This window comes from Meleagris gallopavo, chromosome 20, assembly GCF_000146605.3.
Source record: "Meleagris gallopavo isolate NT-WF06-2002-E0010 breed Aviagen turkey brand Nicholas breeding stock chromosome 20, Turkey_5.1, whole genome shotgun sequence".
NCBI lineage: Eukaryota > Metazoa > Chordata > Aves > Galliformes > Phasianidae > Meleagris > Meleagris gallopavo.
In genome coordinates, this window is record NC_015030.2 from 1510997 (window position 1) to 1576066 (window position 65070).

Below are 65070 nucleotides of genomic sequence, written 5' to 3' on the forward strand. Positions count from 1 at the left end.
CATAGGTTGTCACACTGAGGGAAAGACATTAACATCTAATTAGCACCAAAATTATCCAACAGAATTACGTGGTATCTTCTTCAAAACATTTCCGTCCTTTGAAATCTCAGCGAATGCAAAAAGTGAAGGGTGCAAGGTGTTACCAAGCAATAAATCCTCTTAAGACGAAATCTACAGACCTTTTTGAGTAGGTTTAGATGAAAGCATTGGGATTTTCGTGCAAATGAAAGTCTGCTTACAAAGCTCAATAATTCTGAACCAGGTACTTCATTTCCTCCTGTCTCCAGCAAGCAGAGACACTTTCTACAACAGAACTCTTGCAGGGTCAAGTGTAGCTGAGTCCTTTCCATTTCAGCACATTCTTTGTGCCAAGTTCCTGTGGCCCCAGAGCAGCAGAAGGACACATTCACCTGCTCTGGGAGACCTTCGTCCTCTTCCTTGCCCCAGATACCTGCTGGAAGATGGGACACACCACCCCTAAAGGAGTCTGCCTTCCTCAGTTTTACACATTTTCTCTGCCTTTTCATGTGCTAAACTTGGGTGAATGAGCCCCACTCTCTTTACGTTGCATATGTTGGATGAAAAATTACATGAAAAAAACAAAACAAAACAAAACAGATTTAAAAGTAATTAAAAATGAAAATAAAACGATGACAGATATCTCTACAGTGTAATTAAATCGTAACTTGATGCATTGAAAATATTTACAAAATTCACACAGAGTCCTTACATCCAGGGACCTGAGGGGTCGGCAGGAGCTGTTCCACCCTGAGAGCAGAAAGGAGTACGTCCCAGGGAAGGCTGGGAATGATGAGTCTTCAAAACATTGCTCAGAGCAGGCAAGGCTTATAACGTGGTTACCGAGAAAGAAATCTAGTTTCTCTCCGAAATAAGGTAGGAGTCTGAGGATGACATCTAGTTCTCAAGTTCTGGAGAACATGGTAAGGCTAAACTGTTTCACCACATCCCCACAAACATTACAGCAATTGTTTGATAAATCCATTATAAACACAGACCGAGTTCAGTCAGGATTTTGCACGTATCCCCTTAATTCAAAGACAATCCTACAATACTAACTTAAAATATGTGAACTGAATTTCAATTTCTATTCAAGTGAGCTTAACGCAGAAGATTAATTAGAGATGTGTTATTTAATGTGGATAAAATCTACAAATTAAACATCCTGATAAATGGACGTTAAGCTGTATTGCTGCTTAAATAAACATATATAAAGAAAATGTTTCATTCTTGGTAGCAGTAAGAAGCGTAAGACTGTGCAGAATGGGAATATTTATTAACATGTTCCAGCCGTTACTGAGTAGAATTTAAGGGGGAAATAAAAGGTTCTGTGTTGCTGATTTAATTCTTGAAGACAACAACCCGCAATCCTTCTCATTGCAAAATGATTTTCTTTTCTGTGTAGAGGCTGCTGCCCCTCTAGGATATGTAGGCACTCTGTTCCATATCAAAGCGTGCTACCATAGAATCATAGGGTCACCAAGGTTGGAAAAGACCTTCAAGATCATCCAGTCCAACTGTCTGCCTATCACCAACAGTTCTTACTAAACTGTGTCCCTCAACACAACATCTAAATGTTCTTTGAACACCTCCAGGGTTGGTGACTCCACCACCTCCTGATGTCAGTGAAGCCTGTCAATGTGTCTCGACATGTCAATGTGTCCTGACAGAGCATCCTCAATTCACAAAGAGTTTCTCCTTCCCTTACAAATTCCTCATGCTCTAGTTTTACTCAATTTTCTTGGCACCCCAGACCTCAATGTAGTGTGGGAAGGAGATGAAAGTAGAAAAGCTCATCCTGAAGTGCAGTAGAGGGAAGGATGGTGAGAGAAGAGCACGGTGGAGAAGCTAAGGGCCTACGTACAGCTAGTGCTCTCCTGGAGCTTGTTGGGTAACTGGAGGGTAATCAGATAAGAGTTTGTCTTTTCGTGGAGATTGATGGATATTGGAAAAATAAGTCTAAAAAACTAAAAGTGTTGTATGAGTAAGTAGAAAGATTGTACAGAGGAAACTCTACAGTGAGTCCCTGTTTCCTGGTGTTCTGATTTTGGGACAGCTGGGGGTGGGTATGGGATTGAACTCCAGACAAGTGGATTCTCACTGCAGTTTAACAAAATGGAGTTTGCTGGTTGAAAGACAGCATCGGATTGTAATGTGGAATTTGGAAGGGAAAGGTGATGAAGCTGCAGTTTTGAGTTAGCAAAACACGAGGAGTGTGCAGAGGAAAACTGAAAGAGCGTATCTCAAGGACAGGATAGTAACAAACAATTAGAGGAACCTGTGAGAAGCTGAAGGCAGGACTGTATGTATTGTAGAATTAAAAAAAAAAAAAGAACAAGAGAAGCAGTACACACTGTGCCAGCTTTTGGACCTGCAAAAAAATAATGCAATTGTTCTACAAAAGGCTGGAGGAATGAAAACACTAAAGCAGAAAAAGTACAAAGGATAAAAGTACAAAATCATATGCATAAGCCTTTCATCAATCCAGCAATCAGATCATTGCGTTGAACAGATTTAAACCTTTATGTTTTATTTCAGCTTTTGCCAATGTAAGGCTTTCTGCTGCAACTGAAAGTGCAAAAGCCAGCGATGTGGAAGCCCAGTTGGGCTAAGAGTTCTAAAATTCAACAAGACAACAAGAAAATCATTGTGTGAGTCTATGAGTTGACTTAGAGGTAAATGATGATAATTTCGTAGTTGTTTTGGGAAGCAGAATACTTGTTTCAGGGCTGCAAATGTGTCTTGAATGCAGAGTAGGACTCATGTCACCTCGTTGTAGAAAACATCTTAGCTCGTCTCCCTCACCTCTCCTGACAGCCATGGGAGAGAAGAGACACTTCTGGAGCATGATTCATCTGCCCTCACACAGACACCTACCGGAGGATGAGATGAAGGTACATTAAAATACCTGGAGCTTCTGTCAACTATAAAGGGAATCTGGACTAGCTCAGAAGTAAATATTTGTATTGAAGACATCTAAGTCTGTTGGATGAATCTTGCCCTAGGTCTCTGAGACAGAAATTATACTGCTAGGGACGCAACCTCTCAAAATAGGATGGAAAACAGGGAGATGAAGAGAAAGCAGAACTGAAGGAAAACATTATCATGATAAAGGAGAAGTTGAAATCTTGGGAAAGAGACAAATACTGCAAAGGAAATGCAAAACAGGTTTTGATATTGCTTACAAACCAGCTAGAAAAGGATGGTGTAACTGTAAGTTGTGATATTGTGATATTAAGCAGGTAAACAGGCTCCAAAAGTCTTCAGTTCTTGTTAGGTCAAGTTGTTGGTTATAACAAGATAAATGACAGAATGGTTCTGTATTGCTGTCCCAAACCTGAAGCGGTGTTAATAGGGAATACGATTGCTAAATATATCACTTTGTAGATGTAATAGCTGTGGGACAGCTGATGCTGTGCTTGGCAGTGACAGGCAGCAGACAGCCCTGGGCTGTTGTGACAATACATGTTCTGACAAAGGTTGGACTGAAGCCTTGTGCATCAAGCCCAGGATAATGTGGTCTAACGTCTGGGTTGGAAAGAAGACCTTTGAGAGGTTTGTAGAGTCCAGTTTGGCATAACTGGATTGTGGGACAGCATTCTTGGAACTGGGACTGATAATCTACTAAAATATCATATGTCTGTAATGAATCTGTCAGATCACATAAACACTGATGGCAAATACAGACATGTAGTGTGCCATGAACAATTAGGGAAGAAAATAATCTATGATAAAAGGTCACTTCTGCAGCCTTCTGAGAGTGACAGTGTCAAAGGGCATACAGAAAAGCCACTTGGTTCTTGACAAGTCAGCGCACATTCCCACGTAATGGGATCCTAAAGCCCAGATCCTAAAGCAGGCACAACTGTAAGTGACATCTTCAGTGCCTTCAGCAAAAGGAACAGGAAAAGAAAGTGGTACATTGGATACACTTCATGTAAATCCAAGATCTTAGTGTGAGAGTCCTTTCTGAAGACCAGCAGCTAAGGAAGGTGACCAAGGATGATCTGAACTCTGTTTTAAGGGAGTCTTGGGAAATCACAGAGCTGTCACTGCTGTTTTTTGTTTCTCAGGACAAGGGCAGGGTCCTGATTTTCCAGGACAAACTAAACAATTCCTGGTAGAGAAACCACGTGTGCCACTAATTCCCAGCAGTCCTAGTTCATGGAAAAGGGGCTTGTGGGTTGGATGGGATGCACTGTCATCCAGCAGGAATGAAAGTGGATGAGCCTACATGCCATATCCTAGGCCAGGAATATAGGAACATGAATCTTTCCCTTTCTTATTCAGGCATATTCCTCGTGTACAGCCAGCAAAACTTAAGCACGACAAATTGAAATTATTTGTTCAGTGTTTTAACAAGTCATGTGGCCAAGCTGGAATGAGAACCAGAGCTCTGCATCCTTGTGTATCCTGTTAACTCTTACAGCTATGTCTTCACTAAAAAAGCTTGAAAAAAAAGTCCTTCAACAAAAATCCAGTCTACTTTGGAACCCCCATGAAAAATATCTCCTTGTGGTGAGACTCATTCCTCAGCATCATCCTTCAGAGGATGCTGGATACCTCACCCCCTTGGCTTGAGATTTTCTCATTCTAGGGGCAGCTGATTTTCCATCTCAGTGGCATGAAACATCTGTACCACATCTCTGTAGATATCTCTGTAGATATCATCACCAATGAAAATTGTGTATCATATAAAAAAAAAATAGAAGAAGAATTCAGGTTAGTTAGATGAGACCTACTTTCCTCAAGGTTGTTGACTGCTATTAAATATATCTCTTTTCTTTCTTGGCAGAACCTCATCTCAGCTTTTATAGTGTTTCTATGGGGGTCAATCTCTCAAGCCTACAGGCATTTACTCTGCTGCAATTTTGGCATTAGCATTCTGCTGACTTTTAATGGTGTTCCCATCATTTCCAGGCCTGTTGGTAGTTCATACTCTTAGACAAGGGAGTCACTTCTTTCAAGACTCCCAAGCACTGTTTTCCAAGCTGATACAGGTATTTTCACTGATGACAAATACTGTTTAGCATCATCTTTTGTTGTCAAGGTACTGGAAAACAGTTCATCATCCTCATGTACTATTCACCCCACTTCTTCCCAAATTCAGAACAAGTTTATTTCATGATGCGCTTCAAAATGTGTGCTTTATTATTCCTTTGTTGTGCCAGCCACCAATTTTCCCAGATGCATCAGCTTGACAGTTATCTTCAGTTCATATCATCTAACATACATTAATTGCCATCAGTGCTCCTTTATTAGTAGTACATTTTCTTACTTATGTATCTGCTGTCTGCACTTGCTTTCTGCACTCCACCAACAGCCCCTTTGGATAAGAAAGGTATAAGTGAGAGAATCCAGGCAGAGGGGCCCACAGCCAATACAACCTCCATGCCATATCTTGAATGTCTTCTGGCACCCTGGGTGTTTCTCCAGCAAGACAGGTAACAACTTCACAGCAATGAAACTCTGTGCTCTGATCTGCCACAGGTCAACTCCAGTTTCTTTCTGTCAGATGGGAACAGAACCCCAGAACATATCTGGTGCAGGACAGGAGTCACAAAGCAAAGGCAACACGATTGGAGCTGCAGGGATGTGCAGGGACCTCACATCCCCTGTATGTGTGGGTTAGCATAGCCCTGCCACCCCTCTGCTGCCTCCATGGAGCAGCCTACAAGGCAAGGCTGAGCTGAATGAAAAGATCATCTTGAAGGCAGCTAGAAACTTGGCTTGTGAGGTCAAACAAATCAGAATTTAGACTAACACATCAAACCAAAGAGGTAGAAATGGCAGGGGACAGTGCCCAGCATTTGCTGGAACTGGATTTGCACCATAAATTTCCCAAGGCCGTGACAGTCCAGCCTGGTATTTGCCATATGAAATGTCAGGAAAAAAAGGCTATGTCCAGAAGGCTGCTGGACTCACACCAGGCTGTGCTGACTTAGGAGCTGGTAAATAAGGGACTGTAAATGAGTGGTGTAGGATTTACTGCTGGAAGAGAAGCTCAGTGGAACAAGAATGTTGGCTGGTCTCCTGGAGTAGTTCCACTCAAACATGCTGCATTCACTGGGCAAGGTCAAAAGCACAGGTGTGCCTTGCCTCTCCTCCCCAATTACTCTCAAGCTGTACTCAGCACACTGAGGACCTTCCCTCTGACCCAATAACCACTAATTATCCTCATGAAAAGCGATGGCAGGAGAATGCAACTGCTCCAGACCTCAAAGCTAGACTCTGACAAGGACATGAATCAAGGTCTCGCCCTTTTCAGATGAAAACCTTACTGACTGCCATCACTCCATTTTGTGGCTATTGGGTATTCTCTAGGCTCTAAGCTTATCAAGGTACCACAGGCAGAGAATCCTGTTGCAGGTAGTAGGAGGAGTAAGGAAGGAATGAGGCTTCAGCAGCTCTACATGTTGCCAGGGCTTTGCTAATTGTGCTCACATACAGCAATGTGGCTGCAGGCATCTTCAGGGCTACTCCAAGTCCAGCTCTTAAAGGCCACTGGTGCCATTCCTTTAGGTGACTAAATGCCGTATGAGCTCAGTCAGTTGCCTTTAGTGTATCAGTGATGATTTATACCGATGGAAGATTGGAAAGCAAATTTGGTGACCTGCAGGCTTGGAGAAGAAGAAAGAGCACATATGAAATCCCAGAGGGTCTCAGGTAGGTGGCAATTCCCGATATTCCTCTCCCAGGCTGATAATAGAAATTATCTTTTTCTGCTCCAAGGGTATCTTTCAGGACAGGAAAGCTGTCCTAGACAAAAGATACCTGCAGTTTACAAAGCCTATGATCCTGGCATAGCTGTCAGGAGGCCAAGCTCATAACAGAATGATGATGTAGCTGGATTATATTGACTCAAGCAGAGCAAGTGCCAGGGATAGAAAGAGATGAGAATTATGGTTCCCAGATGTAGGAAGGTTGCTGAGTGTGGAGGGTCTGAGCAATGGTGTGGGTCCAGCCATGCTCTGGGAATATTTCACCTTCCTGCCTCTTGCTTCACCAGAGACACAAAAGAGATACAGATGCTTGGTTATAAATTTTAAAGCAATTCTGCTCTGAATTTCCTTTTGAATTTAGAAGTGAATTGTTCATATAAATGGATTGAGAAATTCCCCCACTGAAGTAATCCATCTCTTAATAGGACATCCTGACACCAGCTGAGTCAATCCAATGTCCATTGTTGGTTTGAGTATGTTCATCCAAGGCTGACATGACATTTCTTTTGTTGACAGAGCTCATATGTTACAGTAGGCTGTCCTTCATATTTCTCTGTCTTTCACTGCCACAGCAGCTGCACACCAGGAAAAACTGCTGCATTTACTTATTTCATTTCTTCAAGGTCCATTTGTCTGTTCATCCTAGATTTCAGCTGGAGAAGGATTAACCCTGCAGATCGTTCTTTGAAGGCCAGTATAGTCATATTCTCCAAAGCACTGGAGCACTTGATTTTAACTTCAAAATCAGATACAGAATAATAATGGTATTATTCCACATCTTCCATCCCAAGGGATTCATCTCAAAAGCTAGACCTTGACTGATAGCTCTATGAGTGAACCTGTCTGAGAAATACAGGCAGGACTTCATGCACCATGGCAGTTCTGGGAAGGAACATGACAGCTAATTTGAACTTTGTCATGTGACGCTCCAAATCTCATACTGAATGCTGGGATGAGGATTATGCTCTTCCAAAATGATAAGAGCTTCCTCACTTCCTCACAGAGAGCAAAGATCATCTGTGCAAGAGATGCAGCTCTCCTGGGACAAGTCCAGACAGTTGAACAAACCTTGAAGTCTGATTCAGGAGGTTGGGAAGATGCTCTGTGAAAGAATTGCTGCATGCTGGTCCTGTCCTCTGATCTGCAGGAGCCTTTCAGAGAAAGCATGCAGACGATACCATCATCCCATATGGATACGGACCGGTGTGGGCATAGCTATGGGGAACTATAGCTATAGTTCCTTCAGGACAATCACGAATAAAACCAATTCAATATTATCAGCAACAAAGAACTCATACAACAAGCGACTGGTGAACAGGCCTCCTCAGGAGTTCCGAGTGAGAAAGGTCTGAAAACTGCTATAGACAGGGTATGGGGAAGGGGAAAAGAAAAAGCCACTGTAAAGATCATTTGAATACTATGGTACAGCCCTCTTCTTTACGTGTATCTCAAGTGCTTAAGCCCCAGAGGCACAAAGTGATGCTTCACTGGCTGCTTTCTGTTATTCAACAGGCGTTCTGACCTGTAAGTCATCTTACCAATGAGTCAAGTCATCCCAGCAGCTTGATAATATTTGACGAAGTAACTGAATAAAACTGCTCACGGAGACCTCAAGGGAGCTCAGCCTCCAGTCTGTCTTCAAATCTGGGCTCCCTCCTGACCACTGAACCTACACAGCACAAGGGCCACATCAGAGAGATTTTCCTGTTGGAAGTCCTACTCTAACACCCATGGTGATGCTGAGGTTATGGCCCAGCTTGGGATCCCTTCCTCTTCCCACATGCAGTCCCAGAGTAGGTCACAGGCTCTGCCTCCTTTCCTGGGGGAAATCAAGTCTAGTTCTTATGCTGAGTTGCTCCTTGCCTTGTAAAGTTGTAGTAAAGACTTATGAGGGATTTTCTGCACAGCTGGCCAACCAGTGCCCTTCACAGCACATCTCTAGTCCTTTAAATATTCATGAGGCTGGGTCTGCTGCCTAATTGAATTTCCTCTATGAATGAATCAGTTATTTTCCCATCTCCTGCAGCAAAGATGCAGATTAAGTGTGTAAAGCTAGAATAGTACACCAAGAAAGTAGTTTCTCTCTGATTAGTGACTGAGCAAATTCACCCCTGCTGGGATCAGTTTCTCCCAGACAGCCTGAAAATCACAAATTAATAGAATAATTCATATCACGATAGATTGCTAGATGCATTCAGTCCAAGCCCTGCTGAAGCAAGGGATACCTCCAAAATCAGAACAGGTTGCTCAAGGCTTCATCACGTCAAGTTTCAAGTACAGAAGGATGGAGATAACACCCTCACTGTACCTTGCTCCAGGGCTGCATGTCCTGGAAATTTTGAAAAAATTGCTTTTCCTTAAATTTAATGACTCCTCTTTGCTGTTGGTGTTTCCTCTTACATTTTTACAGTGGACCTCTATCAAGAGTCAGGTTCCATCTTTTCTATAGCCTCCACTACAGGATTGGCAACAGCAGTAATGTCTCCCTCAGCTTTTTCCTCCTGACACCAGTCAAATTCAGCTCTCTCAGCCTGTCCTTGTGTCTCAGTAAAGCCATCATGAGCTCCAGACCCCAAATTGGACAAAGCACTTCAGCTGTAGTCTTACAAGTGAATTATCAGGTCCCTCAATCTGCTTGCTACCCTCTTGCTAACACTGGTCGTTGTAGGTGCAAGACATACTGCTAACTCATATTTACATTGTTTTCTACCTCAAGTTAATGCTCTGATATTATCCAAAGAAGCTTCATGTTTTGTCCTTGGCCAGGAGCTGGTATCTACCTGAACAGTAGGAAGAAAGGCAAAATGATCCCAGTGAACTCAGTATCTGAGTCATAGGCTTCACTGAGTCCTGGATTTGGATTTACACCAATCTTTGCATGAGGAACACAGAGCTAATCATTAACTGGTTGGAAATTGCTTTATACCCTGAACATTTCTACATAGCTCCCAGTAAAGATGAGCTCCAATGGGGCCCTGACTTGCTCTTTCCACCATCAGGAAGGAAAGTCTCTCCTCTGTTAGGCATCAAGCTAGTCCCTACAGGCTGATGTCTGGGAGTAGAGATGCAACCCCCTGCAGCATCCCCTGCATCTATCCCAAGGATGTGCTCAGGTACATGGCACTGGTCTGCATATGCTTACAATAGAAGGAAAGAACCACATGTGCTCTTGTGAAGAACCACTGCCTGCAATGTCTGCATCCCACTGCTGCTCTCTGAGGTTTGGTCTCTCTACTCCTGCACAATATCCAGCCCTGATCCACTCCTCTCCAGCAGGGAAGAACCACAGAGGAGCTACATGTGTTCAGAGATCTTCAGCTGCATGGAACTGTGACTGCAGAAACAGCTTCCTTATGAAGCATGAGGAAGCAGAGGGATTCTGCATGGAATAAAAGTCCTTTTAAACCCGGTCTTGTGCATAACTGGAAATTTCTACATCCACAGGAAGTTTCCAAATGCCAATCACACAAGAGAGCTTGCACTAACTGTTTAGTTTTGCTGCATGGCTGGGAAGAAAGATGAAGTCATTGTGGCCATGCAAGACCTCTCTGTTCCCAGTTTTGTTGGTAAGATGTCACTCTCCATTCTTGAGTGTTTGAAGCCTAATTGCTTTCTTCACCACCTGTGACATTAGTGCTGACTTGAATAATAGATTGACCACCCCAGGTACTGCTCTCTGTTGTTCCTGGCAAAAGCTTCTGTCATTGGCCTTCTCTGCCAACTAGAAAATTAATCCTGGCAGGAAACTCAGCATCTGAAGACATCAGGTTACTCCTCAATGACAGGGATTGTTGGCAGTAGTGAGCAATTTAAAGCAGTGGGTCTCTCTATTAGGTAACCCCCTGCCCACTGCTCCTGCAGGTTCTGCAGAGTTGTGGCAAGTCACTGCACTTGGCTGCTTGATGAAACTTAGAACCACAGGTTCTTGACTGAGACAGATCTTGCTGATGGACCTGTCTGGACAAACAATGCTCCACTCCAGGGCTGCATTTCTACGTTCTGAATGAGGATCGCTGTCTCCCTGCACTCTTTGCCCTTGGGGGAAGCTGATGCTCTCATTCAGACAGGATCTTTGTCACTCCATCATGATGTACAAGGACAGGAAAGTGCATTTCAGCCACCACTTTAGTGCTGTTCCTGTGCTTCAGTAAAGAGATGACTGGAAGGGCAGAGGAATTGTGGAGATGTGGGTCCCAGGTGACACAGGGAAAGGGATCACATCTCTTCATCCCAAGCTGGCATCACAGCACCCTACAGAGCCACAAGCTGATGATGGAATGTGGGAACATCCCGCTCCCTCCAGCATCAGCTGAACACAGCTGGAGGGAGATGAGCAACGTCTCCGTGATGACACTGGGAACTTGTGGCAGAGTAATTGTTAATGCAGCCACAACACAAACAAAACACAAGCAAATAACATAAAAAGGGGGCTGAGACCTCAAGCCTGTTAGCTCACAGAGATAAGCTCCACCATCTTTGGAACTGGACCATGTCCATTCTTCATGTCTGAGTCATGCTGGTTCCTCAGACCTCAGGTGTCTCCTGTTCTGGCACCTGGGCTGGGCAAACCAGTGAATTCCATCACTGGAAGCAGGGAGTTGAGGATCTGTTCTGCTGAGAAGTGTATGCTCATGCAAAGCACACTGGAGAAGCATTTCCAACTCAGTTGCAGAGAAGTGCGCTTTGGGGAAGGCCAGGAAAATATCCTGTGTAGATGCACCAGATGCATGACTGGAGCATTCGGTGCTCAGCTGTGGTGAAAGGATGACAGTGGATTATTTGCACAGGCATTTTGTGCTGCAAATGTGTCATGGTAACATTGCTGTCACTGAGCGAATACAAGATAACAAATCCTAAGGGATCTGCTGTGTCCCCTTACAGGCAAAGGACATGCCTCCTCACTGCACCCCTTCTGCCTTGCCAGGCATCAGCCTGCATCTGAAAATTCACTCTGCTTGGAGCCACCCCTGCAAGTCCTACTGCAAGACTCCAGCTGCCTCTCAGCCGAGTGCATAACACAAATCCCATTTTTTAAGAGAGCAGGAACCTGTGTGCAAGACAGACAGCACTCAGACAGACAGAGCTGTCTGCATGCAGCGCAATGGAGAAATCTCTGTCCAAGAGCCTGACCCCAGCAGACAGGGGACATAAGAAGAGGAAATATTTTAAGGATGAAGGCAGAGCAAAGCTTTCCACCGGGAGTTTCTGCAGAGCTTTGCTAGAGGCACTGGAGTAGGACTTTAGGATCTGTTCCACTGTATGAATGCAGCTTACTGGTTTTGAGGAGAAAAGTCTGTGACAGATTGGCTCCGTAAGGGAAAGCCTGTAGGATACTGGGCAGCAGCCATTCTGTCCTGCTGTGGGAACAGCACTGAAACCTCTTCCACTTCACTATAGCCCATGTTGAAGTCAACTGAGAGCATGGAAAAGACCTTCATTGGGTCCTGGGGTTTGCTGCATTTTCAGGAGCTCAGAGAGCAGTGTGTGTTTTCACCTGGAATTTCTGATGGTGCAGAAAAGTGCAATTTCTTTTTGAATCTAACTCATACATAACAATTAACCACTGTTTTTCACCCCAAAACATACTCAGTTAAAATATATTGCCCTGAAGAGGCACTGCTCACCCTGCCTTGCAAGTCTGAGACAATAAGTCATTCAAATACTCACCTTGGTGTGTCAGGAGCATCTTCTTTTCTGCACATTTCACTACATGTAGCTGCTTTGAATGGCATCCTTGTGGAGTGTCTGAAGGACGGGATACCCCAGCCTGACTGACAAACAGCTCTTGCATCCAGACGTACATCCCTTCTCTTGTTCCTTCTCGTGTTTACTTTCTGGTAAGTGATTGCAAGATGAGAATCGTCAAAACAGAAGTTTATGTAGATTGAGCAGATTTCTCAATTAGAGCAGGTTGCTCATGGCTTTGCATGGTTGAGTTCTGCATACGTTTAGGAATGAAGATCCCACAGCTATACCGGGTCCTGTCCCAGTGTTTGATCACTCACAGAACTGTAATATTATTCTGAATATTCAATCAATGTTTGCTGTCTTTGCAGCTATTTTCTCTTGCCTCTTAGCCGATCTCCATCTACTTCCAAGTGCCTGCGTTTGTCTTCTCTACATCTCCCCACTGCAGCTGAAGACAGCATTAAATCTCTCTTTCCCTTTACCTTTCTTTTCCCAAGACAGAACAGGTTCTGTTCTCACAACCTATCTCTGTACACCACATCTACATTCCTCTAATCATTTCTTTTGGTGGAAACAAGCTGGGATCTTAAACTCAATCTGGGTTTCGCTCCTACTTGGAGCTTCTGTCCAGGTTCATATCAGTTAGGATATGGTCTTCATTGGTCCAGCCAGAAACAGAGAGACAGAGTGCTGGAGCACAAAAGAAACACTGTCATCAAGGATCAGCACAAGACATCTGATACCAAGACGACAGGCTATGCTTAGAAATTAGTAACCCCAGAAATGGGTCACTGCTCTCTTTTTTTTTCTCATCAGATATTCCTCCTACATGAGCTCTCTGGCTGTCGGCTGTTTGAAGCTGAATATGAGGTGGTCCATTGCTCAGATTTTGTTCCTCAGCTTTGACAATTTGTGTTGAGCTTAATCAGAGGTATTCTGAGGCAGCTATAAGGTTGTTTTCAGAGCAAACTAAAAATCTTCACCAGCTTGTCTCAGTAGAAGCTCTCCTACAAGTGTCCATGTACCAGCTCAGGTTAGTGACTGCACTGTACTCCTGGGCAGCATTTAAAAGTCCCCCATCCCAAGCTTGATTCACAGATTTACAGCAAAAGCGGTCATTTCTTTTATCCATTTTGGCCCTTTGAACCTTAATCATCCAGCCTAATCTTGATGTCAAGGCTCCCCCTGCAGTCCCTGGAAAAAGATGTGCACCTGCAGGGAGCAAATCTGGCCACACAGAGGTTTCCTTTGATTAAGGTACTTGGGAGGAATGAGCCCCAGAAGGAGCACAGTGTCATCCCAGAGGCCACATGGCACTCCAGGCACTCAGCCTGGTGGAGGTGCTATTTCTGGAGAGCCTGATCTCTTCCCCATCTTTAGCTACATGCATCAAACCCAGCACAAGGAAACTGAGCAGGCTGGTTTGATCCCCATAATGAGTTGCTACGTTTTCCTCTTTTCCTCTATGCTCTGAAAATCACCCTTTCACTCATAGCCCACCCTGTATTTCAAGAAGGAGGAGCCTTTGGTTCTCAGTTCCTTAGCAAATCTGTGGCAAAGAGTCAAAGTAATTTCTCTGTCCTCATTTGCACACATACATCTGTCTTTCTGACAGAAGTGATTGCAAAGAGCACAGAGATGTCTGCCTCATCCGAGTATTTCAGTGCAAGCATCACAGCTGATTCCAGGAGAGAAAGGAAGGAAGGGAGGAAGGAAAAGTGTGAAAGAGAGAAAGAAAAGGAAGGTGAAGGCAAAAAAAAAAAAAAAGGAAAAGGGAAAAGACAAACTTTTTGGAGCTTGCGGTGATTCTCTAACAAAGAAAGATCTTTTCAAATGTTGTTTTCTTTGAAATGTACCCACTCTGCAATGCTGAGATATGCTCCAAGTAAGGTTTGCCATCCTGAGATCCAACAAGCAGCCTCGCCACTCTCCTCCAGTCCCTGCACATTATTTCCTCTGCTCTAACGCCATTCTTCTGTTCTCCTTCTCCTCACCTCCACATTCCTGCCTTGCAGTGTTTCTGCATCCCATCTCTTCCCAGTGGAAGACCAACAATTTCAGCTCCCTACAGCCCTAAAAGGAACCTGCCAAGTTCCCTGCAGCCCCCAGCTCACAGTTCTGCTATTATTTTCCTTTCTTATCTACTGATATTTCAGCTTTACTCAGTAAAAAACAGACCCAGCCTTTGTACAGATACTTCAGGCAAGGATGAAGAGACAAAACAGAAACTCATCATGCACATTGCTCAGTGAAAGCAGGCTGTAATCACCCATTCTAAAGCATTTTGCTAACACTCATGAGAAAAATATCCTTCTTCAGGACGTTGTTTGGTCTTCCTTTGAAAGAACAGCTTGCAGAGTTTTCAGCACTCCGAAATTTGAGTTGAAGAGATTTGCCCCTGCACTTAAATGTTTCTAAAACATTTCTGACAAAGTACCACTTTCCAGCAGAATATCTTTGTTTTCCAGTTAAGATCTAGACACTTCCCAATGCTCCCTTGTGGCAAAAAATGAAAATGTTCTCTTTCAATGAGTCCTCAATTTTCATCCTTTTTTTTTTTTTTTTTTGAGTAATCCCTAAACAAGAGCCTAGAAATCAGCTTGTCTGATCCTTTTTATCTTTCTATCACTTATCATTTTGTTCTACTATAAGTTTTATTATCAAACTTAAGGTATCCATCTGTATGCCTCCAAGTTTTGGTTATTTAATATTCATCTTTTGACAACACTTGCGGTTCAGCAAGCCTCCTAATTAGTTACTGGCTGCAGTGGAGAGTTAGTGTTCAGAAACACTGACCTTCCACCCATGGGATCTCGTTTTTCTTTGCTATCGCTAGCTAGAAATTTGGAACAGAGCAATACTTAATCCTGCTGGCCCTGCCAATGTGAGCTTCCCATCCTTCTCTACCACTTTGCTTGCTGAGGGCTGGCTTAAGCCAGCTACTTCTTTAGTAGCAAAATTTCCATTCAAGATTATGTGATAAAACTCCGGAAGAGCTCATATTAAGATGGCCCATACTGAGGTTTTGCTCTCCATAGCTGAGCATTATTTGAAGCACCTGTTTGGCAGAGGTGCTGGGGCCGAGTTCTCTCTGCTGCACAGCATTGGTAGCAGAGAGCTGTTCATGCTCATCGTTTTTGCTCTTGTTTCCTTTTCATTAGTGTTTTAAGCAAACCTTCTTTCAAGTGTTTTCATTCTCTGCAGCCAGTAAAAGATAACAATCCGATACAGAATGTTCTAAGAGTGGAATCACAAAAAGACTATTTCCTGTCAGCCCGTATGTCCCCGGCAAAGGGAGCTGTGTATCCCAGAGGAAAATTAAAGATCTGAAAGAGCAACTGAAAATTCATCAGCTGAATTTCTCGGTGGATCTCAACAGCAAACTGAAAAACAAGAGCGGGGTGCAGTGGGCGAGCAAAGATCTCCACCTAGTGAGACGGAGCGACAGGGCAGCATGCTGCTTTGAGGGCTTCCTGGCAAAGCTGGGCAGGAGGACAGAAACAGCTTTCAGTGATGCAGAAGACACAGCATCAATGCTGTCCAAACGCCTGTTCTGAATCACAGCCTGGGGTGAGAGCCACAGCCCACACAACACGGGGCAAAGCACAAGGCTGTGTCCAGCCTCCGTGCTGCAATAATGCATTGGGAGAGCAATAAAAGTTCCACTCTCCAAGCCCTAACCTGCACCCAGGGTGATCATAGCTCTGTATTAACCACAGCTGAGCAGGCTGCATGGAAAAGTAATGATTGCTTTTGGCTGTGGACCTTTTCATAAGATGACATTTTTCCTATTGATGGGATTACATATTCTGCGGCGAGCACAAGATAATTGTAATTTCCAGGACTAATACCGAAAGCATAAAGGTTATGGGTAGTCCTATTAAAGCTTTTATATTAGTGGAAAATTGTATGTTATGAGCTGGGAGAAAATTAATGGCCATTCTTTTGTGGTTTGCATACAATTAATCTCTAGGGGGCCTTTCTGTTCCATCTGAAACAGGTGACCTGCATTTTATTAAAACCATCACCCCTTTCTACTCTCAAGGCTCTGGGTTGTTTCTTAGCATGTCTTGCTGAGTTCACAGGAGTACATGAGTGCTCTCAGCAGCTCAGCCCTACGAGCAACATTGCTAGCCAAGTTGCTAGCTTGGTTGCTAGCCAAGAAAGGCTTCAGGATGAGGAGCCAACTTTGCAAGCAATTACACCATGCTAGCAACATGGTAGGAAACTGAAAACCAGGAAACGTTTCTCAGAAATGGCCACTGAAACATTTCACAGAGTCACAACAGCACAGAATGTCTTAGGCTGGTTAGGAGAGAGATGGTTGCTGGGGCTGAGCTCCCTGGGTGGCGTGCGTTCAGAGAGGCCTTCAGAGAGGCCTTCAGAGGGCCTCCAGGCAGGCCCAGCAGCACCACTAGCATAGCTCCAAGCTTGGATTTGGTGATGCAGGTCCAGAACAACAGCAATTGTCATCCTGCTCAGGGCTGAGATATCTCTTAGTGGTGCTTTGCTTGTTTCAAGGATGGCTCTGCTGCTATCTCTTCTCTGCAGGCCATTTGCAGGCCCTTTTTATTCTCCCAAGAGGAGAACTGCTGTTTGATTTCCCTTCTCAGATTTACCTTCCAGAACAAGGGATTCCCCACCTCTTTAAAATGACCTGTCCCCTTCTCTTCCCTGCCTGCTGCTCAGGATGGAGAGATAAATCCAATAATAATCCAGCCGTTTTTCCACTGCTTCTATTCCACTCTGTTCAAATAGCAGGCCCTCACTGTGCAAGCAGCACAGATCAATCTAGGGCAGCAGATCTGCATTTTAGAAATAATTGGGCTACAGCCATCAGGATGACATCTACCCTGTCATCACACAACCTCCACACTGAGCTCAGTCTGGTAGGCATGAGAAACCAAAACATTGATGGTGGGTAATGCCTGCATTTCAGTGATGACCTTTCACATCAGTACAGGACGTAAAATGCCCGTGTCCCCACTGTGGAGTTAAAGCTAGACTTACCAGAGCAAACTGCACATGCTGCAATATTCTTCCTAAAAAGGATCTTAAGTCCTGAACAAGTTTGCTTGTGACATGCACAGCTTCTCAAAATGTGTGAAATCCAGGTGCAAATTTTCTCCAAGACATAATAGCTTGACCAATGAAAATCCAATTGAATTGACAACAACTGAAATGCATCAGACCTGCTAGTTTTTCAAAGTTAACAGTGCATCTTTGCATACTTTAAGTTTAGGAAAATATTTTCCTTTCATTTTTTAAATGTTAATTATAGTTTTACTACCATTCCAGCATTTTCAAAGGATGTCAGTTCAAAATCGCTTTGCTTCGCCAACAGCTCTGGACTTGGGCTACACAATAAAATAGATTTTGATGCCTTTTGTTGGGCCAGGACTATCAGGATGTAGGGAGATCACATGGCTCATGTTTTCAGAGCACACATTTCAAAACCCAGGTCAGTGCTTTGCTTTGGACTACATGTTACCCCTTCTGTGATTAATGCTTTTGTTACAGAAAAATTGTTGTGAAGTTGCTGGTATGGCTGGAACTGAAGTCGTGGCCCAGATTTTAGCAGTACCCTTTTACCTCTTCTCATTGCATGGGGATAGTTATCTGGATTAGAGGTAAAGGCTGAGGGTGCTGGGGTAAGGATGCATCCTGAGCCACAAAACCTCAGATCTGGGAAGAGGAAGGAAAATTGTTTTCTTAGAGAGCCGGCAACATTCATAACATTGGTCCTTATCCAGTGACCCTGCTGTGCTCTCCCAGAGGTCCATCTGTCTTGTCAAAAACTCTGCCAAATTCCTCCAACCTGCTTCTCACTTGGTTTTGTGATACCAGTGAAGTATTGCAAATAGAGGAGCCTAATGTCAGCTCCCACTTTGCCAGTCACAAGATCTATGTACCATAACTTTTCTTACTGCAAGCAAAGCTCGATTCAAGAAAAATCAATTTCGTTGTGGTCTGTCTAGGACTCATCACTGCAAGGATAATGTGTGCTCCTGTTTACCATGTGGGAACATAAAATTCATTTGGTTTGAAGAATGATTCATTAACTGCCCCCAAATGGCAGTTGGGCTAAAATGAATTTGGTTTTGTTTAACTGAAGGAGCTCTGCTCTCTGCATGCATAGCTGGGAAGGCAAGAAGAGCTTGCTGTGCCTCATAACCCCCGCAGAAACACAGGGCTTTGCTACAGAGCTCCCCTCCATGACCATTTCTCTGTTTTGCATGGCTGCACGAGCTAATACCAAGCTTTGAGCAATCAACCCATCTTTGCTAAACTATTCAGCAAAGCTAAGCACAGTGCACTGGACCTCATTCCTCCTCAGGGGTTGAGGTATCTATTGGCCTCCGGGAAAGGAGAGTTAGCTTGGCTCCACTGCTTCTTCATATCTGCACCTGCTGCCCCATGGCCAGGGCTTTGTCTTGCTGGTTCCTGTCCACAGCAGACATCCAAGCTAAGCTGGACTGTACTGGTCTACTGATCTCCCCAAAAGAGATAATTTGTCCCCTTGCAAGTGTGAAAATACCCCTGCAAACATCACCTATGAAGCATGAAGTGCTGCAATAGGAAATCCCAGGTGTATTTCCAGCCCCCCATGAGGCCTCCATATCACAACAACCATCCACAGCACGGGCTGTGGCCTGGTCAAGAGCCTGGTACACAGAAGAATGTTGCAGTTTTACACAAATTAGGTTATACTCCAGCCCTGTCACATTCATCACAAACCCTGTGGCGTGAACCAAAATCTCCCCACTATAGCTATCTGTAGAGGTTCATCCACATCATCTCTTCGTAATAAGTGATATCTCTCAGAGGTCAGTCTTGGGACTGGTGCTCTTCAACATCTGTATCAATAACACAGACAGCGGGATCAAGTTTACTCTCAGCAAGTTTGCTGATGATGCTAGGCTGACTGGTGCTGCTGATACAACAAGAGAAAGGAATGCCATCCTAGGGACCTGGACAAGCTTGAAATAAGGGTACATGGGAACCTAATGAAGTTCAACAAGGCCAAGTGAAGGATGCTATTGTGTCAGGGCAATCCTAGGTATGTGTACAGATTGGGAGAAGAACTCTCTGATAGACAGCCCTGCAGTGAAGGAGTTGGGGGTTCTGGTGGATGAAAAGCTGAACATGAGCCAGCAGTGTGCATCAACCCCGGGTGGCCTGAGCTGATGGGTGCAGACAGCCCACAGCAGGGGATGGGAACTGGGTGATCCCATCATTCTCCACTCCTATGATTCTGTGATTCTAAAGTAAGGGGGCAAGACTCAATTTGTCAATGAGGGCTGGCTGCAGTTCACTCTCTGCAAGCAAGGGGCCTCTACAGTTCATGTATGATGTGATTTCTTTTGATTTAGAAGTTAAAGTTTCATGGTTTGAAGGTTGATAGCAAGTTATGCAGATCCTCACAATTAAATAATGATTTCATCACATGTCATGAAGTGAGAGAGCAAAGGAGGATAAAAGAGAAGTGAACTTTTTGCATATGATGTCTATATGGCCTTTGATAGCTGACAGGCTCTCCAGCATCAGGGTTAGTTGTTGGATTGTACAACAGAAAGTTTTGAGTAAATGGAGAGCCATGGCAATTCCATGATGTTGAGAAGTTGAGAAGAGATCCAAGCATGCCGAGCTGAAACAACAAAGCCATGGGGATAGCACTCCTCTCCTGTGGGCAGGAGCCCAAACAGCCTGGTCATCCCTGGTCATACGTGTATAGGGAAGCAAACCCTCTCCCCAGCTGCAAAACAAAACAAAACAAAACAAAACAAAAAACACCATGATAATAATGAGATTTAATCTCTCAAAGAAACCAATTCAGCCTGCTATGAAAAACCAGCAGCTGTATGCTCTGCTTTTCACAAAAAAAAAGCTGGACCATGACACGCCATGATTCTTTCCAGTCCCTGTTTTCCTCCAGTCATTTAGCTGAGGTAAAAAATGGAGTACTGGAGTAATAATAATAATGTCTATAGCTAAAATCTGAAATATTTGGCTGAAAACTTTAACCTTAGCACATGGACATCTGGAAACAATACACAGGAAACTGTGAGGATTCCCTAGTCTCCAAAATTATGTACATGGAGAAAGTCCTTCAAGCCTACTCTGGGTGGCTGCTCTGCTTTCAGAGCACTCACAGATTACATTTTCCACCCTCACTTCTTAAAAATGAAGTAAAGCCTGCTCACATGATCCCAGGACTGAAAGAAAATCCCAGTATCTTAGAATTTACAATTAAAATCACCAGCAGTGACAGCACTGGAAATGCCACCTTCAAGTTATCTAAGATTTGTTTGCTTGTTTTGAATGTCTTCTGCTCAGAGGGAGAGGATCTCATTACAGCTTGGAGAATGCCTCAGGTGAAAACCACAGCTATGGGGCACTGTATCTCTGCCTGAAAGAGCATGGAAAGGTTTATGTTCCCCAGCCCTCCTCCCTCCAGACATAGGTGCCTTTTTTTCTAACTCAGTAACTCACACAGACTCAAAGGAAAGGTGCTGCAACCTCAGGATAATCAGGGAGAGTTTGAGATCTATGCACATTTGTTCTGGGGAGCAAGAAGGAAAATGGAAAAGGTGAATGGGATGGGAGCTGGAACAGCCCCAGACAGGACAACGTGGGGCTTGTGCCCCAGAGCTGTTCCACATGGCTTTAGTTTGCAGATAAACCTTTGGCAGTTCACCTTCCAAATAAATTCCAGCCTTCATCTCTGGTCACTTCTGGATCCTGCTGATTTCAAGTCTTGTCTGGGTATATCGATTGTCCAGCAGTGAAAACACTGGCATATAAATTGCAGATTGGAGCCAAGCAAAGGTGGCTGCATTCAGAGCAGATGTGTAAAAGAGATTTATTATAAGGGAAAGGTGTGTTTATTCATCTGTTGACCTCAGGCCCTGCATTACTGCACTCCTCATAGAGGGCTGTTTGCTGTTGACCTTGGGACATCAGTTTAGCAGGGGCAATAGCCAGCTTTTAATCAGTGAGTTTAGACAAAGCAGAACCATTCCAAGGAAAACGCTCCATAAAGTGATCCTGTCCAACCTGATGCAGCAAAATTAACAGCCTCATTCTGGCCAGGCTAACTCCTTTTTGTGATTATCATTATTATTCTGTTTTCACATTGCAATAAATAATGTAATTACTGAAAGCTGAGTGCTGATTAACATGGGTTCCCTGTTTCACTGGCAGGGTGGAGATATGAGGTGAGTGTACAGATCCAGCCTAGGAGTACTGCAGTTTTCTTGGATAATATTCAATCCGTGGCTCACTTGGAGTCCTCCCTGCAGAGAAGAATTGATCTGGTGTCTGAAAGCATCCAGACCATGCCTATCCTATGCAAGACTATGAGCTCCAAGGACTACTGTAAAGGGCAGAAGCCAGGAGCTACAGGAGAGATGTGGATGCAGACCTCAGTGCAACTCACGGACATTTGGGAGTTTGGCCACTCACTCCATTTCTTCAGACCTGGTTTCCCATGTGTAAGATGGGACCTTGTGCCTTTTTCTGTCCCATGTGGAAGGGATGCAAAGCTCCTAAGGCAGTGCAATGCTGGGTGGTGGGGAAAGAGAGTGTTATTGGATGTGGAGTCAGGGACATGATTTAGTGGAGTGTTGTTACAGTTAGGGTAGTATGGTTAGGTTGTGGTTGGACTTGATGGTCTTTAAGGTCTTTTCCAACCTGAGAAATTCTGTTATTTGATTCTCTGATTCTATGTGGGACAGAGTGTGGGAGCCTGACCTGCCCATCTGAAGTACAGAAGACTGAAAAATTTAGAAAACAATAAAGTTTCCTCCCCTTTGTAAAACTGAAATAACGACGAGATAATGCGATTGACTTCAGTTCCACTTAACGGGGATTAATTAACCCACCCATCACAAGGCCAAAGAATTACACTGCTTGGAAATTTTCCAGTTAATGTGCCATTCGATATTTTTATCTAATTTTCAAGAATTTAATTGATGTCTCAATTATGAAAGATAACTGTTAACACCATTCTCGAGGAAATCCCTATCACTGCTGTGACTTTACACCTCCACATGATCCTCTCGTTGCCACTCCCCATGCTGCTGGGGGATGTCAGATGTCCTCCCAGCACATTCCAATCACACAGATCTCACCACTGAATTTCAAAATGCCACAGCTGCTGCAACAATTAAAAATGCAAACAGGAAAAACAGCATCCCAAGCCAGAGAGAGACCACGGACACATTTATGGCACTTTATGTAAACCAGATACAATGGAGTCATTTGGAGCTCAGAGGCTTAGTGTTATCCTCCATCATTGGGTGCCTGGCGCAGACTGCAGGTCACAGCCCCTGTGCTCCTTCTTGGACTCAATGGAAATCAGTGCAATGACAGTGCAATCCCTCTGCAGCACACAGCCTAGGGGAGGTGTCAATGGTGGAGCAAGGCGAGAAGCTCAAGGCTTTGAAGCCTTTGAGGGATTGGGTAGATGGCAGTGATGGGCAGACACCCAGCCTCAATCTGCTCCACATATGATGAGCAAGGAGGAAGAGGTTGGCTGAACCCAGCTACACTTTTCAAGGGCAGCAAGAAAGGTTCTTCGCTCTGCCTGTTACTGAAAGCAGGGGTTGCCATTCCTCATCTGCAGAGACTCAGGGGCAAAAACCTGATGACCAAAGTCAAATAGATTCTCACAACTGATGAAGTATTTCCAAAATGTCATTGCAAGCTGTTTTTTTTTGAAGTGCAAGCGTATAAAAAGGGGTTAGTGCTCCCTGAACATAGGAGCTTTTTCTCATGTGCGTTGAATTAGATATTAAATCCTCAGATGAGGTAAATGAGTTGATCGTGGCTAATGTTATTACCAGGAGTTCCAGAGGAATCAGAGATGATTAGCCCCTTGTCATAAAGTCTTAGCACAAAGGACAGAGAGAATTAATTTGTCCTACTGACCTAATTTTGGTTTCCATGTGGTTCTCATTGCTGCATGGTAGAAACATGGGGAATAAGCAAGGAGAAGAGGAAATCTGAAATGATGAAACAGTGATTTACATGGCAGAACCAAGACCTGGAAGACAGTTTATGCAATTTCATAGTGCTTTTTATGAAAGGTCACTGCTTGCTGAGAAAAGATCCGAAAGGAACCTGGAGAACTGTGCAGCTCCCAGTAGAGCAGAGTCATTTACAGTCAAAGGAATTTCTCACCTTGATCCAACAAACGTACTGAGCCACATCCGATCACACAAATCAAATGGAGACTCTTACATTTGATGCCTCAACCAGCAAATAGCTCCCACCACTCAGGTGAGGTGAGATATATCCCACTAGGCTGCCCAGCTTTGCAATAGATGGGATAGAACCAGCAGTCCCAGCAGTGATCAAGTATGTAGGTTGCTCCAAAAGTAATGCCTCCTATTTCTGTCCACGGAAACTATAACAAAGAGCTCAATAACACTGCTTGATAGTGAATTTTCTTAGCTACAAAACACTGTTTTTCAACATATTAACAGCCACTAGCTTTGTGTTTTTGCCAGTGATGAACAAGAGCTGCATGTCATGCGCATAAAAATTTGATCCAGTGGATGTGACCCCCTGTCATCACTGCCACTGCTGAAGTGCAGCATCCAGTGCCTCACTGTGCTCACATCCACTGTTTGGTTTTCATAAACATTCAGCAAGCATCAATGAATGTCAGTGGGTGCCATTTTTTCCACATGGAGGGATACAGTTCTACCCCTTTGCTTCATATTCACTTCTACATCAGACAGCATTTTGTCACTGCTGCCATTTTGTCACCCCTGTGCTGCCATCTGTCACACGACCACAAAATGTAACAGGATATTGGTGGGAAGGTTCAACCTCTACTGCCATCCCACCAACATCCCCCTCTGACTCTGTGGGTCAACAGAATGAAACAGGAGGCATTACTTTTGAAACATCCTCATCTTTATGCATCTCTGCAGCTTTCATTACAAAGCTCCGCAGCTAACAGCAGCAGAACCAGCTCTCACTTTGGTCCTGGCAGCTCCTTTCCTGGCCATGACCCAGCTTCTCCACAGATGGATGCAGCAGCAGCCCGTGTCCATCCCCAGCACTCTTGCTGCTCGCCTTTCCCTCGGTGCTGACTTCCTTGACACAGCTAATTTCCCAGAGGAGATGGATTGATTCTTCACAACCACTGTGGATTTAATACACGCTATTTATCACCCAGCTTGTCACTCAAATGGAAGAAGTGTGTGTCTGCACAATACGTATGCAAAAATCTCCATTGCGTTTAGTTAATCCTCTGATGGCCATCAATAAATTTCAGGGATTTGGAAGCCTTTCAGGAAGAATTTTAAGAAGTAAAATGTTTGCATACATATTTTCCTTGTTGTTGCTTAGATTCTCACCGGCTCCTCCCATTTAAAAATGTGCCAACCCACAGGAGCTCTCTTGTTTTAATTATGTCAGTCTGCCAAAACAGTAGACATTGGCCTGGTTACATCAGTCTCACTACCCGGGGTGAGGAATACATCAGAGGAACATCACTTACAGTTGTTCTGACGTCAGCACGTCCTACAAGCTATAGCCATAAACTGTACACTCCCAAATGCCTGCAGAGATGTCTGGGTAGGACCTGGGCTGGGTCTTCTGCAGCTGGCAGTGAGCAGGGCAGCACTGGGCAGTGCACGGCAGGTCTGGCTCCTCCAATAAAGCTCCTCAAGCCTTGTGCAGGGGCTGCAGGGCATTTGGGCAACAGCTGCAGGCACAGCTGGGCCAGGATTTGTCAGGCCCCGTGTTTGCTGAAGCTAAATGAAGTGACAGGTTAAGAAGGGCACACCACTCGTGGGGATGCTTTTGTTCTGTGCAAAAGCTTGGCATAAAGTAGGTCTCTGAGTTCAGATAGAAGTCTGCCTCGTGCACAGAATGGTCCTATCCAGATCATGTGTGATGAGCAGAGGTTTCCTGGAGGAGGGGGGGGCATCTTTTTCTGTTTGCTCAACTATTATACACACAAAAACAGCTGCTGTTGACTGTGGATGATGTGTTCCCACAGCATTCCCAGATGTCTGAGTGCAGGAAGATTTCAGGTCTCCTGGGTCCCCATTCTGATGCACTCAGAGCACCCCAGGGCAGGGGAACAGAGGGTCAGGACTGCATGAAACACACTGATGGTAGGTGGGTGGCTGGGCTAAATGATCTTGGCTATCTTTTCCAGCCCTGGTGATTCTATGACTCTGCTATTCAATGAAACCTTACTGCATTTGAAGTTATCAAGAGTTTTCTTATACTTTTCCCAAAGATACAGTCTCTGTAGGGACTGTACTTCAGCACTATTTGAGCCCCGTCCTCCAGCCCCCAACCCTTGAGAGCAGCCCCACCATGAGGCAGATGTGTGCCCAACTTGACCCAGACACTTCATCCATTTCAGCCTGGCCCAGCTGAAAGTGCTTTGTCCCCATGACTCATCAGATGTTGCTGCTTTGTCTCCTTGTAATCATCCTATTTCCGTGCCACAAATACCTCAGCAAAGTTGTCTGCTGTAAGTATTGCTCAATATTTCTTATGGAGACTTCTGAACTTTGAGGCTATTCCCAATGGATCTCTTTTATCACAAGCCATTCAGTGAGAAAGCCTAAAAGAGCACTTTTTTGGCTCTTTGTTAGGAGGAGGGAACTAAAGCTTTGTGTATAAAGGAAGGATGAATAATGATGCTGAGATAGGGATATCTGGACAAACATACACTGAATATCTGAGATGTTCATACTCTGGAAACTTTTCTGTGAGCTACCAGCAGTTTTCTTCCTACCTGAACAATGCACATATTGTAGTGTGCATGCAGAGATTGGAGAGGTTTTCATTTATAAAACAAATGCTCAGCTGGCTCAAGATGCCTTCAGATGAGCTTCTGCCTCGGTTTCCATCTGCAAAGGCCTTGTGAAAGGATGCAGTGAGTGAGGAACAGCCCCCAAAGCTCCTGGCACCTGGCAGGCTGTGGTCTCTCCCAGCCCAGTCCTGTCCTGCATGGCACAAAGAAGCTGTAGGAGGACATGTGAAGGTCATCAGCACAGAGCCTGAGCTCACTCTGCAGGAAGAAAGAGAAAAACATCTCCAGGGACTACAATAAATTGCCATCTTCTTCCCAAAGGCTGCTGTGAAACACTCGGAAAAGTGACCTCATTAATTAATGAGATGGGTTTTAACGCTCTCTCCGCACACTCCACTTAATTGCAGTTCTGTCATTCCCAGTGAATTCTTAATGCCATATCGATTATTCAAAGTTCTGTTCAATCAATAAAGCAATAAACCATGTATGTTCAAAAAAAGTGATTAGAAAGATAAATACATGACACATTTTAAAGGAGCCACGTCCTCCTGCAGCCCACTTAGCAGCTAGGAGCAAGCCGAGGCTAAAATGGGTAAATATGTGTTAGCATCCCTGCCTAATTGAACTGGATAATTGTTTTATAAATTTGTTTTAATCCTTAATCCACGTACCAAGTAATTCCATACAGAAACCATTCCAAACAGTAATGCCCTCAGTTTCTCTGTCTGGTTGCTGCATGGACAATGGTGACAGGAGAGCAGAGTGAGAGAAGTCCTGGCCAGAAGGTGAGACCACGTCAGCCTGCTGCATCAGGGGCTGGGTGGGTGGGATTCCTAAAGGACAAGCCTATCTGGGAAGCTGCAGAAACACCACAGCACCGTGGCTGAAGTTTTTTTATGCCAAAAGGCACTGCGACCAACTCCACGCCATGGAGAGAGCCTTCCTTAGCCCTGGATGCAGCTGCACCTGCTGGAGCAGGAGCAGAAAGCCCAAGTGAGTCCATCCCTCTCCTCCCCCACCTTGTAGCCCATGTACTGATGATCCTCCAGCTTTGCCTCTCTTTGATCACTCCCACTGAGCATCCACCAACACTTGCAAGGGCCCCCAGTGCACATTCCCACTCCTTTTCTTGTGGGATCCACATCCCGTAGCATGAAGGAAAACTCACATCCTCCTGTCAAGTGTTTGAGTTCTGTCTCTGTTCCCACCAGTCTATCATCCTGCCACATTCATGCTATCACCCTGGTGATGTGGATCATGGCAGTGATTATCACATCCAGCTCCTCTGCAGCCCAACATCTGAGATCCATCTCACGGCTGTAAGTGGTGCTGCTGGAATCTGCTACTGCACAGAGGTCACCTGTGGGAGGTGGGATGCTCAGCAAGAAATTCCCAGCTTCCATTTTGGCCAAGCTGCCTTCTCCTTTAGAGAAACAAATGATACACATGTGTAAGACACAGTATTAATTGGATGGTAACAGCTCCCCAGGGCTTCTTGCTAGAAAAGATTCGAGGTAAGAGCTGAGAGCTTGGAGGAGAGGAGGAAAAACATTTCTGGGCTTGGGGTATGTTTTTTTCTTCTTTCCTTTTTTTTTCTTTTTTCTTTTTTGTTGAAAACATTGTGATTTAACAACTGCAGGCCTTGTTGAGCATAAATAAATAAATAACACGGAGAACTGGGACACACTAAGCTCTGTGATTGCATAAATATTCAAGCTGCAAGAGAAATATAAGATTTCAAAGGTGCAAACATAATTATGGAGTTGTTATCTATCCCCCATAGTAATTCAAACATAAAGAACATTTCCGTGTCAGCTGGTAAGGGATGCAAGTGAAAATCTGAGATGCTGAACCTGGGAAATGTGGCATCCAGCCATATAGCAGCGTGGGGTGATGCTCACTCACACCACGTGGAAGAACAGCCCATGGTGGGCTGGGACTGGCGCAGGAGCCTGCGCAGTTGGTGTGAGCTGAGGGGTGCTGAGATCTCCCCTGAGCAAAACCAAGAATCCCCATGATATGGACACCTCTCCATCCTGACCAAGTCCCTGCAGCCAGTTCAGGGGTGAAGACCTGAGCATCTCTGAGCATCTCCACCGTGCTGCCACAGAGGGTTGTGGCTTCAGCAAGCTGAGGTCTCAGTGTGCTGCATAGCCATTGTTTGCATCCAAATCCCTTCGACCCTAGTATTTTCCACTCTGGATCTGCAGGAAAGCTGATCTTTATTAATGCAGAGGCTGGGGGTATGGCTTGGAGCTGCAGCAGGACACTGGCAGCAGGGAAAGCAGCAAGGAAGTAGACTCAGGCTCACATTGCTCTTTCGTAGGAGATTTCAGTGGCAAGCAACACTGAATGAAGCACCCATTTTCCAGCTCTTCTGGTCCCCGTGGACCAGACTGGGACTCTCAGCATCGACATCTGGTGAGGAAAGGCTGAAGCTGCTGACAGCTCACCACGAGCTTCTGCAGCCCTTCTGCTTGTGCCATTGGTGAAGAGCTGAAACATCTCTCAGAGGACCACAGTGCTGGCTCTTCTGGTCCCCGTGAGGCAAGTGCAATGTTGCTTATGGAAAAAATGTCTCTTTATTATCACAAAACTAATTTTTTAATTGACTTTGTGGCAAAGAAAACAATGCCCTCCCCTTGCTCAGCACACACTTCACAGCTGCTGTATGTGCCACTGCTGGAGGCTGGGTTTCAGCTGCATCCCAGGGGAGGGAGGTGATGTGCCTGAGTGTTGGCATGCTCAGGGCTAACTTGTCACCCCCTGTTGGGCCATGCAAGCTCCATTTGTCACAAGGCAAATACCAGGGACAGGGATGCTGTGTCCTGGGACATATGCAATAGGGATGCTTGCATAGTATGAGTCTCAGAAGGCAAAGCTGTAGAAGTGATGCCTGTCTGCAGCATCACAGGCTGTGACAGCTATACTACCGGGGAGTGGGGAAGAAGGTCTGAAAAAGGCTCTCGGGGAGGGCAGATTTTCCTGCCAGAGTCCTGTACTGAACACAGCACTCCCAAGATACCAGTTTGGAATTCAGTTGCTTCTGCACAAGGATGCAATCACAGCTCCTGATAGGGTAACAGCACCATCTACTGCTGCAGGGTCCAGAAAAGCTTCCTCCTGGTCCCTAGACGTGTGATGTTTTCTTGGCCTGGCCATACCCTGTAGCAGCCCTTTATCCATGAGCTGCACATGGGAAAGTGACATCACATCAAGGGCAGAGGTATGGGTTCCCCCGGTGGAACTGAGTACAATGGACATTCAGGAAGCAGAACAGCTTCCTTATCCCTTCCCCTTCCCAGGCACCTCCTGTGCAGGTCTCTGCTCTCTCCCATGGAGAAAGAGTGTTGGCTTTATTTATTTAAACCAAATAAAGAGATTTCTTACATTATTTGTGGCAAAGTTGGGAAATTGAGCTGCAACATGCATAGCCCAGATCACAGATCCCTTCTACCTGTCTCTATGAGTCTTGCAGACCCCTGGATGGCTTGCTGGAGCGCAGGAGCATTGCTTAGGGGTAGACATTGATTTGGGGGAAGAGAGTGTTGTGGATGGATGTTCCTATGCCACTCACGTTCCTGAGGCTAGGACAGGAGGTTTGGACTCCTGTCACTCCCATCTCACCCTGGTTCTATTGAAGATGAAGGAATCTGTTTTATTCCCTACTCGCTTCCCTTGACTCCACTAAAATTGAAAAGGACTTTCACCATGGATCTCAAACACCAACTCCATGTTTGCCCTGGGCAAAGGTGGATATTGAGTGAGAAAGGATCATGGACGTAGGGCAGGAAATTAGAGGAGATGTAAGGGAGCTTCCCAAGCACAGATCACTAAGCAGGTTCCAGAACCATGCAGCCTTCCTTTAGGAAGTGGTGGAAAGGGACTTTCCTACTCCCTCACTCTGGTGCAGACAACAGGATCTCCTGGAAACCACCAGTTGGAGCAGAGAGCATAGAGCCTTGCTGCTGATGTTTAAGTAAGGTGCATAGAGATTGCTTGAGGTGAGATGGAAAAAGACAGAAGCTATCCAGCAGGGATCTGGCTGGAGGGAGGAGCAGACATGAGACCTATCTCCACCCATCTGCTGAAATGAATGTCCTTGCCCACTTTCTAGGCAATGAGTGAGTGCCATGGAGGCCTCAAGAGCCCAGGACATACCTGCCTTTCAGAGTGTTCATCCTGGCATGGGAAAGGTCAGAGAAGGGCTGTGGGAGACCCTCCATCCTCAGGGCACACTGTATTACATAGCACACTGTGGCTATGATGGATGTAGCCTCTCAGGGCACCAGGAGCTGATGCAGAGCCCTCCATCAAGCAGCAACACCAGCAGTAGAGCAAGAGGGATGACCTGGCCACCAGCACACACCAGTTAGAGGATGAAAATCGAACCATGAGATGGAAAGGGCTGGAACAGCCTCTGTGCAGCAAAGCAGAGCTGCCCAGTCAGGTTATACAAGGGGCTTTGTGCCATCATGCCCACAGCCACCTCCGAGACACGGGAGATTCTGCTGTGTGTCCTTAACTGCTGCAGTGCTAGATATCTCCTGCCTAATCAGTCTTGTATCCTACCCTACCCTACCCTACCCTACCCTACCCTACCCTACCCTACCCTACCTTACCCTACCCTCCCTATCCTATCCTATCCTATCCTATCCTATCCTATCCTATCCTATCCTATCCTATCCTATCCTATCCTATCCTATCCTATCCTATCCTATCCTATCCTATCCTATCCTATCCTACCCTACCCTACCCAATCCAATCCTACCATCCACCACTGTGCTGCTGAGCACACCAACCCAGAGCAATGCAAGTGACCACAAGCACCTCTGAAGTTGCCTAAGCTGCTTGGATCTATCTGAACACACCACTTGTGGCTGCACAGTCTCCATCCCAGCCAGGAACAGGTCAATAGGCTCACTGTGTCAGCCCTGACCCAAGCATGTGTTCATGTGGGATACAATGGCTGGGGGTCAATGGGACCTGTCCTGGCCAGGAGTCGAGTTGAGCTCCATGCTTTTATTTGCTGTCACTGCGTGGTTTGGTGACCACATCTCATCACCCAGAGGGACTGACAGTTGAATGAAATCCTCGTTCCCCTTTCACCGAAGAGAAGTCAAATGGAGAACGCAATGCACCCAAGGTGACAGCATCCCACAGGGAGTCACATCACCCCATGTCCTGCTTTTGGCTGTGATAGAGTTAATTTTAGCTGGTATGATGCTGTGTTTTAAATTTAGGAGTAAAAAACAATATTGATAACACACCACTGCTTGAACTGTTGCTGAGCAGTGCTTACACTAAGCCAAGGACTTTCCAGCTCCTTGTGCTGCCCTGCCGGCCAGGAGCTGGGGATGCACAAGGAGCTACGAGGGGGCAAAACCAGAACAGCTGAGCCGAACCGGCCCATGAATAGCATGTCATGCCATGCTGAACAGTACGTGTTAGGGTGGGGAGGAGGGAGCTGCTGCTGCTGCTGGGGGACTGGCTGCTATCGGTCACTGTGTGGTGCGCTGGGCATTGCTTGTTTTGTATAGATATATGTATATATCTACACACATATATATATTTATTATCGTTTTCCCCTCCAGCCGGACGTCCGCACGGAGTCCCTCCATCCCTCAGACCCACGAGGTGGCAGCAGGAGCCCACGGACGGAGAATTGAGCAGCGGCCATGTCAACCAGCTCTGAGTGCGGGGCTGTGAGATGAGACCCGGATTGGATGGGCTCCCATGGGTGAGGTCCTTCCTGGGGTCCCACCTCGGGCTGATTTTCTCCCCCAGCATCTTCATGAGGGACAAAGCAGCGAGGGTTCTCACTTCATTCACAGATGACTCACTGAGATGTTCCCCATTACGCAGACATACCTGGGGGCACAACCTCTCTCGGCCTCAGAGTCGTGGCCAAATTACTTTGACAAAAAGGGGCTCCATGTTCCAAAAGTACTTCTGATTGTGACCCTACTTGGAGCCTGGCACTGTGCCCCTGCCTGCCCCCTCACCACGGGTCAGTCCCTGGGCAGGATGCAGGAACCAGAAGTTCTGCAGAGTATGGGGTGAACATGGGGGGGCTGAAATGAAATGGGGCACATGATGGGAGAGGGCTGAAGCACAGGGCTGGATGCTCCCAGGGGGAAGAACCAGTTCTGGTCAGCCTGGAATTGATGCAGGAGCAGAGTGGGGAATTAATCTCAGCAGAGTGGCTAACATGAAGATTTCCCATCTTTTTTTTTTTTCCCCTAACTGCTTCTTTAAGACAAATAATCTACTCTCTTGAATCTGGACTAGTAAATCCAAATCCCTCCCAGTTCTAAAGAGCTTTTTTACCATCTAATGCTCCCAAAATACCAGGCTCCTCTGGCTGCTGGCTCTCAGGTTAAAGGGCAGTGGAGTCATCTCATCCCCTAGGGCTTGGCCCTCGTGCTCAGCTAACACGCACACACCTCCCATCAAGAGATGTGGACAGTCCTGATGGACAAGGATGCTGAGCTCACCTCACCTCTGCCCTGGTCTGTGAGCCCATTGCCCCTTGCTGATGAGGTCCAAACCCGACACATGTCTGGCCAAAGGTTTGCACAGTGTCAAGCTGAGGGACCTCACTTTGCCAGACACTCCCTGATTTTCCTTCCTGAGTTCCCTATGCCCCACTGAGCTGCATCCACCCACAGCCCTTCTGAGCCCTCCTCCTCTCCTTCCAGCCCCATGCACTGCCCTGGGATGCTCTGCACCCATCCCACAGCCCACCCAAGATCTGTCGATCCCTGTGACATTTTCTTGACCCGTTCCACCCCACCCTGCTCCCTGCCTGTGTCCCTGGTGCAGCTCTGGGTACCACCATTACAGCACTAAACCAACAGAGAGCCCAGAGGGATGGCCACAGCCCCATCAGTGCTCCTGGCCACCAGCAATGCCTGTGTCAAGCTGGATCCTTTCCCTGCAGCAGGTGGATTCACAATGATGTAAGAAGGTTTTAAAGTATATCCGTGAATTCATCTTCCCTCCCTCTCCTAATAATGGGTTCAGGATGTTAATTAATAGCTAACTGCTTATGTCTTGCATCTATCAAATGTCTCAGCAAGGAGCCTCCAAGTATTTTGCAGACACTGGCTACCATCCCCTGATTGGAAGCACGGCAACCACAACCCAGAGCAGCTACAGGGACTTGCTGGTGCTCAAAGCCTGAGGCAGCATATCCAGCCCTGCTCCTCCTGCCACTGGACTGCCTCCAAGCTGTGGCCTCTTAGCAAACCCTGCAGGCAAGCTGCCTATAAGTCAGAGCCCAAGGCAGGGAAACAAAGAGTTAACCAATATCCTGATGGGCTGGTGAGCTCATCAGAGCTGGGATATGCTCCACCGTTCATTAGACTCAACAGAGCCCAGTAGACAACATCCAGAGGGCTGCAGGGCTGAAGGTGAGCCTGGATAAGGAGGGCAGGGTGCCCTGCTGCAGCCGTTCCATCTGTGCCACTGCCAGTGGTGGGCAGCCATCGTCCGCCCTCCCCGTGTAAGTAGGATGGATTTCCATGGGTTTGGTTCTGGGGTGACGGATGCAGCATAATAAGGGTGGGGGCCATCCTTTTGCTGAGCCCCAAAAAGAGGTTCAGGAGTGCTCTTTGCTCATCAAGGCTCTGAGCACATCGGTGGGGCCGGCCGAACTCCGGGCGATGCTGAGAAGCTGCTCCCAAGGGATGCAGGAGGTTGGGCCCAACCTGGCTCCACCACACCAGCAAATGGACACTGGCTCCAGCTTGGCTTACATCCCGGATGTGGTGGGGCTTGGAGGAGGTGTGTGATCCCCTGCCGCCAAGCTTCCTTTCCCCAGCCCTGTTCTCAGAGCAGAGCCAGCCTGTCCACAGGGCCAGCACCGGCCATGGAGAGGTACGGGAAGGGCAGGAGGGAGGATGGGGCTGTAGGGTGCTTTGTGCTGACACACCTCCTTCTTCTCCCAAAGCAGAGCCTGCTGAGCCCAATGGGATCTGTCCCTCTCCGTGCTGACCCATGGTGATGGGAAGTGGAGCACCCTGAGCTCCCTGCTGCTTCTTCTGTGCATCGGGGGATGCTCAGTGCAGCCAGACAGGAGCAGAGCTCAGCATGGTGAGTTGGCGCTCGGTCCCCCCAGGTCCCCTGTGTGACCCCCACCCGCCTCTCCGCTGGGTGCTCCTCAGCCTCCCTGGCCATGGGGGTCTCACACTGCTCACCCTCCTCATTTTGAGAGGGCCCTGGGGATGCTGGCTCACTGATATGCACCTCACTTTGATTACTTTTGAAACTGATTGATAGATGCTGAATTAAATTGGGCTGAGGCATGGCATCTCGACAAGTTTCTGCTAAGACCTTGCATGTGCCTGTCCACGCTGCCTCCTTCCCCAACCACCCCACCATCCCACATGGACTCTCTGGAGCATCTGGTCCCTCGTCCCAGCAAACGTGGTCCCACAATTGTCCCTTGGGGGGTCCTAAATAGAGGGCACAGCCAAGAGTCAGACTGAGGCACCTCAGGACATCAGGAAAAGCCATGCCCCAAAAATGTCCTTGTCTGGGCTGGGGATGCTCTGCTGTGCCTGGAGGGAACAGGGGCAGCTGTTAGGTGTTGAGATAAGAGGAATGTGTAAGAAGCTCCTGAAGAATCAGAGCTGCTTCCCCATGGGAAAAGGAGATGGGCAGGCTGGGGACTTGTGGGACTAGATCCAGCCTTAGCATGTCCTTGGGTCTTCCGAGGAGCTCAGTCCATATCTGCAGGTTGGCTGTGGCACCTCAGGTCCTGGCTGCTCGTGTGCTGCTCCCAGACTCGAAGGTATCAGAAGGATTTTTAGCCTCTGTGGCTGCAGACAGAGCAGAGAGCTGCCCCTGTGTGAACACATAGATGGGCAGGAAAATTAAATCACATGTAACCGGTTTTATTGGGGTCCCCAGCAAATGGGATTCTCAAACATCAGCATGCAAAGCAGTGGGAGAGCAAAAGGGGAGAAAGCATCACTCCTCCTTCTGTCAAGGATAGAGAAAGACCTCAGTATGAGCAGTGCTTGCAGGAGCTGGGGCAGCAGTAGCCAGCCATGATATCTGAGATGTGCTCTGGAGGCATTTGCAAGGCAGCAAATGGTCATCTGCGGACGCTCTCCTTACAACAATAATTATTCAAAATGTGGAAGAAACCTGATAGCATTATCCTGCTGGGCTGCTCAGTATGAGCATCACGCATCTTCCAATGTGAGCACATCTGGGATGAATTAGGGATGGAGTATGGGCAGAGCAGGAGCTGAAATCACATTAGCTCTCCCAAGAGCTGCAGATACATGCAGAGCTTGCAACTAAACTCCTGGCCACGTGTAGAGAGTGAAACCTTTCTTGAGCAAACAGAAGGGAACTACACAGCACCTCATGCAAAGTTCTATAAAAATGATCAGCATCTGAAAATTGTGGTGAGAGGAATGGTTATGCCAGAAAATAAAAGCGAAAAACAAATGCAGACTAGTGCAAAAGCCTGGAGGGAAGAGCAAGGTTTCTGCAGGAGCCCAACATTATATCTCTGCAAAGTGGAGAGGAAGGCACTCTGCAGGGCTCAGTGTATCCCAGTGGGAAGCAGGGCCTCGATGAGCAGGGAGCTGGGAGCTGGGCACAGTGCTAGGGCTGCAGGCAAGGACCTGGGCAGCACGACAGGGCTGAGTGAATTAAAATTATACAGTGACTTGAACATAAAAACCCTGCACAATGGATGCTAGAATAGGAGAAAGACAAGAAATGCCGGGACTGTGGAGGAGGAAATCTTGGGAAGAGTCACCAGAAGCCATAGCAGATCAGGATGGCAGGATGAGTCCCCTGCTCTGCCCCATCTCTCCTGGTTTGACAGAGTAGGGGAGAGCTGCAGATGGGAGGGATACAAGCACTGAGCTCTGCTTTTAGTTTTTGTTTGTTGGTCCAATTTTTGCAAATCTGAAATGGCAAAAATATGTCAGTGCCACCAGGTCTGCATTTCTGCAGCAGTGCTTGAGTGTTTTGGTGGTGGAGGTAAACAGAAAAAATTACATCAGAATAAACCACAAACCTGGGAAGGGAACATGGGTGAAAGGAATAAGGGAGGTGTCAGCACCCTGGGGTGGGCACAGGGCCCAGCATAGCCCAGCTAGGGATTACCTGCTGGTAATGGCCCAGGTAGGGATCATTAGGACCTCAGCTCTGGAGCAGTCCTGTAGCTGTGTGTGCCTGCACCGATGTGGTGGAAGCCCTAGCATAAAGCAGCAGCAGCAAAAAATGGGCTGGAGGCACCAGGCTCTGGACTCATCTCCTCTGCACCTCACCATAGCAAAGCAGGATGCAAACCTGCAAACCCAGTGTGCTAGCACCCGTGGTGCACGTCTTCCTGGGAGCAAACTCTCAGCCTGCTGTGCCTGAGGGTCTGGGCAGGGTTTTGGATGAACTGCTCTGGATCAGCATCAGGCTTGCAGCCTGCACGGTGCTTAGAGCTGAGCTCAGCATGTCCAGCCCTGCAGCACACTGGACCCTGCGGGCGCTCCCTGCCAGCTCCACGTCCTGCTTTCCCCTGCTCCGATGAAACAGTGGTTAACATAATGCATTGCACTTCCCATTTATCATAATGATTTCCCCATGCTAAAGTCATGCTGTTTCTGGGAAAATGCATTTCCTCCTCAAGTAGGTGAAAATCTAATGCAGGGGCAGGGCGCCTGAGAGAGCCGCAGGGCTGACCCCAGCACTGCAAAGCACAGCACAGCGTTTGGCATGAGCTGAGATTCCTCCTGCAGCCCCCCCAGACCCACCCCTGCCATGGGCTGTCTCCTCTCCCCCAAGCCAGTTCAGGCTGCCCAGGGGCCACCCATGGCCTTGGGCACCTCCAGAGATGGGGCACCTACAGCTCTGGGTAGCAGTGCCAGGGCATCATCACCTCTGGGTAAAGAAGCTGGAAGGAAGTGACCTGCCCCAGGGCAGGGGTTAAGGTTAGGGGTGGGTGGGAAGTGGGACTCCCACAACAGGCAGGCAGCCCTCCTCCCTGCAGGATCCAGTTGCCAGTCCTTAAATGTGCTGCTCATATAGTTGTGATGCTCTTCTCTCCCCGCAGCAAGGCACCAAGCTTCCCCCAATCTTTAACTTGGCCAAGGGCATGCACTCATTGATGACTAGATGGACAGCACTCAGTCCATCCTCCAGCACCAGTCCTCTGCTCTTTCTCTTCTGTCCATCCTAGGTCTCCTCCTCAGATCCCGCCGTCATGGAAAACCCCCCCCAAGCCCTAATGGGAGCCTGAAGTCCCCCCCATCCAAGGAGCTGCTGACCAGCAACACGGCCAGCACGCTGTGCATCAGCTCCCGCAGCGAGTCTGTCTGGACCAATACCTCCAGGAGCAAGTGGGACATCTACCACAAGCCCATCATTGTCATGTCCGTCGGAGCAGCCGTCTTCCTCTTCGGGACAGTCATTACCACCTTGTCGTGCTTCGAAATCAAGAACAACGAGGTGTACAAAATGTGCGGCCCTGCTTTCCTATCCATGGGACTGATGCTCCTTGTCTGTGGCCTCGTCTGGATCCCCATCATCCGCAAGAAGCAGAAGCAGAGGCAGAAGTCACAGTTCCTGCAGAGCCTCAGGTCCTTCTTCTTCAACCGCTGAGCACCTCCCGGGAAGGCCCCCACCCCACTCCTCATGTTAGCCATAAAAAGAAGCGTTCTCGTGTACTCTCCTAGAGGAATTTATCCCAATCCCTTCCCTATAAAACAGAACATGCTGTACCATCCCCAGCATGAAAATGAACTTTGTATTTTGCCCAGGGAACCCCAGAAAAAAAGAGATCAGGACTTGATGATGAGCCCAGTGCCCTGCATCACCTCACCATGCAATGGCCAACCCAACACATGCTGTGCAATGGCCAACCCAACATGTGCCATGCAATGACCAAACCAACACATGAAGGGGAAAGCAGAGCTTCTGGCAGCCTTTGTCAGCAGCTTTTGTAGGGCACAGCAGTGGAGAGGTGCCAACCCACCACGGTGTGGGTAAAGCTGCTGTGAGCACTGGACTTCACGTCTGGAAAATGGGAAGTCCAAGGAGGTATCTCCAGAGTTACAGAGAGGGGCAGCAGGACAGCATGGTCCCGGATCCCTTCACAGCAGAGGCCACCAGGATGGGCAACACAAGTCACCAAAGCTTGGGAAGATCAGACATGGGGTCCATGGCCGGGAATTCCACAGTGCAGACCTGCTATGGCATCTGAGCAGTATGGCTATGAGCTAGAGCTCACTCTGTGCTCAGGGTGCAGCACTCACACAGTTCCACCTGAAATGAAAATTCCCAGTTTAAAAAACCACTCTCTGTCTGGACAACAAAACCTGGGTTAATATAATTGGGCACGTGATACTCTGACCCTAACTCTGAGTGGGACTCAGCTCACCTCCCACAGCATCCCACCTGGGAAGACCTCAGCCCAGCAAGCTGTGGCTGAGTGCCTGGAGCCCCATGCAGGTGAGAACCCAGCTCCAGGGTGGGCAGGACACGGTTTGATGCTGATCAGAGGCAGAAGAGGAGCACAGGAGAGGAGACCCCACCTGCACCTCCATGCAGCATTCCCACTCCCTCCTATGGATCACCCCCTTAAAGCAGTGGGACATTCCTGGGAATGAAGACAAAAGTGTACAGCAGCTCTGCAACACCCTGCTTGCATTAGGACAGAACAATTTCCTTTCGGTTTGGATGCCGCATCCCCAGGAGCTGCCACTACAGGCATGCTGGGAGCTCCGCATAACACCAGGAGACCCACTGAAAGCAGAGATTAGTCTGCAGATACGGCCCAAAGAGCCCACAGCCCAAAGCCTCATGACGCTCCCCTCGGGGTGGGGGTAAGGTTGGCAGTGCTGTATGATGGGGAGCAGCAGAGGCAGCTTCTGGCCCACAGCTGGCACGAGATGCACGTGCTCGAGGAACACATCCTGCTGACCCAGCTTGGCTGAGCCCCGAGTTGTGTTTCCATGCAGTGCACACGTGTCCCCCGCTGGAGCCAGCTGGTGAATGGGGTGTTGGAGGTGCGTGGTCTGGCAGCAGATCCAGTAAACCTCCTCCTGCTCCTCAGTCATTCATCCCTCTGAGCAGTGCACTGCTGTTATTTTTGGTGCTGGCTTGGCACCAGGCTGATTCTCTATTGATTCAGCTGCAGTGGGCACAGGCTCACCCCAAGCTCCTGCCCAAGGATGAGCTGCAGCCAGAAAAGCAGGTGAGCAGCAGGGCTGGCATGGAAGAAATCACAGAGCAGTATGAGGGATGGGGACACAGACTGGGGTCCTGTACTGCACATCTTGCAGCCAAGGAGACAGCTGGTGAAGTATCAATGGGATAAGGAGTCACTGAGATCAGAAATGTAACAGGATTCCATGCTGGTTATTTATAACAAGAATATCTGATTTAATTAAAGCAGAAATATCTCAAGGGTTTCACCTTGCTGCTATGGTGCTTCGTGTCTGCTGCGGGAGGGGAGCTGGCTGTCCCTGGTGTGTGACAGGAGGCAGACCAGGAGGGCTGAGGCCATGGGTTGGTCTGGGGCTCTGTGCTGGGGTCTGCCCAGGGACCCTTCAGGTGTGAAGGGGTGCACAGGTGGCACAGGAAGGGGTCAGCAGGGGATGAAGACTGCACAGATGAAGATTAGGGCAATAGCTCAGGCAGGGGTCGGCAGAGCTTGGGTCTGGTTGTCTGAACTGTAGGGGTCAGAGAGGTAAATAGTAATTGAAGGCAGAGCTGGATTATCAGGCTGAAGCTGAAGGTGCAGACAGAAGCCCAGCAGTAGAGTGGGAGCACTCCACTGTATGAGTGATCAATGCCTGAGTGCTTCCCAGAGGCTGGGTGGGATCTGCATTTATGTGTGCAGTGCAAATCAGTCTCAGCACTGGGAAATGCTGTTCACAAAGGCTTCACTGGAAGCTGACACCAAGTGCACGCCCTGACACAGCCCAGCCAACATCACAGGGACTCTGAGGAGGGAAATCTTGTCTCTGTGCTGTGCCATGGGATCAGAGAACCTCTGTGTCACGCTGCCTTGGGAGGCTGCAGAGATGGGAGTTGCCTCTGGATTCAAAGCAGGGTTAGGACAGCAGATCCCTAAAGGGATGATAAAAACAAGGGGACATCCAGCACCAGTGTTAGATGCCATCCCCAGGGCATCTCCTCCTGTCACTGCTGGGACAGAACACAGCTGAGGCACCCTGGGTCTGCACACATGGTGCTGGTGCCTTCAGGCTGTTCCCATGTGTGCACAAAGCAGAGCTTCGCTGCTCTCTGTGCTCATCTCTGCTCCCCCTGCAGCCTGTTTGAATCCTGCTGGGATGCTTCAGATCAGAATAAAGAAACCAGACACATGTTGTGAAGAAAATACTGGATCAGGCAACAACAGCAGTCCTGCCCAATTCTCATTAAAGCTAGATCTAATGTGATCTGCTTCCGTGCTTTGTAAAAAGAACAGGAAACCCATTATGAAATTCACTACATCTGCAGAACAGTTTGAAGGGGAAATGCTCCCCAGTGAGTCTGGATGACCCCAGTGCTGTGAGCCTGGAGCAGGTGGGACGCTCCCCAAGGTGCTCCCCTCTTGGCACCCTGCAGAGCAGGCAGCATCCTACTGGGTTGAGCTGTCACCTCCCAGAAAATCCCCCCATAAAACACTCAAATCTTTCCTATTTCAGTCCTCAGCAGCGCGAGCACAAACCAAATTTCACCCACACATGGCAGAGTCCGTCAGTCCAGGCATTGGCTCAATGCAGCAGAGGTTTCCATGCCATGCAGCCCCACCAGATGCATGCCCCTAGCAGCAGCAGCAGTTGGGATTTTTCCTCTTTTTATCCGATTTTCCATAACTCAGCCTGAACAGCAGCAAACACCACGTGGTCACGCTTCACCATTAGCTGCGGACAGACACGTGGGGCATGGAGCCGGGAGGGGCGGGGCCTTTTGAAGGGGGCGCGGCCTATGAAGGGGCGTGGCTTTGAGAAATGGGAGTGGCTTACGGATATGGGCATGGTCTGCTGTGTGAGTGGGCGGGGCTTCGTGCTCCCCCAGGGCAGGCAGTGCTGTGGCTGTGCTGGACTGCAGGGCTCCACAGAGGTAGATGCAGAAATTCAGCTCCTCCGTCCTCACCCCATCCCATCCCGTAGGTAATAGTGCCCCACAGATGACCCCAGAGGGTCTGTGGGGGACACCATGCAGCTCTGCCCTGCAAGCAGGTGGGAAGCGCCAATAAAAAAATATTTCCTGAAGAAACTGTGATGGAGAGACTCAGTCAGTGTAAGCCAGGGCTGAGGGTGCATGCTTCTGTGGTCTATGGAGCAGTCTGTGCTCCCCGTGCCCATGAAAAGCAGCTTGGTTTGTGCCAGAAGGTTTTCCCCTTTTCTGCTCCTCTCCTCTCACCTCCTGTGCAGAATTAGCCAGTGTCACTGATGCTGGGCAAAGTCCTTGGAGGTTTTGCCCGGGTTTGGCTGCAGCCCAAGCAGTGCCTGCTTTCTGGGTGCAAGGAATTATTTTATTAGAAAGTGCTTTTATTTCCTTTGCTATAAAGCTGAGCACAGGTATGGGAAAGACAAATGTTTGCAGAGGTGAAGAGAGCTCAGTCCCTGCTGGGTGCAGACAGAAAAACCACGGTCAGCCCCCCAAGGCTGTAAAAGTAGGAAGCAGGGTGAGACATGAGAACTTGAGTCTGGAAACCATCCCTGCAGCTGCTCTCAGTGCAGGTTCAGGTCTGAGCCAGATCTCACCTGCTGAACCCACTACAGGGCTTTGCCCTGGGGAAAGCAGCCTCTCCATGCCCTGTTTTAAGGATTTGCCTCCCGACTTTGCAGTTAAATAAATATTGACTGACACCTGCTAGCCCAAGATTTTGTCAGAGTGCTTCCATTCATCTGCTCACGTTCCAGCTGCGCCCAGCTCATGTGTAACTGAGGGACATGCACTCATTGTTCCCTTTGGAGAACTGGTTCACTCCTGCTGCATACTTCTGCAAAGCTGTCCAGGGCCACCTCCGGGAGCGTGCTCTGCTAACATCATCCTTTCAACTGCAGCAGACCTGGGCTAGAAAAAGGCAGAAGAGGTAGGCAGTGCTCTCTGCTTGATTTTATTTATTTGTTTTTCAATATCTTGGGGAATGAAATGCAGCTGTCTGCAGTTTTCTGAGCTGATAATTGGAGGTGAATGAACTTCTGGAAACTTCTGGGTCCCTTCCCAGCCTGGGGGAGTGATTTTATTTCATGCATTGCATTTCCGTGAGTGCTATCGCGGGCAGATCGCTGCTCACATGCACTGCTTGTAGAGCTCAGCACCTCGGAGCTGCACCCGGATGAGGACATTTCCCACAGGGCAAATCCCAGATGGGCTTCTGGCATCCAACAAGGCGCCATGCAACATCAAACCTGGGGGAAAACGGGGAACTGCCATTGCCAGCTTGGTTTCTTGCTCTAACTTCCATGCCCTAAACAATAAACGCAGCCCAAAAGAACTCTGTCTGGTCTGATGGGATCGAGGTGGCACAGCCTTTCAATGCATGGGGCTGGGCTGGTCAGGGCTGACTCCAGCTCTTTACATCAGTCCCACCTTCACCTCAGCTGTTTGCTTTGGAGGATGCAGTGTACAGTGTCCCACCTGGCTGATGACTGTGGGCATCAGAGACTGGAGAAAGTTGGGCTAGAAGGGGCAGAGAAGTCTTGGTGCATTAAGAGGGGTTTCCTGAAGATGATGAAAACTGCTTAATGGAATGTGGAAGGGCTCTCTGAAATCCAGGGAACAGAAGAAAATGACCTTGGAAGAAAAATAAATGAATAGATAGATAATAGGCAAACAAAATGGGAGCTGGATGTGTCTGTGGGAAAGGAAGACAAAGCAAAAATCCCAGTCTTCAGAAAGTAACAGGGCTCAGTCTCATCAGTAAAACTGTGACCAGGGTATCTCCAGCATCATCAACACTAGCCCTCCAGCGAGTTCATCCAAATGCAGTGGAAGAAAGGACTTAAGAGCCACAAACCTCTTCCATCCATCTCCACTGTCACTGTAGTCCACTGAAAGAAGACCACAGAACAAGGATTCCTGTTAGGGGGTGGTCAGGTCCTGCAAGCTGCTGTGCTCCAGCCCACTGCTGACAGGCTCTGGGATGCCAAACAGCAGCTCCTCTCCAAGGCCTTGGAAGAGCAGAATGCACAAAGAGATCAGTTATTCATTTGCATATTCGAAAGCCTTCATTGTTCTGAGATGCGGGGAGGAAAAAATTCTCTGCCTGCAGAGCTGTGTTTTTGGGATGGAGAAGCTCACACTGCCATTAGCACAGTGCTGCCTACAGTACCTACATGCAGCAGCCTGGGTAAGGGTGGAGAGGCTGATGGGGACATGCTCTGTGATGCACGTAGGTGTGGCAGGCAGGAGCCCAGTGGCTTTTAGCACCCATGCAGCAAACATGGTGCCCAACTCCAGCCATCAGCCATCACTCTGTCCCCAGTGCCAGCCTTGCACTCGCCCCAAGGTGGTGCAGCTCAGCATGCAGGTACCACAGCAGGTGGCTGTCAGCCCACAGAGGCCATCCCTGGATTGCTCTTTTTGCCATCATGTGCTGACTGGAGAGGAAGGATGTCCCCAGCAACACGCGGCAACTGGGGAGCAGAGAGCATCAGCCCGGCATCCCACCAAGCTGCTCATGGACAAGCTCTGGGAAGTCTCACCTTCTGTAGTGATTCACCACTGACCTGACATTTCCCATTCTAGGGATGGGCGATGGCACGGGCTGTGTGATTTCTGGCTTTCCAGCAAGACCTGCTTTTGGGAGGGGTTGCAAGGGAGGTGCATTTTGACACTCCAGAAAAAGCCCCATGTCTCAGTTTCCTAATAAAGAGAGGAAAGCCCCGTGTCCTGCTGTGGAAGAAGCAGAGGCAGCGACGGCGGGGCCATGAAATGGTTAAAGCAGTGTCGTGCTGCCTCCCGATTGTTCTGCAAGGTGTGTTGTGACATTTGTACTTCCTCCTGCCACGGGCGGGGAGGGATGCTGGCGCTGGGGCTGCAGCATGGCCCTGCATGGGTTGGCTGGGCGCTGTGGTGGGGTGCTGCTGCTGGCCCTGCTGTGCGACGTGCTGGGGCTGGTCCTGCTCCTCCTGGGGCTGCTCGCTCCTCTCAGCTACTGGGACTTCTTCGTTTACTTGGGAGCGCTGCTGCTCGCCTTTAGTCTTCTCTTCTGGATCTTCTGGTACACGTTCAACATCGAGATCCCCTACAGGGAGCTGGGTTTTAATTGACCCTCAGCGCTGAAATGGGAACTTACATTTGGAGGAGCTATCTCGCCAGCTGGGAAGCTGCAGAGCATCGTTCCATTGGTGAAGAGCATCCACAGAGAGTGAGGTTCCCCAAGCATCGCCTGCCCACATGGACACCAGGGAAAGGTACCACGGGTGTCACACGTAGGGATGCTTTGGTGGTTTGGGGGAATTGGACCTGCTAGAGGTAGCTGTGCTGCAGGAGGAACACCAGATTTACAAATGCTGTGGGGTAGATTAATGATGGACAAGGATGTGGATTGGATGATATGAGCCTGGGAGAGTGAGGCCAGAGAGCGGGTTTAGATGGAAATTGGAAGTGGGGTTTGCATTTACTCTGGTCTTCCCATCAGACAATGCTGAGAACTGGGGACAGCCCCTGCTGCCATGCAACAGCTCCTGGTGGTAGAGAGTCAGGTAATGATAACTGCAGCCTGGGTAAACAGAGTGCCAGTAGGAACAGCTCAGAGCTGGGCTGTCGCTTAGCACCAAGACTTCTGGTGTGAACAGTGTGGCTGCAGCAAACAGGGATGCGAGGAGCAAAACCTGATGTCCTTCAAGCTGAGCTCCGCTCTTTGCATGTGTCACAGTTCCAGGGCTGCCCAGGCTGGGAAGGCTTTTCCAGTGGAGGGGCATATTTCCAGCAAATTAACAGGGAACTGCAAAAAGCCAAATAAAGGCTGAGTCACGAGGAACAACGCACAGCCCAGTGACAAACGCTGAGCACACAAAAACTGGGTCCAAAGTGCCACGTTGGAACACCAACTTTGAGATTACGTTCCCTTAATCTCAGACTGGTCCAGGCTGTGCCTGGTGGCTTGGCACAGCCCAGCAGGCACAGAGATTGGGTGGTGCCTTGGAGGTGCCCAAGGCCATGGGTGAGCCCTGGGCCACCTGATCTGGTGAGGGGCAACCAGCCCACGGCAGAGGATGGGGCTGTAAGGTCCCTTCCAACTAAACCATGCTGTGGTTCTGGGATTTTCTGTGTCCCAAGGGGGTGTTCCTCCCCATCAGCTTGCTGGCGTGGCAGCTGGAGCCCATTTGCTTCAGTTAATTAGTGGCAGCTCAGAGCTGTGTGCCATGCAACCAAAGAGTGATGATGACAACAGGATGCCCCAGAGACAACCCTTGCCCCAAGGACCTAATGGTTTAATAACATCACAGGAGATAAGGAGAGGCAGAGATGAGAGTGATGTCCCTATGGGCATGTGCCAGAGTGCCGGGGCTGGGACTGGGCTCACCTCTCCTCAGCTCAGCCACCTCACCAGCCCTAGGCATGTAGCACAGGAGGAGGTTTGCCAGTGATGGGATCTCCGGCCATCAGCCATTCGGGACATACTTCCTTGTGTGACTTTTTGATAAAGCCTTTCACAATTAGCAAGGAAAATATTCCCTTTATTTACTAACTTTTTTGCATTTCTCATCCTGAGGATGGTGACAGCCAAAACACAGCCTGTGTCACAGTGCACCTGATGGGGTGCCTCGCTTTCGGCCCATCAGCTTTCCCCAAACCATCAGGTTTCTGGGTGCTTTTCCACCCCTCTGCCCTTCAGACTACCTCCTTCAAGAATTTCCTTGATGCGCCTCCAGATAAGAGCCTGTAAAAAGCACTAGCTGGATACTGCAGCAATACACAAGGAAGGGCAACAGCTAACAACACCCTCCTTTATTTGCTCTGGGATTTTTAATTGCCAGTGCTCAGCCTGTTCAATCCAGCTCACAAAGCCCGGCCGAAGGCTTTGTCACCACTCAGTGTCTGTCCCTTGCCTGGGCACGTCTTGAGGACAACACCCAGAGGGAATGGGTGCAAGGTCCCTGTCACCTCCTGTCCCTTCTCCTGATGTGGGCTGCTCCTTGCCGCAAAGGATTCACTGGAGCTCTCTTTGCCTGATGCTTTAACTCCAGAATGCTGCAGAAGTGCATCCCAGGTGTCATCCTCCACAGCTCGTACACGCTCCCAGTAGCCTTGGCTCCTCTTATAATAGCCTTCAATTCCCTTCTCTGCACCTTGCTGACATCAGGGGGATACATCAGCCCCCAGTTTTGGTGGTGTGGCTAGATCTTCAAGAAGTCCTCCTGTGACCAAATATTAGCAGCTCTACTTGTTCCTCTGCCCGGGCTGATCCTGAGCCTCACAGTGCCCAGCTCAAGGTGGAGTGGCTGTGCTTGGGAGCCTGGGCACATCCTCTTTGTCACCTCTGCTGGAGCTTCTGTGTCTCATCTGGGAATCAATGGTCCCTTGCATCCCAGAGTTTTGATTTTATACGTCCTTATTGAGGAGATCTGGAGTCTCTTAGACATCAGCAGGATTTGTTAAGGTATTTACATCTCTTTCCATTGTCTGTTTATAAGGGACTGAAGAGGATCAGACTGCGAATGTAGGGAGCAAACAGATGGAGAGGAACAGCACCAAACAAGAACTCCATCATGCCACCCTTTGACAAAAGGTCTTCCACTGCAAACCTGCCACCAAGCACACAGAGCAAGATGCCCTGTATTGACCTGCTGAGCGCATCACTGCCGCCCTGGGCACAAGTACTGCAGGCACCCTTTGAACAGCCTTCATGTCCCCTCTGAGCACCCTCCTACCACTGCCATGATCTCAGAGAGCCCAGCAGGAGCTGCCTGGCAGCAGCAGAACCACTGCAAAGTGTCTTGGTGAGTACTTGCAGGATCCAGGCAGCAGCAAGGACCAATTCTCCCAGCCCCACTGAGGGTGTGAAGAGGCTGAGCAGGGCTTACAGCGTGTGGCATCAGCAGGGCATGCAGCCTGGGACCTCACGTGTACTTTAATGCACTCAGTGAGAGAGGGAGACAACAAAACAGGGCAGGACAGGGGATTTCCTAACAAAAGGTGGCTGGGTAGAGGTCTTAGGTACATTTTACCTGATCTCAAGCATTTTCTAATGGCACTTACTGATGGACTCAGAAGGTCTAAGTTCAAAGAACTACTGAAGCTGAGGACAGATAGGAAAAGATGCAGTGTTTCAGCTGTCAAACAGGAGGCTCAGTGCAGAAACAAGCCTCCCTGCTAACTCCAAGTACAAATCTCAGGTGAGGGGGGATGAAGAGATCCATGCCTTCCTCCTCCCGCATTCCCAACACAGTGTTCAGCTTACCGTAAAGACATTTGTGGTGTGGAACCACATCTAACACCTACCAGATAGGCTGTCCACACTTTCCATTGCAGGCATCAGTTTCCAGTCATTTAAAACTTCATCCAGCTTCACTCCATTTGGTTTCCCATCCCAGAGCTCCTGTCTCAGAGATGAAGGTGGGTGCTGCCATTGCTCCTTCTCTCTGGATGCTGGTGGACAGGATGACACTGGCATCAGGACTTGGCTGTTGGCTGAGCTGTGACCTGCCACACAGGCTGCGTGCAGCTGTACTGACCCAGAGCAGGACGGATTCCTCACCATTACAAAAAGACCTCCCTATCTTGCAATGGAGATGTCTTTTGGGCACAGCATGCACCCTGTCCACCTCCATCAGCCGTTTCATGCCAAGTTAACAGGTCCAAGGGCAGCATGCAGAGAACAAGACCTGCAGAAGGAGGGTAGAGATAGGGATGCCACCTTCAGCACTGCCTGGGAAGCAACATGGAGATTGGTGGCCCTGCATGCACCTGACCGCGACAGCCTCAAAGCATCAAGATAACTCACATTTCATACGTAGCTGGAACTACCTCCCAGTGTCCCAGAACATGGAACAAGGAATCCTTGTACCAAGGGATGGCATCAGACCCATCAAGCTGTGCCCTGGGGCTACAAAATGCAGCAGGGTCCATGCAAGGCTGTTGTGCATTGCTCTGTTCTGGAGGAACTGTTTCAGTGTCACCCTTCTGGTTTTATTTCATTGCGTTGGTTCTTTTTCCTTTGTTAAAGTTGCTGCTCTCCCTTTCAAAGTCATTTGTCTACTGACTGTTGATGGTGGGGGATGAAGGGGATTTATGGCTGTGGTAATTCTGTCCACATGTGGCTACTACATATGGGAGAATGGCAGATGGACAACATGGTAGAACATCTAGGATAATTCATAGGGGCAGGGCACCAATGGCAAACAGCAGTAGCATTAATCCTTCTCTGAAACATGGGGGACCTCCTCCTTTGCACTGGCATCACTCTGAGCAGGGCTTCAATTGGAATTTGAGCCTCATCAACTCTCACTGCTAAAGCTGCCCTGCAGTGGATGGGCAGGGTGGGTGAATGGGGTGGGAAGCAGCAGCTCTGCACACCTAGCAGCACTGACACCACCCTCACACCGTCCCATTGCACACTCCCTGCACTGCCACTTGCAGACTTGTTTTGCTGTCTTCACTCAGCGCTGCTGCCTTGGGTTGCTGGTATCTGCTGGTATTCTGCTGTGCTGAGATGAATCAAGGCTTTGCTGTGGAGCTTGGCCATGGGGACACCACTGCTGTGGTTGGGCTGACATGGGGAGGCTGAGCTGCAGAGCCACTGGGGCAGCTCAGGTCTTTAGTGTCTGACCTGGCTTTCTCTGGGAAGCAGAGGGCAGCCAGAAATAACCTAGTTTTGGGGATGCAACAGGACTTACTAATTGAGAGAAGATGGAGACCAGCTCTTTCTGGAGGTGTGCAAGAAAAAAAGACTTGACTGGAAATGATCCTCACCAACCTCACCTAACTATGGGGCTGACATTTCTGACCCATGTTAAGGTTAGGGTTAGGCTCTGATCTTGAGCCTTCCTCTGACATGCAGTGTCCGCAGGGATCCCAGGAAGCACCTCCAATCACCGTATGTCAAGAGGACTGAAGTTTAGCACTTTTGAAAACCTCAGAAATACAGGCTTCTGCACCACACCATCCATGGCTATGAAAGCACTTCCCCAGATCCTAAGACTCCAGCAGTGCCCTTATGGCAGCCTCACTCCAGTGCTTTTGCAATGTTCTGTTGGTGGAAGACATCATCCTCTTGCTACCCCTCCAGCCCCACTTCACTTCCCAGCCTCCACTAATAACCAGAGCTCCATTAATGCCTGCCTGAGCCCTGGCTGGGTTTCAAATGGATCCAGGAATGCTAGCCAGAAGCTAATTGTGCTCACTGGAAAGCCTTGCAATCATTAGCAATAGGGGTGAGAAGTGGCTGTGACCAGCAATCAGGGGTTGGACAAGAAGATAAAGAGCATCTCCAGGTGACAGCAGCCCTTGTGTGATGCTGACATCCCTGTGATCCCTGGGGCTGGTGGCTTTCTGAACAAACCCCTCATGCATACTCTCAGACACCCCTGGGTGGGTATCAGCCCAGCTGCCCAAAGGACCTGAAAGGGCTCCTGCACACATGTGCCAAGATCTGCCCGTGCACAGTGAGCATGGACAGCACAAAGCAGCAGAGAAGTCACTCCCAGGACAAAGAAAGTGTCTTTCCAAGCTCTATATACTGTTGCAGAATGCATTTAACACAAAGCCTACTGGAAAGGTCTTCCTAGAAAATTCTCATGCAGGTGTCCATCAGCAATTGCTGGAAAGAAGCAGTACGGAGTTTCTGAAGCTGCCTAAGGTTTTTGGTTCTTTTTGTAGCAGGTTGTTAAGTTTTTTGATGAAAGAATAGTTGTGTGTGACCTTCATGGGAGAAGTAACTGGACCAGGGAAGGAGCATTTGGTCCCACCATGGGCATTCAGGTGTCAGTGGGACAGCAGCTGAGTCCTTCGTGCACTGCCAACCCCCAGACCCATTCCAGCTCTGGAAAACCCCACTCCTTATGCAAGGCTCCAGAAGGGGAGTTCTGCCTAGGGCTGTGCCCCATGTGCCACCATATGGGCGTGTGAAAAAGCGGCTGCCATGAGATGGAGGCAGAAAGATCTTATCTGAAGAGACCCAGGCATGGAGGCATCCAGCTGGGTCACTGTCACCATGCCTACATCCCACACCAATTGGACAGCCCAGGCCAGTTCCACCCCATCCTTTGTGGATTGGGTGCAGGGAGGGGAGGAAGCTCAGAGGAGCCTTCTTCTTAATTATTCATGCTGAGATTTCAGCTGATGGAGCTGGGGCTCTCAGAGGCTGAATCCTAATGGAGCCTGCTGGCTTGTCTGGCCAGTAAGCACTCCTGGGCCCTGCACAATTCCCACCTCTCCCATCTCCGAGCCATAAAAGTGCCACCTTCTCCTGCTAATGATGCATTATGCAGCCATTACCCAGAGTTCATAGACCTGCTGCCACCAGGCAAAGGTAATGCTAATGTAGGAAGGGCAGCTGTGTTCTCCATCACACACTGATGGGGGGTTACTAAGCCAGCAATTCTAAACAGAGAAAGGGAAGAATTTGACATGGAGGGACACTGGGACCAACAGCACCCCTGTAGACCAGCCAGCATTGTGCTGTGCTGATTGCCTGCACAACATCTCCACCTGCAAAGTCATTGTGCCATGGGTGATGGATGGAGTCATCAGTGGCAGATGAATCAGGAGTGACAAAATCAGTGGTTGGACACTGTGAAGGAGAACATCTTAAATGCATCAGGAGTGCCTGCCAGCCTGCTGGCTATTCTGGTTGTCCCTTTACAGCTCTGGACAGGACCTCCTGGGATTTTCAGCCACTCTTTTCCACGTGGACATCCCACACAGCTGAATAGGACAGGAAACACAGCCCTGATGTGTGCGCAGCTCAAGGTGCCATCTAACTGCAGAGGGGGTTCATGAGGACCACAGAGTCATGGCAAGGCTTAGGTGATCTTACAGGGTCCTGTGTATCATTCCAATGCCCAGCTTCTCTATTGTCCATCCAACAGGGAGAAATGCAAACACCTGTCCACATGCTCATTCATCCTCCACAGCCTTTTATCCTCACACCTCCATCTAAGTGCCCTGTTCTCATCCTAAAGCTCCATCCATCCATTTAGTGCCCATCCATCCCCATGCATCACCACTCACTATGCTCTGCCCTTTGAATACTCATACCTACTTGGGGTGGTTTTGGCTCCTCCTACAATGACAATACTAAACCTCGTAGTGCCTGTGCTGGTGGTCCTATAGCGGTTAGAGAAGTGCAGAAAGGTTTTCTTGCAGGAAGGCAGAGGGCACAGTGTTGGATAGAATCTATACCCCCACTTTCTTCAGAGAGAAGGAGCACCCTTAGAAGCATCTTTAGAAGCACCTGCATGGGCAGATGGCCACTGTACCTGAGTCCTCCCTCAGCAGGCTCCCCAGAGCAGGTGGTTGAGCTTTCTCCAGGCCTTTATAAAATCACTGAGCTGGCAGAGACATCCCTGCTCTCATCTCAGCAGCTGGCACTTAGCACAGGCCCCTGAGCTGCCTGCCTGGTCAGTGCCAATGCCTGAAAGTGCCTGCAGCACGAGGGCTCGGTGCTGCATCAGGGTCATGCAGCCTGCTGGACCCAACTGCTCTGGGGTCTTTCATTTGCTTTAGAAGCATTCCATGGGCAGTCTCCTTGTGCACAGTACTCCAGCTCGCTCACTGGGAATGACTGATGCCCCAGCCCCAAGTCTGGTGAGTCACTTGATTTAGTTCAAACATTTCTTTGGAAGCTTCTAGCTCAGACACACATATGTACTGGCTGGAAATAAAACACATGGGCATGAAAGCATGTATGGAAAGCCACTCGTCAATAGTCAAACACAGCCAGGTTCACCTTGCACCCAGGCAGCTGCCTGCTGGACTTCAGAGCACAAGAACATACTTGCAAAGGAAAACACACTGTCAGGGCCACTCTTTATCCTCTCCCAGCCCAAATGGGACTTTTTTTCTTGCCATATGTTTGCAGAGCATTCCCAGCCCAGCATCACTGCTCCCAGCATCTTGCCCTATTGTTTAAGTTCTTCATTCTCCTCTCACAGTTCTGCAGAGTCCCTGCCCACTAGGGGTGTGTCTCCACCTCCAGGGTTGCCTGGAAGATGTCTCTGACCTTTTTGCTACCCCAAAGCCATTAGCTGACCTTTAATTTTGTGTGCATGCAGGCTGGCCATCCTTACCTGCAGGAAAGTCATTAGCCTCATCCTCAACACACTCAGAAAGTAATTGCCCTAGTGGGCTCCTGCCTTGGGCAGCTTGTGGTTGCTATGGTTGCTTGTGAAAAAAAGCCCATGCTCCGGGGTCATCCCTGTGGCAGGGGAACGGATCTCCAATGTCACCAGGGGATAAGGGATGGGACATCTTGACCTTCCCATGCAATAGAAAAAGAAAAGGAGAAGTGTTTGGGATGGAGCAAGGGCACCCAGGGCATCTCCAGGAGTCCCAACAGCTTCCAGCATGGATTGCAAGCAGGAGCCTGCAGCTGACAGCAACTCTGTAAGATGTTGTCCAGAGATTGTGGTCATGAGTGACCGACTGTGTCCACAGACAGATGGTGACATCAGAAGGACTAAACAGGGCTGCGTGTGTGTCCCCACACAGGTGATGTGGGATATCAGCAGAGAATGCAACCATCCAATGCACGTCTGTGAGCTGCAGGCTCGGTGTTTTGGTCACCACAATGAACCAAAGCACTGAAGTACTCAGCACTGAGCTGCAAGTGGCCTCAGCACCCTGCAATGCTCCTGGTCCTGTTCCTGCTGGGGGAAGCTGCACAGCACGTGGGGGCTTGGCTTTCCTGGAGCTGCAAACCTCCTCCATAGGGATCAGCAGCAGGGGAAGGCACAGGAAGGACTGGCTTCTTAATGACATTAACAGCAAAAAAATAAGATGCTGGCAGCTTCTCCATCAGCACAGGAAGGACTGGAAATATCTATCCCAGATGCACACAGACCCCAGCGGAGGTGGGTGGCTCTGGTGAGGATGTGGGGACAGGGACATCAGCTGGCCCCGAGCAGCAGGAGAGCATGGGTGCAGCAGGGGGTGCAGACCCTGCCTTGTTGGCAGCTGCTTACAGCCAGATTTCAGATTTCAGGGGGGAAATCTGTAACTCTCCCTCTTGGGGACCCAGGGTGCCACCCCCAAGCCTGGTTTTGTCCCCGTGCCAGCCCTGGCACCCAGCTCCGGCCAAGCAGTGCCACCCTGTGGCAAACCCACAGTGATGCCCCCAGGCCCCACCCCATGTCCGTGGCATTGCCTCTCCCTGCTGATGGAACCCCCAGACTTGGTCTCCTCTTCCCTGCTGCCACCCCCCAAGATGTCCCTCTCAACATGGAGCTGCTGCTGAAGTCCTTTGCCAAGTGGATCCTGGCCTCCAGCAGCAGCAGCCAAAAGTGGGCTCCGCCAGCCCTGCCTGCTCCTCAGCAGCCCTATATGCCAGGAGTTGGCTCCCTGGCACCCTCCAGTACCTCCCCAATATCCAGAGTAATGACAAGGGCAATTATTAAATGAGGAGGCAGGGACTCATTATTGTCAGGTAATTATTTCTTATGAAATAGGATTTCCATGCCAGTGCAGTGTCTCAGGCACTTTTCCCCAGCAGTCTCCCAGTGCAGGAGTCAGTGTCATCACACCTGGTACACAGGTATGGAAACAGGCCCAGGGGTGGATGAGTGATGCCCTGCATTTGCTCACAGATGGGCCATAGGGCTGATATGGGATCTTCCTGCTGAGCAGCATTTCTAACACTGGGCAGCTTTTATTTGTCTTCTTGAAATGTTCTGGGTGATCCCAAAGCACTGCAGCCCCCTGATGCTCAGCAAGTGGGATTCTCACTTTAGGAGCTATGTGCCACCCTCCTGCCAGTGACAGCAAGGGACATCCTGCTCCCGCTCCATGTGTCAGGGATCTGTGAAAGCACCAAGGTCCTCAAGCTGCATTCCTGAGCACCACAGTCACTGTGACTCTGACCTCTTTTGGAATGGGCACGGGGGGGACCCAAATCTCATGTACACCCCTCAGATGCCCACACCTCCCCCTGGTATGGGGACAGGATGGAATTCTCAGAGCTACCCCTATGCAGCCCCGATGCCTTCACTCCCCGCCTGCTGCCTGTCCCTGGGTGCTCAGGGCAGGAGAGACACGGTGACAGCAGGAGCATGGACATCTCTGGGGGACCTGAGAGCAGGGCCGAGGGAGGGCAGTGCTGTGAGTTGGGTCCTTCCAGCCCCACCACACCACTAAAACACAGAAGGAACCCTCTAACAGGACTCAAACAGCCACATTTCAAACAAATGAGGCAACACCTCTAGCATGGGAGCACCCAGAGATCTTCAGGAACATCCCAAATTCCTGGTCAGATGAGAAAACTTCCCCTGGAGCTGCATCTGGGCTTTCTCCAGGAAGGTGCCAGCCCCAGCATCAGTGCCAATCCTCCATCATCACAGTCGCTGCCTTCCTCACTGTGAGTCCCTCTTGACCAGCAGCAGCCAAGGGAGCACGGCCGCCAGCAGGGCCACAGTGAGGATGAGCAGCACGGCCAGAGCGATGGGCGACTGGCAGCACTGCAGCCCCAGGGCCGAGCTGGAGGACATGGTGCTCCGTGTCTCCGCCTGGCTTTCTCTCCGCAGGGAGGAGCAGTCCGTGTCCACCAGCGGCATCCCATGCCTGCTGATGATGAAGATGTGGGCTCCACGTGCCAGCTCTCCCTGTGTGCCCGTAGGGCTGCACCGCTCCAAGCTCTGCACCGGCATCACAAAGTGGCTGGGCACCACGAGGGCGTTGCTGCTCTCCAGTTTGGTCAGCTGGGATAAGGAGGATGGTGACAGGGGCACTTCCAGCGTCCGCGGGCTGGATGGCCACAGAGCCTTCTTCTTGCTGAGGAAGGTGACGTAGCGACAGACGGGGCAGATGATGGTGCTCTGGATGTGGCCGTCCAGCTTGGAGGAAAGCAGGCACTTCACCAGGCAGTCGTGGCAGAAGGCGTGCCCGCAGCTGAGCTGGCGATGTGTGTGCTCCAGGGGGTGGAACTTCTCGTAGCAGACGGGGCATTCGGCTGGGGCCCCTTCCTTGCTGGGTGAGGTCTCAGCCATCCCTGCTCTGCAGACCACGGGTGCTTCCCAGCTGTGAGCAGGGATACCGGGTGTTATAGGGGTCCCAGTTGCAATGGTTAGTGTGGGATGTCCCAGACCAATGGCCGGGTCACTGCTGGAGTGCAGTGCGTGCCTGTTAGTCACAGCACTGCCCCGCTGCCTGGAGTGTCCCCTGTGCTGCCCTGGGGCACAGTGGGGTGCAGGGACAGTGGGGACACCACGGACACAGAGCCTTGAATGGGCTTGGTCTGAAGCACTTCTCAGGGTAGAGAACATTCAGGGAAGGGAGAAGGGAGAAAGAGAAGGAGAGGGAAGTGGAAGAGGAGGAGGAGGAGGAGGAGGAGGAGCAGAAGGAGAAGAAGAAGAAGGAGAAAGAAGGAGAAGGAGAAGGAGAAGGAGAAGGAGAAGGAGAAGGAGAAGGAGAAGGAGAAGGAGAAGGAGAAGGAGAAGGAGAAGGAGAAGGAGAAGGAGAAGAAGGAGAAGGAAGGAGGGACGCTCAGTTCCAAGAGTGGATCAGCAGCTGGAGTTCTATGAAGAGGGCAGTTTCTCCAGACCATGCTGTGTTTTCAGATCCAATCTGCACCCCTTTTTGCATGCCATCAGTGCACCCCAGATGTCCTCACAGCTGTTTCTAGAGGTTTTGCTGCTGGACACATGGGCATGGCAGCCCAGGAGCCATCCCCTGTGTTGGGATGGCCACACCAACACGAGGAGCCATCCCTTAGAAGAAGAGGGACCCAACTCCTGCTCTGGTTTAGTGACCTGCTGCTTCCTACAGAGCCACAGGAGCCCCTCACTCCACACCCCAGAGACCCCTACCTTCTGCAGGGCCCCAGGGCAGGGTCCTCTCCATCCGATCCACTGCTGTCCCCAGCGCTGAGCACCGTCTGGGCCGGGACCGGGGTGCCTATATAACAGCAAGGTGGTGGCTGCGCGTTTCATGCGAGCGCGTTGCGTAAAGGCAGGAGCGGGGACAGGGCAGCACCCGGGCTGTGAATGCGGAGGAACCCGTTCAAGTTTTAAATCCTGAACCCTGCCAGGGAGTGGGTGTGGAGCCGGCGTAAGGCGTCAGAGGGCAGGGAGAGGTGGCACAGTGCTGCCTGCTGGCCTCCCTGTAATGGGTTCCCAGGGTCAAACCGCAGGCTGCTGGTCCCCAAACACAGCAGGGCCCCTGCCAGGGACAGGACACAACCACACGTCTCTGCTCCCCATCCCCACACTGGTCTCATCTCTGTGATCTGGTCTCCCCTCTATGTCACCCAGCCCCACACTGCTGGATGGTCACTCCAAAGAGCAGCGTGGCTGTGGGCAACCCAGACAGTTCACAGCAGAGCACAGCTCTGGTCGCTTTCATCTCCTGCCTGCCTGCAGGCTTCCAGCACCATCTGCTGCATCTTGTGGGCAGATGGAACCCCTCCATTTGGCCATTTGTGGGTTGGAATCCTGCACAGAGGAGGCTCTCTGTGGCATTACCCCTTGTCTCAGGGTGCTGCCATTCTTCCCTTGACTTCCAGAGCCTTTCAAAAGCTGTTTGCAAGTGGATGGTTCCTGTCACCACCTTGGATCCTTTCAGCATCCTCAGCCCAGCCGGTTTCCTCAGGGTGATCAAAAGGGCTCCAAGGAACTCCTGTACCCTGGGAGGCCTGCAGTCTCCATCATAGTTTAGGAGAAACTTGGAATTAAGTGGGGATCTCACATGGGTGCAGAGATGCTCTGTAGAACCACTCCTGGTTCTGTGCTCCTCCAGCCTCAAGAAGATGCCCGGGGATCTCCAGGATCGATGGGGTAAGAAGAGACGGCAAGAGTGTTAAGGCACCTCTGGCACCCAACAACATTCAACAGATGGGTCCCCACAGTCACTGCACAGGCAGCAGTGGTGGTTTCGAGCCCTGGCAGGCGTGGGCAGTGGTATCACCACCCGTGGGTGCAGCAGTTACATCACAGGGTTGGTTTCTGGATGAAAAGGGGTGGGTGCAAACTTACCAGGCCATTCCCATGCTGTGGGGCAGCTGCCAAAATGCAGAGAGCACCTCATGTGGGGTTGGTACCCTTCATACCTCTTATGCCATGAAATCCCACCGTAAGGAGATCCAGAGCTGCTCCTCTGCTCCACATCCACTCCTCTCGCTATCCTGTTTTCTATGGTGCGAGCATAAATTGAAGTTGAGAACTCTCTGGACTGACCCAGGGCTGAGGTCCCACCATCACCTTTGGGTGCACATTCCCATTTGTGACCTCTCCTTGAAGCTGCCAGGGCTGATCACTTCCCCAGGTCCTGAGTGCTGGAGAATTGACCTGGGCCAGCACGGGCAGGTCTGGGGCACTGAGCATCTCCCCACCTTCAGCTCTCAGCTGGCACCGGGCGGGGTGGAAATTCCTGTTTCCCATAGTTTGGATGCTCTCCATTGTTGGAAACTATGAGCTCACTGTTCTATACATAGGCACTGAGAAAACAAGTCTGCCTCCCTCTGCAGCTCTGCCCATGCTAAAATCAAAGGGATTCTGGTGTCATCAGTTTCGCCCTTTCCCATGCATGGCTTTTCCTGGTGCCTTTGCCCCAGTTCCACATGTGGCTGCATCTGTCCCAGGTGGCAAAGTTGAGCCTGGCAGTGCCTGAAAGGTGAGACCAGGTTCAGGGGCAGAGCCAGGTCCTTTTCCAAGTGAGGAGGTGGAAATGGGAGCTCCTTTCCCATGCCTACAGCTGAGACCTGCTCTGCTCAGGGTCAGTGGCCATCACAGCCCTGGGGGAAAGCACAGCCCTGGGTCCCCTCCCATTCCCTACACAGGGAATTCAGCCATCAGCCAGAAGAACCCTTCAGTTGGAGAAGCCCCCAAAGGCAGAAGAAGGGATCATGGTGCCCTTATCTATGCTTGGCAGCCAATGTTGGAGGTTTTACTCAACTTTTTACTATGTGAGGTTTGTGGCTCATATTCAGCTCCTCACCTGCACATCTGAGGGTTTACAGGCACTTCTGCTCATCCCGTTCCCCTTCCACATCTTCCCAGTTTGGAAACCTTGAGTAGTTGGCATTGGTGAGAAGGAGGTGAAGGTAAGAGGGGAAAAGTAAACCTGTTTGACCTCATCCTTGAGAAGATGTTCAGTGGAGCTCAGCGACTTTCCCAGGGATGCTCCATGCTTTTTTGTTTAAATAAAATCCCATTTCTGGAAAAGACGCACAAGCTGGAGGGCATGCAATCCCCGAGGGCGGCCCCAGGTTTGCCCATCTCCTCCCATGTTTGTTTTGTATGACTTCAGAATGGGAAATCGGTGTATTTTCCTTCTGGGTAACTCCATACCGTCTGTCTGCTCCGTGCTTTTTGCCTTGCCCAGGAGGTGGTGCTCTCGGATGGGCTTTGGCTGCCCAAAAGAAACGAAGAGCCCAGGGTGCACTGAACGACCTCAGAGCCTTCATTCCCAGAGCTGCCATGGTCTGGAAGGTGCTGTCCCACAGGGAGGCTGCCCACTCCCCATAGGAGGGGATAGAAGGGATGTGAGCCAGATGCCGAGGGTCTGTTATTTCGATGTCAGAGCTCCAAGGGATGGAGGCTGGAATATCTCCCAGACCCTCACTGGTTGCTGTTTTCCCACCAGGGTGAGGATATGCTGAGCAGATGCTGCCTGCCTTGCTAAGGGACCTGCAGTACTTGGGCACACAGCTCCGGGCTGCCGCTGTCTGCTGCTCAGGAATGCCCCTGTGCCTGGTGCTGTCTCTCAGGACCTTATTCTGACATCAAATATTGGGCTTCTGTCCCATCCAGAATCACAGAATCACAGAATGGCCAGGGTTGGAAGGGACCTCAAGGATGATGAAGCTCCAACCCTCTGCCACATGCAGGGTCACCAACCTGCACATTTCATACCAGTCCAGGCTGCCCAGGGCCCCATCCAACCTGGCCTTGAACACCTCCAGGAATGGACGGGGCATCCACAGCCTCTCTGGGCAACTATTCCAGCACCTCACCACCCTCATAGTAAAGAAAGGACTCAACACCCAACTTCTATGGAGCCACATAGCCCTATGGTTTTTACCTGGCTGGTATCCAAGGGCTCCTTCAAGGCTTATTTGCCCAGAGATCCACCACAGGAGTAGTGTCACAAGCAGGGCTGGGGCAATCCAAAGCAATCAGGGAATCATAGAACCATAGGGGCTGGAAGGGACCCCTGGAGATCCACCAGTCCAACCACCCCTAAAGCAGGTTCTCTAGAGCACATTACACAGGACAGCATTCAGGCAGCTCCTTCCAGCTTCATGCCATCAGCAAACTTGTTGAGGGTGCGTTCCATCCCTTCACCGATGAAGATATTAAGATCATACTGACTGCTGAAGACAATGAGCAATGCCAGGGCGGCACAGACCCTGCCTTTAGTCCCCATCCAAAAAATAGCCCCCAATCCTGTGGTTGTAGGGCAGTGTCAGGGCTGTGCCAGCTCCCTCCTCATGGCTGGATTCAGCCCTCAGCTTTCACGGACACAAACTATGCCCTAAATCCAGCAGCAAATAGGATGAGTTTCATCACTGGTACCGTACACAGACACACATCCCATCCTGAGATGGTTCAGGGGAGCGGGTGCTGCCATGGTGCTAATCTACATCATGTGAGCAATGGAGAAACAATGCGGCTTTGGAGCGAGCAGGCAGATGCTGGGGGAGAAGAAGGCTTCTATTGAGGCAGGGCTGGCAGCTGCCTCCAGGGCACAAGGGTTTGGGGTTCTGCAAGTGCAAGGATGAGCAGATCCTTCCTGAGAATGGGGCTGGGATGGGAAGCAACATGCTGAGCCTATCAAATCATAGCGGCCAGCAAAGGTGGATTTTCCCCTCGCTGCTGTGATCTGGGATTAAATGGGACCACTGGAGGAGTTTGGGATGCAGACAGTGTTGGTACCCTCATCCCGTGCATGCTGGCTGCCAGCAGAGCAAGTAGCAGGTGTCCTTGGAGGGCTCAGAGAGGGGACAAGGTGCTGGGGACACTGCAACGTGAGCAGGAAAAGCTGCCAGGGCTTGTGGTCCTGTACAAAAGGGAGTTACTCCATGAGCTTTTGGCTGCTTGGTTGTGTGGCAGGTTGAGATTTTCCTCCAAGCCCCAGCTGAGGGGCAGCTCAACAGGAATCAGAACAGCCTTCAGGTCAATCTGCAGTGCACATCTTGGAGCAGGTCAGGAAGAAAAGACTCAATAAAAGGAAAACTGAATTCTAACATACGATGGTGTTCATTATCTGGGTTGATTTAATGGTTTTTCCAGGGTTTTTATGAGAGGCTGTGCTTTCCGAAGGCAAACAGAGGTGCAGCTTCTTTCAGGAACTGCTGGCAGTCTGTCAAACACAACAATTTGGTAAATATTGCCCAGGCACTGAAGGCAGCACTGAAATTAGTAAAAATAACAACTTTTATTGAAAAGAAGACTCTGTGTGGATGTATACAACATACAGCTTGAGGCACGGAGGTGCTGGATAAAGGGAGGATTGATTACGTGGCCCAGTCATTGAGAGCAACAGAGTCTTCGTTGCCTTTGTGCTGCAAGAAAATCCCTGTTAGCTTCAGTCCTTTACCTGGCCCCAAATCCACCCAGGGCTGTGGATCTCCCATTTCTGTCACCTGGGGACCCCATCTTCTAAAGCCCTCCTAGACCTCAGCATCTCCACACACCTCCAATACCATCCTCATGACATCCTTCACACACTCACAGTCCTGCAGCCCCCCAGCTCCACTCTTTCATACATCCTTCCCAGTCCCACCCCATTCAGCTCCATCCCACCCTACATCCCTCCCAACCCTATCTCTCCCTGTACCTCTCTCAGCCCCATCCTTCCCTGTATATCCCCTCATTCCCTTCCCAGACCCACACCCACTCCCTTCCTAAAACCATCCCTCCCAGTCCATGCATCTCCACCAGTGCCATCCCACAGCCCCAGATCTGGTGCTCCACCCCATCCCCATGAGAGCCACCCTTTGTCAGCCTGACGCCCAAATCCATTTGGTGATGGCTTCAAACAACCACAATTCACCTCACTGAGTTGCAAGAATGAAACATTGCTGCTGTTAGGGCTGCATTTGGATGGGGGAGCGCAGTCTGGTGCAATGAACTGATGGTTCTCAGGTCACGGGTAAATATTCTCAGCTCCACAGCCACAAGCAGGTCTCACTGGTGCCGCCCAGCACAGAGCAGGGCAGGCACCTCATCCTGGCTTTCCCTTTTTCCAAAGCCTCCATTACCTTCAGGACTTGCAGAACCCAGCCACCCCAGGCTGCTTTGGCTGCTTAAGGAAAAGGAGAACAGGATCAATGTTGGTGGTACCAAGAAGATGCAGGGGGGGTGTGACAGCCCCACGTGTCCCACTGGGGATGTGTCTCTGCTATGGCTGAGCTGCCCTCAGACCTGCCCCCTCAGCTCCTCTGCCCCCTGCCTGGGTGCAGCTGTCTGGAAAAAGCAGGTAAGGGGAGAGCTGCATGGTCCCAGGCACTCCTCCAGGGCAAAGACAAAGGGGAGAATCCCTGCTCTGTCCCAGGGGCTACTGCTCCCCTCTCAGAGAAGGAAGGAAGGAAATGCGTGGCAGCTGCCAAAAGATGCGCTGTGCCCAGCTACCCCTGGAGAACAGGTGGCACCCAACCAACCCCAGAGCACAAGGATGGGCACCCAGCCTGCTCTTAGGATAAATGATGGGCACCCAGCCTGCATCAAATCCTTCCCAGCCCACGAACAACTCCCAGGGGGTCCTCACCCCCCCCTTGCACTGCACCACTGGGGGCTGCACCCACTATGTGTCCCCCTGAGCAGTGACACAGCCCCCATGAGCTCCCATCCCACCCCGCTCATCCCATGCCACAGTGACCTCCCACAGGACATCCCCGGACCGTGGGACAGCCCCGGCCGCCTCCTCCCCCCCGTGAGAGCCCCCCTTTGCTGCAGCACATCACGTCTCTCTTTTCTCTCCGCAGCCTTTCAGCCGAGGGGCTTTTTGCTGGCGAAACACAAATCTGGCGGCGGCCACAGCCGCTTTGTGCGGCCGCTAATGCTAAATGACTGCTCCTTTGTGCGGCCGCAATGCCCGGCCCCTGGGCGAGCGCCTGGGAACGGCTCCAGCGTACAATGGGGTGCAGCCGGGAGCCACCTCAAAGCAAACATTGACTTAAAAATTGGTGTTAACCAGGCGGGCACGTCAGACGTCTTGGGAAACACAGCCCTGCCGCTGCTGCTTTGTTGGTGGAGGCACAGCCCCACAGGGATGAGTGTTGTAAAGGGGGTTTGATGCATCGAGAGTGCTGCACCAAGAGGGTGAAGGACCGTGATCAGACAGAGTGTGGTATTTCTACATGGCCTTATCAGCACAGGGAGAAAAGATGGGCACCGGTTTGCTCCAGAGCACCATGATGGGCACCCAACCTCCTCCACAAGGAGGGCTCCCAACCTGCTCAGTGTGCTGGCAGGCACCAAATCTTTTCCAGAGGGCAATGATGGGCACTCAACTCTGCTCCAGAGCAGAATGATGGGCAAGAAACCTCCTCCAGAACATAAGGTTAGGTACCCAACCTGCTCCAAAGCTGAGGAGTGAGCATCCATTCTGCTCCAAAGCATCACAGCCATGCAGCCTGTCTGCAAGACCAAGGGTGGGCATGCAACCTGCACCAGAGCTCAATGGTGGGTACACAGCCTGCACCACAGAACCACAATGGGCATGCAACCTGCTCCAGAGTTGAGTGGTGAGCACACAACCTGTGCAAGAGCACCATGATGGACACCCAATCTGCTGCAGAGAGTGATAGGTATGCAAGCAGATCCAGACCTGAATGGTGGGCACCCAACTTGCCCCAGGACACAATGGTGGGCACACACCTGGCTCAAGGGCTCTGTGGTGGGCACTCAACCTGCCCAAAGCCACCTCTGGCTGCTCCCTGCTTGTGGCAGAACAGGGCTGGATACAAAGAGAGGAATCGTTCTTCAAGGCAGTAAATGCTTCCATCTCCCTCTGCCTTCAAAAGGGGTTTCAGAGAGCCAAGAGGATCCAGCATCCAAGCAAAGGTAGGAGTTGGATGGGAGGCAACGCAGGCAGAGTGTGCATCACCCAGGTGCAGGTTGGCACAGGAAATTTGCGCAAGCAGAAATGGGGACTGGGCTCAGCCTCCAGGAGGGCTGGAGCTCCTCCTACACAGACAGGCTGATGGAGCTGGGGTTGTTCAGTATGGAGGAGAGAAGGGAGACCTCACTGTGGCCTTCCAGTACTTAGAAGAGCTGATAAACAAGACTTTTTACATGGACAGATAGTGACGAGGGAATGGCTGTAAAGGGGAAGATTTAGATCAGATGCGAGGAGGAAGTTCCTTACTCAGTGGCAGTGAGACCCTGGCACTGCTGCCCAGAGCTGTGTGTGCCCCATCCCTGATGTACCCGAGGCCATGGGTTGGATCTGGCAGCCTGACCTGAGGGGGCCAGGGGGCTGTGAGGTCCCTTCCAACCCAAGCATGCAGCGGGTCTATGAATCTCTGTTTACCCAGCACCCGATGGGACACGGCAGCAGAGGGACCATGGGGATGGATGTGCCACACAGAGGTGGACTCGGTGACCCCATGCTCACACAGGACGTGTGCTGTCCCATAAAGGGACCCAGACGTCTCCAGGTGCTGCCACGCTGCTGGCAGCAATGGCCTGCAGCAAGGGAGCACAAGGGCCTCCAACACCGCCATCGCCAATGACAGACTGCCCGGCTAATTGCAGAGGGCAGAGAAATAAGAACGCAGATGGAGCTGAAGCACGGGGTAGGCGTGAGGCAGCAGAGGTGGGTAGTGGGGCAGGTCAGTCTGACCCTATGGAGGCCTGGGGATACTTGGTGAGGGCTGTGCCTGGGTCCCAGCAGACAGCTGACAGAGCCCACGGTGTTGGGACGGGAAGCAGGACAGAATCACAGAACCACAGAATTGCCAGGGTTGGAAGGGACCTCAACAATCATGAATCTCCAGCCAGCCTGCCACAGGCAGGGCCACCAATCTCCACATTTAACACCAGACCAGGCTGCCCAGGGCCCCATCCAGACAGGCCTTGAACACCTCCCAGGACGGGGTATCCACAGCCCCTCTGGGCAGCTGTTCCAGCACCTCACCACTCTCTCCGTGAAGAACTTCCGCCTGATATCCAACCTCAGTCTTCCCTCCCTCAACTTAAAACCGTTTCTCCTTGTCCTGCCATCATCTCCCCTTTCCAAGAGTTGACTCCCCTCCTGTCTGTAGGCTCCCTTTAGGTACTGAAGGCTGCAATGAGCTCACCCCGCAGCCTTCTCTTCTCCAGGCTGAACAAGCCCAGCTCCCTCAGCTTGTCCTCGTAGGGGAGCTGCTCCAGCACCCTCTTCATCTTTGTGACTCCTCCAGACCCTCTCCAACAGCTCCCTGTCTTTCTTGTACTGAGGACTCCAGGCCTGGACACAGTACTCCAGCCTGGACTCCAGTACTCAGAAGAGCAGAGAAGAGAGGGACAATCACCTCCCTGTCCCTGCTGCCACCCCTCTTCTGATGGAGCCTGGGATGCCATGTGCTTAACACGTGGCTCACGTTAAGTTTTTCATCCACCAGACCTGCAGGTCTTTCTCTGCAGGCTGCTCTCAAGGACTGTTCCTTTCCATCTGTATACATGCTTAGTGCAAAACCTGGCACTGTGCTGTGTTGAACCTCATCAGATTCTCCCGGGCTCACCTTTCAAGTCTGTTGAGGTCCCTCGGAATGGCATCCCTTCCTTCCAC

The 65070-nt window shown here is 49.7% G+C and overlaps 2 protein-coding genes and 1 long non-coding RNA gene across 4 annotated transcripts; 2 read left to right on the forward strand and 1 right to left on the reverse strand.

Annotated features, from left to right (window-relative positions):
- The first annotated feature begins 33767 nt into the window (after nt 1–33767).
- On the forward strand, nt 33768–39975 carry PIRT (phosphoinositide interacting regulator of transient receptor potential channels). The gene is made up of 3 exons (XM_019621598.1): nt 33768–34005; nt 34186–34314; nt 37418–39975. Exons 1-3 carry the CDS (start codon nt 33768–33770, stop codon nt 37837–37839), a joined length of 789 nt encoding a protein of 262 aa, XP_019477143.1. The 3' UTR covers nt 37840–39975.
- Nucleotides 39976–44468: 4493 nt separating this feature from the next.
- LOC116217311 lies at nt 44469–48397 on the forward strand. Its single transcript, XR_004161700.1, has 2 exons — nt 44469–44615; nt 46842–48397. It is a non-coding gene; the product is annotated as an uncharacterized LOC116217311 (long non-coding RNA).
- Nucleotides 48398–52842: 4445 nt separating this feature from the next.
- Nucleotides 52843–59144, reverse strand: RNF222 (ring finger protein 222). Of its 2 annotated transcripts, none has more exons than XM_031556289.1 (3): nt 57582–59144; nt 56166–57478; nt 52843–55377 (listed from the first exon to the last, which is right to left on the reverse strand). In XM_031556289.1, exon 3 carries the CDS (start codon nt 55344–55346, stop codon nt 54714–54716), a length of 633 nt encoding a protein of 210 aa, XP_031412149.1. In that variant the 5' UTR covers nt 55347–55377; nt 56166–57478; nt 57582–59144; the 3' UTR covers nt 52843–54713. The 2 variants fall into 2 exon arrangements, with proteins under 2 accessions (XP_031412149.1, XP_031412148.1); XM_031556288.1 differs by having other exon boundaries at nt 57555–59144.
- Nucleotides 59145–65070: the final 5926 nt, after the last annotated feature.

What these genes read in the sequence shown, in the direction of transcription:
- RNF222 (XM_031556289.1), bottom strand. Translation starts at nt 55,346, where the DNA reads ATGGCTGAGACCTCACCCAGCAAGGAAGGGGCCCCAGCCGAATGCCCC.
- PIRT (XM_019621598.1), top strand. Translation starts at nt 33,768, where the DNA reads ATGCAGCATAATAAGGGTGGGGGCCATCCTTTTGCTGAGCCCCAAAAA. An exon ending in TGTGGTGGGGCTTGGAGGAG is followed by an intron (nt 34,006 to 34,185) that starts GTGTGTGATCCC and finishes GAGCCTGCTGAG; the next exon opens with CCCAATGGGATCTGTCCCTC. An exon ending in CAGGAGCAGAGCTCAGCATG is followed by an intron (nt 34,315 to 37,417) that starts GTGAGTTGGCGC and finishes TGTCCATCCTAG; the next exon opens with GTCTCCTCCTCAGATCCCGC.